The 72,089-nt window shown below is 43.1% G+C and overlaps 1 protein-coding gene across 1 annotated transcript; it reads left to right on the top strand.

The window, feature by feature from the left end:
* The first annotated feature begins 21,220 nt into the window (after positions 1–21,220).
* Positions 21,221–40,672, top strand: IYD (iodotyrosine deiodinase). Its single transcript, XM_032651261.1, has 5 exons — positions 21,221–21,459; positions 31,545–31,736; positions 33,734–33,893; positions 38,260–38,416; positions 40,203–40,672. The coding sequence occupies exons 1-5, from the start codon at positions 21,282–21,284 to the stop codon at positions 40,383–40,385; spliced, it is 870 nt and encodes a 289-aa protein (XP_032507152.1). The 5' UTR covers positions 21,221–21,281; the 3' UTR covers positions 40,386–40,672.
* The last annotated feature ends 31,417 nt before the right edge of the window (positions 40,673–72,089 follow it).

The following is a 72,089-nucleotide window of genomic DNA, read 5'->3' as shown; positions in this document are numbered from 1 at the left end:
AAAGTACGGTTTCTACTGAATGCGTATCGCTTTTGCACTGTCATAAATTTGAAAAATCCTAAGTGGAAACATAGCAAGTCAGGGACCATCTGTATAATAACTTCAGCCCGTATGTTTGCGTGGAGTCCAAGGGGAAAAGAAAGAAAATCTCTGTGGCTTCCTCTGGTTTGTCTCCACCTGCCATATACGGAATTATTCAGATGACCCTGGAAGTTATTTTCTTGGAAGCTTGGATCAGGAGTTTGAACTTGAGGTAACTCAGGCATCCCGACCTGGTGAGCGGCCACTGGCAGCTGACGGGAAGTAGTTACTAAGTAGTTACTGGAGAAAAGCTGCAGTTGAACCAAAAGTCTTAGTTCAGCCCTGGTCTCGCCACTCATGGGTGCCGTGACCTCTGACAAGTCACTTCACAGTTTGGTTTTTGGAGCTGTGAAATGAGGCTAAGAGTGCAGTCGGCCCTCATTACTCACAGACTCCATATTTATGAGTTTGCCTACTTGCTAAAATTTATTTGTATCCCTCAAATCATCACCTGTGGCGCTTTTGCAGTCACATAATGGCAGTGAAAAGTTTGAGCCCCTTGATGCACGCATGGCTGAATGTTCTCAGGCAAGGCATGCTCTGCCTTCCTGTTCTTCTCTCATGCTATGAAATATTTTCACAATTTCTACTTAGTGCTAAATGTTTTGAATTTGGGGAGTTTTTTGGTGATTTTGCTGTTTAAGATGGCCCCGAGCCTGGTGCTGAGGGCTGCCTGGTGTTTCTGAGTGCGAGAAGGCTGCAAGGTGCGTGATGGTGAAAATACGTATCTTAGATAAGCTTCATCTGGGCATAAGTTATGGTGATGATGGACATGAGTTCCATGTTAACAAATCAACAACACACATTAAATAAGATGTCTTTAAGCAAAAGCAAACTTAAAACACGTTTATATAATGATTGGTAGATGAAAATGATGTGACCAGAGGCTCACGGGTATCTGAGCCAGTATTTCCTTTAAGAACAGGGGTTCAATATCTGCTAATTTGGTGTCTGTGGCGACTTGATAGAACACAGCTCCCACAAATAACAAGAATCGACTATACTTGTTCTGCCCAACTCAGAAGATTGGTGTAAAGATCAAGTGAGATGTTAAAAGCAAAACTGCTTTCTCAACTACAAGCGCTAAATGCTGAGAGGTGGTCACGCTTATTCAGCAGCTGACATTGTACCAAGAACTTGGACGTTCACCATCTCACAGCCCTGTGACGTAGGGTTTGCTGTGCTTGTTGCTGTTCATGCCCCAAATCTAAGGAAATAGAGCCCAGAGAAGTGAGGGTCCTACCAGCGGTGACGTGTTAAGTGCAGTAGCATTTATCTACTATGTGTGAGGCTCTGTGTGAGCCCCAATAAAATGATAAATATGTGTGTCTCCACCTGCACGCCATCTAACGCACTGGGAGGATTAGGCCTGTGAAGCAGGGAGCTTTCCATGTGTGTCTGCTGATTTCCTCTCTCTGAGCTCTGGCCAAGGTGAAAATAGTTTGGATGAGTTAAGGAGGCTGGGAAAGTCAGGTGATCTTGCCCTCTGACTCATCTGGGAGCCTGGGAGAGACTGACTTTCAGGTCACCCCTATACCCAGCAGGGGGAAGCCAAAGAGAGTTAGGTGTCGTTAGGGGGATGGTGGCTCCCAGAAATAATTTTACCAAGGTGGCCTGAGGTTCTGGTGGCCTAGGCAAGATCCACACGTAGCTGAGAGTCACCTGTAGGTCCTGCCAGAGGAGGTTCTAAAGCTGGGGCAAGGGGACCAGTATCAGGGCTGAGGAGTGGCCATAAACTGGGCCAAGCGGGAGTCTTGCTGGGTCCTAAGCGTCTGTTGTACTGTGATGTGGGATGAGGCCTGGTAGGACAGGGCCCCCTGTGAGAGACCTCATACCTGAAGATGCCCATGGCCGAATGCCCCCAGGGTAAAGGGAGAGAGGCAGGAGAGGGGACTACCTAAGAGGCCAGCATTTTTACCTAGGAGAGGCTGAACACAGTCCCCAGAAGGCCTATGCCAGTGTCTCTCAAAAGTGAACATGCTGAGGGTGTCCTGGGGATCTTATGGAATGTGGACTCTGCTTCTTTGGCCCTGGGTGGGACCTGCGACTGAACACGCTCTCAGCTGAGGCCAGTGTCCCTGGGCTCAGACCACACTCAGACCAAACTCTGAGTAGCAAGGCTCTGTGCCAATGCACCAGATTATACTTGGACTGAGCTGGAGTTTCAGTGGTTTCTTCCTCCAAGTAAATAGTTCTGGAGATCTGGAGAGCAATAGTCATGGGCTAAATACAGAAAACAGTAACATTTCCTTCTGTGTGTCTAAGTTGCGGGAGTAGATTTTCGGAATGAAAGCCAGGGAGGTACAGACACAGCCCCTGCCTCTGCCTGCACCCACGTCACACACCAAAGGAGCCCAGCGCAGGTCTTCTGACTGCCGAGTTCATAGGCTTCTCATTCCCCTCAGGCTCCCAGGGGCAGCTTCCAAAGCCTGGAGGGGACCCCCGACTCCAGCAGTCCAGAAAGACACTGCTCCAAGGGATGGACCCAGGAGAGAAGTTGGATGGGTTGGACATGACCAAGTCAGGATTTTATGGCTACGACGCGGTTCCTTTTGATGATGAAGACCTCAGCTCAACAAGCATTTACCAAGTACCTTTCAGGGCAGGCAAAGTCATTTCAGTGCCATCGATGCCACTGGGGACACAAGGATGACAAGAGGTGGTCCTGCCTCGGGATTTCCTCTCTAGCTGGGAGGATAGGAGTACAATCACACTTCCAAGTTCATATTACACTTGATCTTGTGTAACACTTTGGGATAGGAACTGTCATTGTTTAGGTAGCATCTACTAAAACCATGTAGGGTCAACTGTCTTCAAAGGAGGTTCTATAGTGGGAAATGAAAAGTGCGTTTCAGCATTTCGTGGAAGATTTGTGGCAGCCTTGCCTTGGTCCTGACTAGTTCCCTCGGCCCACTTAGTGGCTATTTACCTGAATTGCAGGATCAGTGCTTCTTGCGAACTGTATCTACAAATCTAAGGCCATCATGAAAAGTTACTAAAGGTCTCAGAGAATTATCTCTTTGCTGTCAAATGGAAAATCTTTCCCACTTTGGAACCCTGGCAACTTATTACTAGTATTATTTCCACGGCTGTTTTAGAATCTGTGGAAAATATTACTGTTTGTCTTCAGAGGTTTTAGTGAGTTGATTTCTAAAGTGGAGAGGAGAGTCTTTTTAAAATGTTTTTCAGTCATGTTTTGGTACACCAGAATAATGGTAGAGGGAGGGAGATTAAACCTAATAAAATATGAACTGTCAAAAGATAACTATTTCTGAAAGCATGAAATCTGAAATGGCACAAAAGTAACATGTATTGCTCCAATATGCGTGAAAAAAGATGCATATAGACCCCATTGTGAAACCTTTGTATATTACTATATATTGTCACAATCAAGATATATTTCCTGAGCACCTTTGGTTTCTGGTGCTAGGCACTGTAGAGTGAGTTAAAGAGATTGTCTTAACTCTGAAGGTTCAAGGTAGCAATGACATTATCAACAGTTACCGCTATTCTGGGAGGGTGGCGGGTAGCAGGACAGAAAAAAATCAGTAGTTTGTTTTCACGGATAAGTAGAGACAACAAGAAGTCAAAGCCCATTGGTGCCAAGAGCTGGGGAATGGGGGGGGGGGGCCTGTAGCCTTCCCTGTCACAATCCTCATCAACCCACTTCCCCGTTGTATGATGTAGGCAGCTGATGTTTTCAGTGTAAAAGCAGCATCAAGCCTTGTCTTCCAACTGGATTGCTTCCCCTAACTCTCTCCTGTATAAATTTTGGGGTCACCACCTCTCCTTTAAATATCCAGCCTAACGTCACTTCTAGAAGTTATCCAAAGGTCTCTTAAATTCTAGTTCATTAATGTAATTTTGGTCTCTGAGAAGTATTGATGTTTATGGATCAGATAACTGGTTGGAGGACTGGAGAACTTCCTGATAGGTGGCTGCAGACAAGGTGCACATCAACTGGGTGAGTGAACTAGTTCATTGCACTAGTGTGACTCCCAGACTCGCCAGTCATTCAACCAAGCTGGTCATTCACTGTGTTTAACCTCCGGAGCTGCAAGACTCGATGCAAAAGTTAGTTTCCTTTAGCTGAAAATTGCATGCAATTCAGATTTCTCATTCCCATGACGCTTAAGGCTACAGGATAAAGCAAGGTCAAAAAGTATTCAAGATATCAGATGTGGATGCATAATTCACTCTTAAAATCAAAGCTTAAGAAAAGAAAAGAAGGAAATTATTTGAAAGGGGCTGGCTAACTGTAGCACCCATGAGTGAATGCAATAGTGAATCCAACATTTAGCAAGAAGCCCCTGAGCATGACCACTTAAGGGTAGCTAAGATGGGAAGCTTAAAGAAATGTGATATAGAAGGTTATAATACCACTTAGTGGAAAATATGTATCTCATTGATAGATGATAAAGATAAAAGCTAAATTGTACGGGTTCACAGAGAGAAGAGCAGAGACCTGAGGATAAGGGAGGCAGTATGGCTCATTCATTCATTCAGCATTGATTTGATTTGTTGAATTCCTTCCTAAATTTACTTATTCATTCAGTTCAGCCTTTATTTGAGTGCCAGATTCATTCAGTTCAGCATTTATTTGAGTGCCAGATTTGACTGTGCTAGGCAAGAGTGATACTAAAGCCAGATGGTCTCAGGGTTTATGGACCTTACAGCCTAGAGGGGGAAGTAGGTACATGACTATTAATTATCAAGGACAATGACTTCCAGGAGGGGTACACTGTGCCATGAAAGACTTTAAAAAGGGACAAATAGGCCCAGAAAGGCTGCCGAGGAAGTGACACTCGCACTGAAAGGGATTAGTTACTAGAGAAGAGGTTAAGAGTCTTCCAGATAAAGTAAACAGCATGTGCAAAGGCCCTGTGGAACGAGCGGTCCAGTTAGTACAAAGGACAGTGGAAGGACCAGTGTGGCTGCAGTGCAAGGAGCGGGCAGGTGGTGCAGGCCTGTGGAGTGGGGTAGAAGCTGGAGGATGAGGGCTCTGCAGACCGTACTGAGGAGTGAATGGATAATACGCTATGCTCCTCTGCTCCCTTTCAAGTGACTAGATCTCTCCTCAGCCTTCAGGAGAGGAATGTGACAAGGCAGAAAGCAAAAAATAACAGGCAATGTCCTAAAAAAGTGTTTTTAGAGAGTTAGTATGAGCCGATTGTTGTTACAATAACAGCATCTTTTGCAACATTGATTAGAATTTATTGCTTTACACACTTATATTGTACATGTTTTCTTTCTCTTCTGAGTCAAAGAGGAAGTTCTTGTGTCTCAAGAATTCTATTGCATTTATAATTACCTGGAGAGCCTAGTCAGTGACAGGCAAGTAAAGCAGGTACCTGTTGGGCTAGTTCTCATGGGAACTCCCTTTGACACCTTATGTTATTGAGTGTGCCTGGAGAACGTAAGCGTTGATGACCCAAGAGGGAGTGGACAGATGTAAGAATAATTAAACTGACTTTCCTTAAAAAAAAAAGAGAAAATAACAGACAAGTCTCCTTCTGGCTTTTGTTTCCCTAAAAATGTTTGAGGAATTCAAGGGACTCTGAGCTCAGGAAAAATGCTTAGAGAAATCTGTGACAAAGCAAGTCTCCTTCCCTCAAACTAGAAAAGAATTCCTTGGGGCTGAGGAAGGAAGAGGGAGATGAGGGAAGGGGACAGGATGGTGGGTGTTGAGGGTTCTGTCTAGAGGGATCTGATCTCCCTGCAGAACCCAGAGGTGGGAGAGAGAGACTGATCCAGGCAGGTAGGGCCTTGGACAGTCTCGCAGCGAGGCCAGCGAGCAGTAGAAACGGCCGCGGAGGCTGCAGATTGCGTCGTCCCCTGTGAATAAGATGAGGGACAGCTCAGTGGTGACCTGCGTGGACCAACAGCTGGATCAGTGGTCCAGCGTCTGTCCGGACCCCTCCCCAAATGCACTGTGGGAGGCCCCCGGCCACTAGACCCAGTTCCAGGGAAGGCAGAGTGTGTGAAATCTGCAGATTAACTGGGAATCAGTTGCTGCAAATGCTACCAAAATAAAATAGAGGAAAAGAGGTGGGGGAGGGAGGAACTTTATATTTACATGCTTATAGAATTATAGACTGCCTCTGGGACACTGGGCAGAACTGGTTGGCTATGGTTGTCTTGGAGGAGGGGACATTTTCACTTGACCCTTTTTCCTTTTGAATTTTGTGTCACATGCATCTTTCACCTATTTTCAAAAATGTGATGAATGTGTAAAACTCTACCTCTAGATAGAAACGACTTGGTATATTTTTGTAGGCTTTTCTACTTGGTTTAGCAGTTAAGAAAACTCACAAACCAGTATTTTTATCAAGGGGCACCAACTTGCCTCATTCTGGGAATTGCAAGTATTGAATATATATTACTTTAAGTACAATCTGCTTTTTTTCTGTGTTTAATATCTTGTTTCTCTGTACTTATATTGTTCTGGACGTTGTCTCAAATTCTTTCAGTGGAGCGTGTGCTACAAATTTTAATGAATAAGAAGATTAATTAAACTTTTTATTTAAAAAATTCAATAAGAAAGAGTTCCTGAATCATTCCAGATAAGTGAATACATTTATATTCCTGGTGATGCTGGGAAAGTTGGAGGATTTTATTGGCTTGCGTATAATTCCTACTCCAGTTACAGTGGTGTTTTCTCATTCAATGTCAGAGTTTGCCTCAACTCAGAAAGCGGTAGAGAATTCTCATTTGTATTTATTCTTTCTCATTTATGAATCAAAACCCCTATATCTATGGTATATACAATATGTTTTATTTTTATTATCACTTAATTATACAGTTTTCAAATTTTCCATTTGAAGTAGAATTCAAGAAAGGGAACACTGGTGGAATGCCAATAAACATCTGTGGCATAAAGAGCAGAATTTTGTGACATTGACCTTTAAAGAGGGTTCTGGAACTTAGGAGCCACATTCTGAGAGGGACATTTTACTTGCTCGGGAATTAGCAACTGTGATGTTGGAATGGCCCAATAGGCAGTTACTGACTGACCGATGGATGACGCCCTATGATGAGGTTAGTAAGAATGACTGCTCTTGGGCTTCCCTGGTGGCGCAGTGGTTGAGAGTCCGCCTGCCGATACAGGGAACGCGGGTTCGTGCCCCGGTGCGGGAAGATCCCACATGCCGCGGAGCGGCTGGGCCCGTGAGCCATGGCCGCTGAGCCTGCGCGTCCGGAGCCTGTGCTCGGCAACGGGAGAGGCCGCGGCAGTGAGAGGCCTGCAAAAAAAAAAAAAGAACGACTGCCCTTGAATGGGATCTCAGATGATTAAAAAAAAAAAAAAAAATACAGTGGACCTTTATCTCAGATGTAACCTCCGGAGTTAAACTTATTTGCACGTGATCTGGAAAGCCTATGATATGTAGCAACTTTTAGATTGACTGAGGCTAGGACTCCAGGGTGCTTTAAAGCTGGCGTGGAGGAACAAACCTCTTAGTTACTGAGTGAGCTTAGCCGACTGCCAGCAGCTCCATTTCTACTGAACTCAACTCTTCTCTCTTTAAGACCTCATTTGCAACAGCTGTCTGGAAGGGTCCAAAGAGATTATGTTGTTCTTTTCCATTAAATTAACATACTTTGTCAAGAAAATCATAGTCTGTAGTGGAATTTGGAATTTGTAATTCCTTTAAATGTCCAGGGTTGACTGCTGTGGCTTTGAGTGAGACATGGATAAGGGGCCCTGTAAATTCCCTTCCAGAAAAAAAGAGATTATTGCATAGCTCCTTGCAGTAAATAGCATACGAATGTATTTCAGCTTCCTACTCAGACACAAAAAATATATTCATCCATATTAAGAAGGCGTACCCAAGTCTCCTGGCTGCATTTGGAACCCATAGGAAAAACAGGGTTGCTTCTTGTTTAGATCAATACATATTGTAGAATCTTAGTAAAACTGGGCACAGGATGGCGCCTTTTTGCTTTTTGGTTTTTCTGACAATCACATCCACTAACAAGCTCAACTAAATGAAATGACTTCAAGGAATGTTAAACAGAACATAGAATTTGTGCGTAATTATGTGGTAATTATTATGAGGGAATTTAGAGTCTAATTTGATGAAAATGTCTGAAGTATAAACAAAATAATATTATTCTTTGAACAAATCCAATTGACAATTTTTCCTTAAAATTAGGCGTCTCCTTATGGAGGAAATGTCAAAATATAAGAATAAAAATGTTAATGATTCTATCAATATAAAGTTCGATAGCTGTGGTTTTCTACCTGTTCTTGAGCTCCTGGGATGGGCCTTGGAATTTCTGAAAGGAAATGAAAGAAGCTGGATCAGCTGTGCAAGATATTGGAGTTTCAACTAAAATTTTTAAAAATAAATGGTTTCACTACTACATTTTTTCTCATTGATTTTTTTTAATTTAAGTATAGTTGGTATAAAATATTAAATAAGTTATAGGTGTGTGATATAGTGATTCACAATTTTTAAAGGTTATACTCCATTTATAGTTATTATAGTTATTTATAGTTTTATAAAATATTGGCTATATTCTCCATGTTGTAAAATATACCCTTGTAGCTTATTTTATACCTAGTAGTTTGTATCTTTTACTCCCCTACCCTATATGGCCCCTCCCTCCTTCCCTCTGCCCACTGGTAACCACTAGTTTGTTCTCTATATCTGAGTCCACTTTTTTTTGTATTCACTAGTGTGCTGTATTTTTTAGATTCCACATATAAGTGATTTTATACAGTATTTGTCTTTCTCTTTCTAACTTATTTCACTTAGCATAATGCCCTCCAAGTCCATCATGTTGCTGCAAATGGCAAAATTTTATTCTTTTTTATGGCTAAGTAGTATTCCATTGTATAATATAACCACATCTTTTTTATCCATTCATCTGTTGATGGGCGCTTAGGTTGCGTCCATATCTTGGCAATTATAAATAATGCTGCTATGAACATTGGGGTGCATGTATTTTTCAAGTTAGTGTTTTTGTTTCTTTTGGATATATGCCCAGGAGTGGAATTGCTGGGTCATATGGTAGTTCCATTTTAAATTTTTTGAGAAACCTCCTTACTGTTTTCCACAGTGGCTGTACTGATTTACATTTCCACCAACAGTGCAAGAGGGTCCCCTTTTCTCCACATCCTCGCCAACATTTGTTTATGTGTTCTTTTTGATGATGGCCATTCTGACAGGGATGAGGTGATAGCTCACTGTGGTTTTTATTTTTTTTTGTAGTACGTGGGCCTCTCACTATTGTGGCCTCTCCCGTTGAGGAGCACAGGCTCTGGACGCGCAGGCTCAGCGGCCATGGCTCACGGGCCCAGCCGCTCCGCAGCATGTGGGATCTTCCCGGACCGGGGCACGAACCCGCGTCCCCTGCATCGGCAGGCAGACTCTCAACCACTGCGCCACCAGGGAAGCCTCACTGTGGTTTTGATTTGCATTTCCCTGATGATTAGGGATGTTGAGCATCTTTTCATGTGCCTGTTGGCCATCTCTATTTCCTCTTTGGAAAATGTCTATTCAGTTCATCTGCCCATTTTTTAATTGGGTTGTTTGTTTTTTTGATGTTGAGGTGTATGAGCTGTTTATATATGTTGGATATTAACCCCTTATTGGTCATATATTTGCAAATATTTTCTCCCCTTCAGTAGGTTGTCTTTTCATTTTGTTGGTTTCCTTTGCTGTGCAAAAGCTTTTAAGTTTAATTAGGTCCCATTTGTTTATTTTGGCTTTTATTTCTTTTGCTTTAGGAGAGAGATCCAAAAAAATATTCCTATGATTCATGTCAAAGAGTGTTCTGCCTGTGTTTTCCGTAGAAGTTTTATGGTATCTGGTCTCATATTTAGGTCTTTAATGCATTTTGAGTTTATTTTTGCTATGTTATACTAAATATTTTAAAAGTCATAAATATTATCCATTCATTTATTCCTTCAATAAATATTTTTTGATTGCCTATTATGGTAGGCCTTGTGGTAGATGACCACCACACCCCCTACCCCCCGTTTTTAAGTACATTTAATCTTGACTCAGCCATTGGAGTAAAAGATGACACAAATAATAATGCTTCCTCATTATTTCACAACATGTTTTGAAAATGGAAACTACTATTGGAACTATTTTACAGAGAGGAAACTGAAATAGAAGGAAGGTAGTTAATATCTTACAGAACTGTCCTTGCTCTTTCATTTTAGGTTAACATGCAAGTCTGGCTAAAAGAATAAGCAACGGGAATAATGGTGCAGGAGATGCTCTTATGTGCTCCTGGTACTTTCTCTTTTACCCTTTGGTAGGTGCTGGTGAGTGGTCCGGCCTGACCGGAAGAGCCCGGGGAGCTTGAAGGAAGTGGGAAAGGGGAAGTGGTGCCATGTTTCTTTCCAGAGGGTTTGACAATAAATCTGCTGGAACTTATTCTGGTGCGTCTGCTCTCCTGGCAGTCTGATATTCCTAACCCATGTCAAACTCTGCACGTTAAGTATTTAAAAAAATATTAAAGGCCCAAGGTTGTGGTGTGTTTTTGTTAGCATCTTCCTGACAGGGACTCAAGGGCCCTGGGGGCTGCCATCCTGTCATTCATGTCAGCAGAAGAAGTCCCACCCACAGAGGGGAAGTCCTATAATATCTTCCCTTTGCAAATATGTCTGCCAATTAGGAGCACTTTTTTTTACATATTTCACTTGAGCTTCACAACCACCTGTGAGGCAGAAAGAAATGCTTTGTGGTTCTCATTTGATAGATAAGGAAAAGGGGATTGGAGAGGTTTAAGTGACTTGTCCGAACACTCTGTAAGTGGCTGAGCAGGAATTTAACTCCAGGCTCGTGGGGAGAACATTCAGGACATCTGGTTAATGTTTTAGATCTGCAGGTAACTAGTGGTGCAACCCTTGTGAGCCACGTGTAAACGGGAAAGCGAGAGGCTGGGGTTACCCAGAGGATCCCTGAGGTTCTGTGACCCTGGCTGGTGGGAAGTGGAGCTAGCCACCTTTCCCTCCCACTGACCTCCATGAAAGCATTCTCCGACCTTCATGGAAATGAGGAATACAGGATAATACTTTCCAGGGAGATTTCATTTCTTTCCTATAAATACAGATAGGCTGAAAAATCGCTGGAGAATCAGCAAAATCTCTCAGTAGCTCCAAACCTCTTTAAGCAATTTGTGCTAAATGCAGAATTAAGCTCCGGCTCAGCTGCGAGCTGCTGGCAAGCGGCCTAATTACAATACGGCCGGAAGCTCTGTTATATCCTGTGGAACCACGACTATTGACTCAACCTGTAATTCTGTCTTAGGAAACCTGTCATTTTAGAGTGTGAGCGGTGAGAGGGTGTCACAGAGTCCGAATTCCGGATGTTGCGGTTACTGTGGATTTTATGTTACTCTCTGAAGTCGTCTCCACGTTTCCTTCAGTAACTTTCCCGCCAGTATTTTTGACCCTAAAAACACACCTTTCCCTGTCAGTAATGAGATTCAGCTTTCTGCACAGTGTCTTGAGTTCTGTGGTAACTATGGTAACACACCCCCCCCGCACGCCCCTCCCCCTTCCCCCACCAAGGAGAAAAGAGGAAATAAGTTCACATCATACCAGCTCCATCTCAAGTCCGTGTGAGGAAATGGCTTTGTTTGGGTGAGGCAGCCACCACCATCCCCCCCCCCACAGGAGCCCCTGGTACTACACTTCTGCTCAGCAATGCTCTCCTCCTCTCCTGGGGCCATCATGCTTTTAGCATCACTCTGTTATTCCTTGTTTTACTGCAGAGCAGTGGTAATTGATGTCGATGCTCTATTAAACAGATGGAGGGATGAGCCGGAAGCATCTTAGTTAAAAGACAGTTTGATTCTATCAGTCTTGTTGAAACACTTTACCCTCTGATTTAATTTTATTCCACTGGGATTGAGGGTTAGGGCTTCTTGTTCTCATTCTGTTGTCATTCACAAGGATACGCTCTCTGGAAAAGAGACAAGCCTTCTTTCCTGCCCTTCTTCCCACCCAGATTCAGGGTGTGAGGTGAAAACACAAGTAGCATCCACTGAGGGCCTTCTCTTGTGAGTTCTTTTGTGCCAACAGGCAGATGGGGTGGGCAGCCTCTCTGGCAGGCGACAAAGGAGAAGGGAGGAAATCATTACTGTCAAATGAAACTTGAAATGGTGAGGAAGCTTGGTCTGATGCTGTGAACGCAAACCCCTGAGCTTTCTGGAGTTTTCTCTGAAATTTGATCTGAGTGTTTAACCTCTTCCTTTCTGGTCAGACACGTGAATGACATAAATGATACAGCAAATAAAGTATCCAGATTAAAAGGAAGATAAAGATTGGAATTAGAACATATTTTTCTTAGAATAGTGTCTTTTAAGTGATATTCTAGGTTACTGTGTCTCAAACCGTGGATGTCTTAGGCCTTCAGGTTGCCTTACGTACATTGTGACCCTGGAGGGGTATATTCCTTTCTGAAAGGTACTGGTGGCTTAGCATTTAAGGAGATGCCTGGTGTACTAGTTCCTTAGGGCTGTTGTAACAAAGTACCACAAACTAGGTGGCTTAAGACAATGGAAATTTCTTGTCTGCAGTGAAAAGGCAAGAAATCTGAAATCAAGATGGGGGCAGAGCTGTGCTTCCTCTGAAACACAGGGGAGAGTCCCTCCTGTGTCTTCCAGTTTCTGGTGTTTGCTCCTTGGCTTGTAGACACATCACTCTAATCTCTGCCTGCATCATCACATGGCTGTCTCCCTGTGTATCTATGTTTCTAAGTCTCCCTCCCTTTTATAAGGACATCAGCCACATTGGATTTGGAGGCAACCCTACTCCAGAGTGACTTCATCTGAATTTACTTAATTACATCTGCCATGATCCTATTTCAAGATCTGGTCACATCCTGAGGCACTGGGGTTAGGACTTCAGCAAACCTCTTGGCGGGTGGGGGGGACACAATTTAACTCATACGAAGAGAGGATACAACATTTCCCCAACTTAAGTGTCCAGAGAACGTTTTGATTGAAGAGGATACTGTGGAATTCATCACCTGCGGAACATACTAGTGAAATGACGCCCTCAGCCCTGTGGAAGCCTCGCTCGTGGAGTTCTCCAGTTTATCTTGAGTATTGCCCTCAACACGGCTCCCGTGCCTTTCAGGCTCTGACACCATTGTTCCTCCATTTCAGTTGCCCGGAGACCGTGGAAACTGCTGCCCAGGAGAGGAAGTGCTTCTGCATTTTGAGGAGGCTGCATAGGGGGCGTAGCCCTGCCGAGCCCAGGCATTGCTCGCAGCAGAAGCTGAGACCCTCTCTAAGTGCATGCCTGCCATCTTGTGGTTGGTTCTGCCTTCTCCCAACAGCAGGGTTTTTATCAAGTAAAACAAGAACCTTTTGCCTTGGCTGTGATGGAAGCTGCCTCAAAGTCCAAACCCTCAGAGGCAGCCACGCCCTTAGCTGCTCTCTACCTCTGGGACCAAACTAGCCATGCTCTGGTGTTTATATGGTCTCTATAGTGCTCTATGTCAGTTATATCTCAATAAAACTGGAAGGAAAAATATGCCTACTCTTGGGGTTTGAGTGTGGTAATTAATCTCTCTCTGCTGCTTGGAGTTCAGAGATAGACTCAGGAGTTAGATAAATGGAGTTAAATAAAACTATTAGTTTTATTATTGGTAAAATTCAATTGGAGAATGTGGCACCCATGTTTTGATGATCTAGAGAGTCTATTAACATGTTTCATTCTTAATATCTTGACCAGAGTTTCCAGAACAAGAATGCTCTAGAGTGAGCTCTCTTTTTCCTTCTTTTTTTTAATGTTGATTTCTGATTTTAATGATATTACCTCTGGTGTTTATCATTAGGAATATTGTTGATTCAGTTTAAGGTGGATTTTTTAGACCATGTTAAAGAAATATTTTAGGACGTCTAAAGAAGTTCCTAAAAATCAGGTTGGGTATTAAGTAATATCAGATAGCTTTTGGAAATCTTGGAAGACTATTACATAATTTTGAAATTTGACCAATTTTTGTAATAGAATATATTTAGACATCTTCATATTTAATTATTCTGCATCACTTGGATAAATCTTATTTGACTGTATTTAGTGAAGATATATTTAAAATATATTGATTAATTTGATTGATTTTTTTTTTGGTCTGCTATCTTTGTTGAGCTTTGTTAGTAGAATTATTACTACTTTTGCTCAATAAATTGAACAGATTTTCATGCTTACATATACTCTGAGACTTTTTATTTAGCCTGGGTAATATTGTTCTTTAAGTGTTTGAAAAGGTCACCATCTGAGGTAGGATACATCTTTTTTTAAACATAGCAGTCTTTGACAATGTTTTTAATTTTTTATCACAGTCACTGATATTTTTAGTCAGCTTTAGAATCTTGCTTGTTTTTTCCCCAGAAATTGACCATTTTCTCAAGTTTAAAAATGTATCCACACTGAGTCATATAAAGCTTGAAGTAATTTTTTAAAACATCTTTATGGGAGTATAATTGCTTTACAATGTTGGGTTAGTTTCCACTGTATAACAAAGTGAATCAGCTATATGTATACATATATCCCCATATCCCCTCCCTCTTGCTTCTCCCTCCCACTGTCCCTATCCCACCCCTCTACATAGTCACAAAGCACAAAGCTTGAAGTAATTTAAAATGTCCTTTTGTAATTGTTTTAGATATGAACTTAGTTCTTATTTTGTTAAATTGTGTTTTTCTTATTCACATTTGCTAGTGTACGTTGTATTCTTTTTTCTGTAAAGAATCATTGCCACTATTTATTTAATAAATAAATTTATTTGTTTTTTAGAGAAACATTTAAAATGAAAATACAAGAATTTAAGAGTAATTGTAATGCTAACTAGGGGGAAAAAAAAACAAGTTTCAGAAAAATTAGCTACTTGTATTATACAATGTTTCATTAAAAAATCAGCCCCCGGGACTTCCCTGGTGGCGCAGCAGTTAAGAATCTGCCTGTCAATGCAGGGAACATGGGTTCGAGCCCTGGTCTGGAAGATCCCTCATGCTGCAGAGCAACTAAGCCCGTGCACCACAACTACTGAGCCTGCGCTCTAGAGCCCGCAAGCCACAGCTACTGAGCCCACGTGCCACAACTACTGAAGCTCACGTGCCTAGAGCCCATGCTCCACAACAAGAGAAGCCACCGCAAGGAGAAGCCCGCGCACCGCAACAAAGACTAGCCCCTGCTTGCCTCAACTAGAGGAAGCCTGCGTGCAGCAACGAAGACCCAACACAGCCAAAAATAAATAAATAAACAAATAAATTTATTTTTTTTAAATGTGAATGTCCTTAACAGCACTGAACTGTATGCTTCAAAATGGTTAAAATGGTAAATGTTATGTATATTTTTTACCACAGTTTTTTAAAAAGAATATTATGCAGTCGGCTTTAGGCTTAGTTTAATTATTCATAAAACAAGGGTACCATAACTCTCTTAATCTATTAATGAGTAGAGAAACAGCCCACACTGAGGCTTAGCATGCAGAATTAAAGAGATTTTAAATCATTATTTTGCAGAAAAGCTTTGAATGCCTTTCTTTGCCTGCAGAAATATTCTTTTATGCTTGAAATATTAAAATAGGGTGATTATCCTGGATTATTGGGTGGATCCAATGTAATCAGAGGGAGAGATCCTGTCCTCTCTCCCCGTGGTTCTCCCAGTGGAAAAAGGGGTAGAGGTGGAAGTCAGAATAATGTGATGGGAGAAAGAGTGGACCAGCAGCTGTTGATAGTTACAGTAATTAACATTACTATCTAATAAAAAAATTAAATATAAGGAAAATTAAAATACATAACCTTTGGACCTCTGGCCTTTCCAGAGTCCAAGGTTAGATCTAGACATACAAAAAAAGGTTCTTGTCTTCCAACGTCTGTATTGAGCAATCTCAGTGTCCCAGCTGGACAGGTGAGTCATTGACGAGCCTTCATCCCCAGCAGGAAACTGATCACAGACGGAGTGGTTGAGGGAACACCTTTGCCTTCAAGGAGAGAGAGAAATGTATGCAGTTTCTCCTGCTCTGCCCACTTTACAATCAGAAAGACTAAAAACCTAGAGACTCACTATGATTTGATTCATATATCACAGTTAACTGGTGATACTCACAGGAAACAGGCGAAAGTATCGTCACTTCCATTTTATCAGGTGTTATGGGTTGAACTGGGTCCCCAAAGAGATATATTCACGTCCACCTGGAACATGCAAATGTGACTTTATTTGGAAATACATAAATTTCGGGCCATTAGGGTGGGCCCAAATCTAAAATGATTGGTGTCCTTTTAAGAAGAGGAGAAATACACAGACAGAGACCCTCGGGGGAGGAGGAGGTGAAGACACACAGAGAGAATGCCGTGTGTTGGCCTCTACCAGGAGTGAAGAGAAAGGCCTGGAACAGATTCTTCCTTAGAGCCTTCAGCGGGAGCCTGGCCCCGCTAACACCTTGCTTTCAGACTTCTGGCGTCCAGAACTGTGAGACAATACAGTTTTGTTGTTTTAAGCCACCCAGTTTGTGGGACTTTGTTACAGCAGACCTTGAAAATGAACACACCAGGCATCCCCTTAAATGTCTTTCTTAAGAGCCACCTTGTTTTGTCAAAATTCTGCCTTGTAATTTATTCTTAGAGGAGAAATAATATTGAGAAACCACCACTGGTTCAGATGATAATTGTTTTAAGGTGTGGAAAAGCAATAATGAATCTTATAGGAAGCAAATACAGTATTGATAAATGCTAAATAACGTTGCTCTGGAACATGGCATTTTTCTATTAAAAATGTTTCTGACTAATATCACCACAGTGTTTTTGTCTTCTTGTCTAGAATGGATGCCATTTTCTTTGTGGCTAAGCTCATTCATAAAAAGGCATTGTTTTCCAAAGATAATATAATACATTGGTTGGAGAATTCCTGTAATTTTTCTTCTGTGGGCCCCAATCCATGACTGAGCCGTGCTGTTTGGATATTGCTTGGGTGAGGAAAAGAAACACTCAGGAAATCCCCCAGTCACAGGAGTCATGTTTTGATAGGGGCAGAGACAGTCTCACTTGATGAGTCACGCTGCGGAACAATCCCCAGCTTTGTGAGACCTGTATTTTCTTTTCAGCTTTTTTCCCGAGAGCTCTTTCTAGAAGAGTCTCTCCCTCCAGTCTCTCCTCTTAAATGCTCATTGGGTTAAATAACACGAACCCCGTGAAATCCCAAACTCTTTTCCCCAGAGAAAGTAAAGAGTGAAACAGAATACATATTGGAATATGCTTGGAGAAGGAGGGATGTAATTTTTGATTCCCGCTCTAGAAACCCCCATGCCTGGACCTTGTCACTTCCACCACCTCCAATATTTATGCCACCATTTCCTCTTCCCAGTCCCACAGTTTTCTCCCCTGATGAGCCCTCAGTTAGCTCTCATCTGAACGGCTGCAATGGTTCTTCTTCTTTTTTTTAAATTGAAGTATAGTTGATTTACAACGTTGTATTAGTTTCAGGTGTACAGCAAAATGATTCATATATATCACATATACACACATATATATATTTCTTTTTCAGATTCTTTTTCCATGTAGGTTATTGCAAAATATTGAGTACAGCTCCCTGTGCTATATAGTAGGTCCTTGTTGGTTATCTATTTTATGTATAGTAGTGTGTGTATGTTACTCGCAAATTTCTAATTTATCCCACAGTATCTTTCCCCTTTGTTAACCATAAGTTGGTTTTCTATGTCTGTGAGTCTGTTTTTTTTTAAATAAATAAGTTCATTTGTATCCTTTTTCTAGATTCCACATTTAAGTGATATCATATGGTATTTGTCTTTTTCTGTCTGACTTATTTCACTTAGTATGATAATCTCTAGGTCCATCCATGTTGCTGCAAATGGCATTATTTCATTCTTTTTACGGCTGAGTAATATTCCATTCTATATATATACCATATCTTCTTTGACTGAGCTTCCTGGTCACAGCCTTTATTGACACCTGAGTTTGTGACCAGATTAATCGTCCTTAATATAGTTTTTAAAACATCACCTCCATTTTTAAAACTTTGAATTTATATTTATTGGGAGTTTATTATATGCAGCATTCTGTGCTTTATTGAGACACCACGTAGGAAGACGTTTCAATAAACATTTGATGTTTACAATACTTTGCTCTTTTGGATGGGGAGAGGACTTGAGCGTAGAGAATCTGAATTTGGGGTAAAGTAGGGAGTGTGAGGAGAGAGCCTTTCTTGACGCCAGTGGTTCTCAGACTTCGGCAAGCGTCAGAGTCACCTGGAGGGTTTCTTGAAACACAGAGTGCTGGGCCCACCCCCAGATTTTCTGATTCAGTGGGTCAGGGGTAGGGCCCGAGAATCTGTATTTCTAACAAATCACCCGGGGATGCTGATGGTGGGCATCCAGGACCACACTTTGAGGACCTTGTTCTAACTCACTCACCGTGCCTTAGCTACAGTGTATAAGCTGTTCATTTTCTTCAGGGCAGTGGAGGTTTTTTTTAATTAAAACATATTTTTGGGTAAAATATACACAATATAAAATTTACCGTCTTTGCTATTTTTAAGTGGGTTCAGTAGTGTTAAGTACATTCCCACTGTTGTGCCACCATCACCGCCATCCATCACCACCATCCATCTCCAGAACTCTTTTCATCTTGCAAAACTGAAGGTCTGCACCCGTTAGACGATAACTCTCCTTTTCTCCCTCTCCCAGCCACAGTCAACAACCGTTTTACTTTCTGTCTTTATGAATTTGCCTGCACTAGATACCTCATATATGTGGATTGTACAAGTTTTATCTCTTTGCGACTGGCTTTTTTCACTTAGCAAACGTCTTCAAAATTCATCTATGCTGCGTCATGTGTCAGAATTTCCCTCTTTATTTTTTAAGGCTGAATAATATTCCAGTGTCTCTATATACCGTAGTTTGTTTATTCATTCATCTGTCCACGGACGCTTGGGTTGCTCCCATCTCTTGGCGATGGTGAAAAATGGTGCTATGAACATAAGTGTGCGAATATCTCTTTGAGACCCTGCTTTCAATTCTTTTGCATGTATACCCAGTAGTGGAATTGCTAGAGCAGTGGAGTTTCTTTTAAAGTGCCTCGTCCTGTGGATTAAATGGGATAAAGGAGATAAGGAATCAACACGGCGCTTACGCATAGTGACATAAACTTCTGCATCACACAGCCCTCTGGGCATTAGATCTATATAAAATAAATGCCCTTTGATGGTATTGATGTTATTAGTGAGTATGGATTGTGTATAGGTGAGGCCAATTAGGTTTAAAAATATTTTGAAAACTTCCCCCCAACTTCGCACTTGCGCTGAGATAAGATTTTGCTGCAGATACAGGCACATCCTATTTCAAGCCTTTAGCTTGAATACTTGATGTAACACTTGCTAAATGAGCACTTGAGAGAAATGCTTGATGAAGGTTGCTTGTGTGAATCATTAGAAGCTGTGTTCCCTCACTCAGCAGCCCAGGAAGTCTCTTTCCTGGAAAGTTCTCTTTCACCTCATTTGACTTCCCCTGCAAATACACTTGTGGGATGTTATGAAAGCAAGAAGGACACAGGGACAGGGATAATCAGATTCGCCATCAGCAATGGGAGTTAAAAGTCATGGGTGTCTTGGGAAAATGTGTTTTCTAGACTAATGTTATTCACCATGTGGTCTGCGGACCGGCAGTCCATCCACTCTTGTCAACCAGTCACAACGAGGCACAGAGCACACACTAGGACGGAACTTCAGGCAAAGCAACCATGTCACTACACGACATGCTGCCTAGGCCAGCTGACTTTTTCATTTGTATTTATTTATTTTTTTGGAGAGAGTTTGTCAAGGAAAGGAAGAATGCATTGATTAGATTTTGGCACAAGCCGCTTGAGTAGCACTGTCCCAGGCCACACTGGGTTTGTCAAGACAGTAAAAGCTTTCTGTCCTCTGTGGGGTCTTGTCCTGCCTCAGACAGAATGAGGGATCCAGAGTGCTCGTCTTTAAAAATATCACAAGGTATTTATTTAGTATCTATTTTTTTTTTTTTTTTTTTTTTTGCGGTACGCGGGCCTCTCACTGTTGTGGCCTCTCCCGTTGTGGAGCACAGGCTCCGGACGCGCAGGCTCAGCGGCCATGGCTCACGGGCCCAGCCGCTCCGCGGCATATGGGATCTTCCCGGACTGGGGCACGAACCCGTGTCCCCTGCATCTACAGGCGGACTCTCAACCACTGCGCCACCAGGGAAGCCCTAGTATCTATTTTTAATTAGAAAAATAGATAGCCCCTGCTAAGCCATGAAAATGAAGTTCTGATACCTGTTAAAACATAGATGAACCTTGAAGACCTTCTGCTAAGCGAAACAAGCCACTCACAAAAAGACATATAGTCTATGATTGCACTTAAGGGTTCCGAGAATAGTCAGAATCATAGCGACAGGAAGTGGGTTAGAGGTTACCAGGGCCTGTGGGAAAAGGAAGGGGGTAGTTACCGCGTAATGATTAGAGGGTTTCCGTTTGGGACGATGAAGCAGTTTGGGCAAGAGTGGTGATGGGTGTACAACATTGTGAATGTACTTAGTGCCATTGAACCGGACCCTTAAAAAGGGCTAAGATGGTAAATTTTATATTGATATTATTATATTTTATCACAATAAAAATGTAGAAAACAATAGTTCATGCTGGTTGAAAAAAATTCAAATAATGTAGATACATATAAGGCAAAATGTGAGTGAGAGGCCTGAGATAGGCAATCCTTCCCCGTCTCCAAAACCTCAGGACGAGATCCCAGGAGATTTGGTAATCGCTCAAAAGGGGCATGGAGATTGGTTGAGAAGGGGCCAACTCCAGGTGATTCCTAGCTTCGGGTCAGTTGAAGACACAGTGCTCTCAGAGAGAATCCACAGGAGGAGGAGTAAACACTTTCCACCACTGCTGGTAAGATCTAGTGCATTAAAGTGTTTCCTCAAATCCTGGCAATTACTGTCTAAGAATATATTGATAGAGCACACAGTTTAAAAAAGTTCACGCACCAGTGCATTCCCAGAGCCACAACACACCCGGGACACACGGCTGTGATCTTTTCTCCTTTGCAAAGTCCTTGCAGAGTCAGCGAGTTCACTCTGTTCCTTCCCCCGGCCCCCCTCTCCTTCCTTCACTCCGTCTCCCGGCATTCCCCACTCCTGTCCCTGTTTGTTTAAATACCGGCCGCGGAAGTATTGGCTCCATTCAGAATCAGCCTCAGCGCCATGTTTCTTCTGACTTCAGCCTTGGTAGCAGTTGTCTGCCTTTTGATGGTGTGGATCTTTCAAAATGCTGATGGAGGCACCCAGAGGAGGAAGGGGGAGCCTAGAGCCAGGGCGGAGGCTCGCCCCTGGGTGGATGAAGACTTGAAAGACAGCACTGACGTCCACCAGCTGGAAGAAGGTAAAGACACTGGCCATGTTGCTTGGTTTCCAACTTCTGTATTCTTATGATGAGGGCAAGTGGATGGTGGGGCTTAGGGAGAGGAAGAAACATAGGCCGGTCAGTTTCATCACCAGCCTCTGCCATGTAAACAAATCAGTGTGTGACAGAGACATCATTTCTCTCTGGTGGTCCGCTTGTCGCCTGCTGGCACCAAGCTCCCTTATTCCTGGGTCCTCAGTAAAAAGCTGTTGAGGGGGCGACATTTTCCCTGGCTCCAGTCCTCTGAGGCTGCTCAAATCTTTCTGAAGGGGCACATCACAGGCTGGGGGGGCTGCGGGTTAAGTGGTCAGGTTTTGATCAAGAACTTTGGAATAAAAAAGGGGCATCTACGTAGGGGCTCGCTACCCTTCATTGCACCAACCCTGAGGGTCACAGATAAGAGTGGCTGCTGCCCTCCAATCTGAGTGTCCAAGGCCATAAACAGGCAAATGACAGAGAGTAACACAGAGACGAACTGGGTGGAACTGATTGTAAGGTGTTTTGAGAAGGCTTGGGGGTTTGGTGGGGCAGCTAGAAAAAGGCTGAATCAGGTCTGGGGGATTACTAGGATATGAATACAAAGGTTAGGAGGCTAAGAGGAACAGGAAGCGCCTGAGTCCGGAACCCCAGGGAAAGATGTCAAGAAGATGGAAGGACTGTACTGACCAGGGGAGGGGTGAAAATGAAGTGGGGTATTGAGGGCGGGCCGGGGCATGGCTGACCTGAGAAAGAAGGGGTGATGAAGGAGGCAGGCAGGAAGGGAGACGTTCTGGAGGAGCTTTGAGTAATCTGTGTTTGAGGTTTATCTGAGGTGGGTTTGTGGGATGGATTCGACTTGGAAGAGGCTCAGTGACTCTCAGCTGGGGTAGTAATGCCTCCACCCTCCCTCCGTCCAACAGAGGCCACCTGGAAGTATGTGTGTGTGTGTGTGTGTGTGTGTGTGTTCTAAGTTGTCCTAACCTCAGGATTGGGGGGTGGGGTATAGAGTTGGCACTCAGTGCTGGGAGCCAGCAATGCTGAATGTACTGCCCAGGAGGATGCAAATCCAGGCAGCCTCCTAGCAGGGCAGCCTCTTACTCTCCCCCACTAACCCCGAATGCCAATTATGCCAGTTGAGAACCACTTCCGTTGAATGAGCACGAGACCCACCGTGAAGCTGAGTAAGGATCTGTTCCAGTAATGATGGGCTGGGCGGTGGTGCCAGTGCGCTGCAGAGGAAGGGGTGAATTAGAGGGACGGTCAAGGAAGAACAGTAGGGTCTAGTCATAAATTAGACATGAACAGAGGGAGAAGTGGGCACGATTTGGAGACTGGAGGAATCAGAATAACAACTGTCATCGGTGGGTGCGGGAAGGGGATCCGGCTTAAAGGGGAAGCTGTTGAATGTAGTGCAGGACGTGTTGGATGCGAGAGGCTAGTGACCCACTGAAGCAGAAAGGCAGGGAGGTTTCTAGGTGAGGGATCCAGGCCATAGACACTGACTGGAGAGTCAGCAGCATAGGGGTGATGCTTGGAACTCGGAAAACTAATGAATTCATTGGGGGGTATTGCTAGAGAGAAGGCTGAGGTTAGAACTTGGCCGGGGTTGGGGGGACACCTTCAGATAAGAGGAACTGCTGGAAGGAATGGACTCAGAAAACAAGGCGTGGGAAAGGAGGGCCGGGGTAGTAATAGCAAGCCGTCACATAGCGCTTCCGGTATCCAATGTCACTTTTACATATGGTGAGTCATTTAGTCTTCATGACAATACAGTGAGGCGGGCACTATTATCATATCCATATTACAGATAAGGAAACTGAGGCTCAAATCGGCTAAGTCACCTGCCCAAGCAATTAGTGGTAGAGTCAGGACCCAGGCAGGCTGGCTCCAGAGTCCAGGCCTACAGGCAATTCACTAGGCTGCTTTTCCAAAAGAATGACCCAGAACAGAGGGGGCAGGAGACGGCCAGCAGGGTTAAACATTCCCTGAGAGATCAGAGGTAGTGTGTATCGAGGAAAGGCCGCTGGATTTGAAGACCCAAGAGTTTGAGGGATACAGAGCGGGTGATAAGGCTGGTGGGGAACCAGGGACCTGGGGCTGAGCCTGAAGGTTGGGAACAGAGAGCAAAGCTGTATGGCCCCCTTCTGCTTCTCCACCTACTGATTCCCTTTTAATCCTCTGCCGCTCCACTCTCTCTTCCTCACACAGAGAAACGAATTGAACACATAGTGGCTGCTCGGCAGCCGTGAGCAAATCTTCCCTGAGTGCAGAGTTCACAGTCTCTTGTTGGGATTTTTGTTGTTTACATAAGTGATCCTTACTGAGGTCACACAGGCGCACAGGTGGTAGGTAAGGACTGATGTTTAAACTCAGCGTCCTCTGCCACCCAAGTCCCTGCTCTTAACCATTGGGTGGGTGGACACAGTCTCAGAGAGGATGTATAATTGGAGAAGAGAAGGGATTCCATTACCAAGGAAACATGAGATGGTGTTGATAACAGCAAATAGATACCAGATTCAAACCATTTTGAAAATTAACCATCAGGGACAAAACAGTAAAATAAGTACTGTGGGCCATTCTAGTGTGAGTTAAGGAATATATGGGTGCCACTCTAGCCTCCGCCATCTCTGATTCACAAAAAATTCCTATTCGACATTCATAGATCAAGGAATCAGCCTGTGTGGGGGGACGGGGTGGGAGGATGGGTCGGGGGTACAGAGAAGACATGCGGATTAGAAGTCAGACACAGACTTCCTCTGGGTACCAGTCACACGTGGCATCCTGTTAACGCGTTTCAGTTCCCTGTTTATCTGTAGCAGAGGTCTGAGGAGGAGAAATGACTGGTATTTAAAGTGGAAACCTCAGATCGTTTCCCTAAAATGAATGGGAAATACTGAACAAACATTCTCTAGTCAGGCCCAGATTCATGAAAGCTCACGGAACTGGAAATAGGAGAAAAAATACAGGAAACACATCTTATTAAGATGTGTCCATTTTAATGTTAGTGGGGATTTTCTTCACTCAGCTTCACTAGCCATCCAGAAGCTATTATTCTAACTGAAATTTTGATTGTCCCAGTGACCACTAAAAAAGCCTTTGTTAAAATTTTTATCTGGTGTGGGCAACACCTGAGAATAAAAATGTTCCCTCGGACTTGGGCAAGGACAGATTTTTATATACCCGTAGGCAGCTGTTTCGAACCTGTTCATTGGACCAATGACAACACGTCTCAGTAAAAGCTTAACAAGTCAACCAATCAGAGATGGATTCACTCCAGGACCAGCCCTCTGAGGGCCAACCAGTCAACAACAGTCTCAACCAAGTAACACCGTTCCTGCAGATGATATCAACCCTCTTACATGCCTGGAAGTCCACAAATGACTGAACTCCATGCTTCCCAACCAAGTGGTGTGCAAGAGCTAGCCTATGGGGCTAACGAGAGCCAACTGATAAATGTTCAGGAAATTTGTGGGCCATTTGTTCAATTGCCAATAGCTTGAGATCGGGCCATCATGGGAGTGTTTACTCTATGGAAATTGGCAAGTGCTATAAACCAGGGCTCTTTTTTCCCTCTTCTCAGAGAGCTGGTTTACCAGCACACCACTGACAAAAACACTATGTAAGGGCAGCACTCATGACCAGCACAGTTTTCCTTTGCCCCAGGAAGCAAAAAACTCAGCTTCATCTTTGCATTTTATCATTCTTTGGCACACCTACGTGTGCATACTTCTGCATGGCTAATTTTAAAAGGCTGGTCTACCAGGGCTCCTGTAAGACATTATGGTTCTAGGACAAAGGACAGGTAAATTCAAATTCAGATGAGAGGAGGTTAAGGAAAGGAAAGGACTTGAATGGAGATTTGTCCTTGGGATCAAGTCTGGGTGGGTTCTGCTGGGGAGAGCGAAGCTCAGTACAGAACACTGGAGACACCGGGGACACCACGAGAGGTAAAGGGGCTCAGAAAACAAGTTCTGTCAACTTCACCTGGGATAGCATTGCTTTCTTCAAGGCCTTTCCATCTGGACATCCGCAGACTCCCCAGCCCCCAAGCCCCCCCTGCTGCTGCTAGTGAGGTAGTGGGTCTATATTGCAGTCAGGAAGTTGAATGGCTGAGAGGCCCACGTAGGAAGCAGAACGATGGCCAAAACAGTGGGAAGGAGGAGTTCTCTGAGCCGGTGTTGAGCCTTGAAGCTGCTCTCATTGCCACCTTCATAATCTGTCTACTGTGAGAGCCGTGTCACCCTGAGCCTTATTAATACCGGTGCTCAAGCCTCCCCAAAAATTGCAGGGAGGGAACAAGGGTGACATGACACAAACTGGCCTTGTAGTTTCATAGCTGGAAAACATCTGGTCCATTTGCAAAGATTTTGAAGTAGAACTGCAAAAACACAAAAGCAATTCCCGTAGAGATGCAGCCAGAAAAAATGCCTCTAAGCTAAACATTAAAAGATAGCCATGGCCTAGAATTACTTGGTCATTAAACCTAATTACGGAGCAATTTAGGATTCCTTGGCATTAAAGCAGTGATAAAAGGCGTGTTGGTCTTGGTGTCAACAGCAAACCCCATGTGTGGCGGCACAGCACTTACATTAAAAGCAGACCACAGTAGCGTGCATTTATTTTAGGATATGTGGGCTCCACAGCTTGAATGAATCCCCCAGCGTTGCTTGGCTGGTCTAGGGTGGAGGCGGGACAGCTGCGGAACAGAGGCTGTTGTCTTCCCTCTGGTGAGGGCTTATGCCTTGGGAGCAGTCAGGAGTTCAAGAGGAAGGGGAGAGCTGTGCCTTTTTTATCGGTTCACTGCCCTGAGATCCCCTGGAGCTTCCTTCCCAGCTGGCTCAGCCTGTCCCCTTTCCCCAGGCCAAGTGTAGACTTTCTGCTCTGGGAGAGGCTCCAGGAAGAGCAGCGCCCCTGTGCTCTGCTTAGATAGCCCTTCTGGACAATCCAGCCCAGTGGTGGTTGGGACCATTTGTCTGCTGTGCTCAGAGATAAGGCTGTGCTGATAAAGCTCAGGGAGCAGCCCCTTCATTCTGCTAGAGTAGGAGTGCCTACCCTGGACTTCAGCTGCTGCAGAAACGCCCGTCATGCGGCTTGGCTGCCTTTAGTTTACACAGATGCCGAAGGGACCCGAAGTTAAAGAGACCTTGCATGCATTGGCTCCTTTTCCACTTACTGACTGCGGAGGTTGCCGGACTTCATGACAAATGGCGTGGGAGTATCACTGGTGCTGAAGTCTTTGCTGACACGTTTAATAAGGTTCGGGGTTGATACTGATGACATCTGGGTTCGGTTCAGAGTGGATTGCTAGAAAGCTGATAGCTGTTGCCACTGTCCCATCACACTTACTTCCTCAAGCCATTAGGGACCTGCTGTGTGGCATGGGGAGCTCTGCTCAACGTTACATGGCAACCTGGCTGGGGAGAGCATTTGAAGCGGGGGGTGGATACACGTGTGTATGGCTGAGTCACTTTGCTGTGCACCTGGAACTAGCACAACATTGTTAATTGGCTGTACTCCAATACAAAATAAAAGTTAAAAAAAATGTATACAGTGTGGGTCCCCACTGCCCCGGCTAGTAAAGCATAAAAAAAGAAGTTTCTCAGTCCTAGCTATGAGCTAACCATGGTCCCTGTTGGTATTGAGGTTGGGTTCTCAGTGTCTTTGAAGTCCCCTTTTCACGAGCGTTCCCTCTTGCCTACTGGACATTTACTGCAGTCCTCCCTTATCCTCAGGGAATACGTTCCAAGACCCCAAGTGGATGCCTGAAACCCTAAGTGTTTTCCTGTACGTATGTACCTATGATAAACTTTAATTTAAATCAGACACAGTAAGAGAATATCCAAATTGCCAGCATCACTACTCATGTGCTTTGGGGTCATTATTAAGTAAAATCAGGGTTACTTGAACATAAGCAGTATCCTGACAGTCGACAACCGAGAGGCTACTACGTGACTAATTGGGTGGATACGTGGACAAAGGGATGATTCACGTGGTGGGGGGATGGAGCAGGACAGCCATGAGATTTCATCATCTTACTCAGAATGGTGCACAATTTAAAACTTATGAATTGTTTGTTTCTTGAATTTTCGTTTCATATATTCAGAACACAGCTGGACATGGGACACTGAAACCTGAGAAAGAAAAACCTCTGATAAGGGGGGATTACGGATTACTGTATTGGGGGAAAAAACACTGATTAAGGAGTTAAGAAACCTACGCTATAGTTCTGGCTCCATGAAGGATTGCTGCGTGGTCAGGAGAAGTTAATTGTGCCCATTCATTCCTATTTCTACTTTTGTCCCACCTTCCCTAGATGGTTCATCTCTCATCCTCTTATCTCATTAAGAAAGTGTCAAGTGTCTTTTCTTTTTTTTTTTTTCAGATGTCCTTAAATCAATATAACAGTTGTAGTCAGTTGAACTACCCTTGTGGGTGTTTTTGGTAGTTCGTTTCTATGGCCTTCTCATTAAAAAAAAAACAAAACCCTTAATTGTGAAATGTAATATCTTACTAGAAAAGTGTATAAAAGATAGATGAATGGCTTAACAAATAATTTTAAGCAAAAATCTATATAGTTATCACTTAGATCAAGAAATATAAATTTCCAGTACTCCATAAACCCCTATATGTTCCTTCCCAGTAACAACCTCTTCCATACCCTATAGAAGTAACTATTATTTTGAATTTTATGGGAATTACTTCTTTGCTGGTCATTCTATTGGAAAATTACATATAAATGTTTTTGAGGTCTAGGATACTGTTACTTATTCCAGGGAATATTCATATTTTCACCTATCAGAAGAGCAACATTCTAACACTCTGGGGCAACTTTAATCTGAGCTCAAGGCTTACGGTTCCCTGGATCACTCACAGGATATTACCTTAGGCTCTAAGGCACCAGGGCTGGATTACTTACATTTTACTCTTACTATTGTAACATAAATCTTCAGGCCCTGGATGGCCCTGGGGGTTTGACTTTGGTCACCATCCTTTTATCTCAGCTCAGCCTCATGGCGGTTTCTAGGTAATTGGAAAATATTCTCTGGACATTTGAGTGCCGATCTACCCCTGTGGGTACTAACCTTCATCCAGATTTTGACTGTGATGTTCTACAGTCACAGATTAGCTCTTCAGTACCTAGAAGAAAATGTTCTAAATGTATTTTACTAAGGATTTTAGCTTTCTTTACTTTGGAGGTTTGGTGTAAATTACATAAATAACCATTACTGGAAGTGAAAATCCTTTAGTAAATGTCACCAGAATCAGAATCATAACCAAAGCATCAGTTAATCTATGGCATCAAAGTGGATTTGTACCTATTCAAAGAAGGAAGTAACAACTAATTATTTTCTATCACACAGTGGAAGGCATGGGATATACATTATATCAGGCAAATATTCATTGGCTTTTGGGTGGTTGTGAATGATGAAGATATGTGATAGCATTACATGCAGTTTTCTAAAAACACAGTTTAGGTGGTACAATAATAATTCAGGTAAGGCATACACATGCACACAAATAAACCTTAATGGTTTAAAACAATCTAAATTATTAGCTTGTGAACGTAACAAACCACATTGCTTTTCTCATGTTGAGTTAACCTTGCATTCCTGGGGTAATCCCAACTTGGCCAAAGTGTATTGTTTTTTTATATATTGTTGAATTCTGTTTACTAATATTTTGGTTAGGACTTTCTGCATCTATATTTATGAGAAAGTTGAGCCTGTAGCTTTTCTTTCTTTTAATGTCCTAGTCAGTCTTGGTAGCAAGTGTGCGCTAGTCTTATAGAATGAGTGGGTGGCCGATGTGTCCCCTATTTCTATTCTTGGGAAGAGTTGGAGAAAAGTTAGCAATAATTGTTCTGTGAGTGTTTGGTGGAACTCCCTCATGAAGCCATCCGGGCCTCTTCCTAAGGGAATCTTTCTTTTTCCTCTGGCTGATTTTAAGATTTTATATTTGATTATAAAAGGCGTGGGCTTCTTTTCTGTTACACTGTGTGGGATTTACTGGGCCTCTTGAAGCTGTAGATCTGGCATTTTTCATCAGGTTTTCATATCAGATATTCTCTTTCAAATATGGTCTCTGCCCCATCCTCTTTCCCGTCTCCTGCTGTCACTATCATCACGTATATTAGAACATTCTGGCTCTGCTTTATTTTTTCTTGATCGTTCTTTTATGTTTTCTGTGTTTTGGTCTTTCCTTGCTCTAGTCTAGATATTTTCTTCTGAGTTGTCTTCAGTTCATTAATTCTTTCTTTAGGTATGTCTAACCTGCTATTAAACCCACCCACCAAGTTCTTAATTCTATTATTTTATTTTTCAGTTCTAAAAGTTCTATTTTAAAATATGTTCTATGTCACTTTTCATCTTTTCCTGTACCCTACAGATTTATATAAGTTTGTCTTTTCTTTTTCCCCTCTAAACCTAGTAATCATAGTTGTTTTATCTTTTGAGTCTGATAATTCCAATATTTGGAGAATTTGGTGTCTGACTCTATTTTTAAAAACCTATTCTGCTGTTTCTTGCTCAAGATATTCTTTTTGTGTGTCTGGTTGTCTTTTATGTGTTGCTGGTAATTGTCCTTAAAATTATTATATGTTGGCATTTGCTTCTGCTGGGTAATGGGGGTATTTTCAGGCAGGACCACACTATTCCAAGTTCAAGTTTGAGGCAGGACCCATCAGAATGTTATAAACTCTTGGGGGCTGATTTATTTATTTATGGCCGTGCCATGCAGCATGAGTGATCATTAGTTCCCTGACCAGGGATGGAACCCATGTCCCCTGAAATGTAAGTGCAGTCTTAACCACTGGACCACCAGGAAAGTCCCTGATTTATTTATGATTCTTAGTTTTTCTAAGGATGTAGTCTTGGGGTCCCAGCTTGTTAGACTTCTTATCATATATGGACCTGGGCTTTGATTTCTGTCCCTCTGGATCCCTGAAAACATAAAAATAAAAATTCAAATATATTGGGATTGGCAGATGTTATCAGGGCAAATGCAGCTTCTGTGCTTATTTACCTCTGCAGGATCATATTTTCCCTTCACTTTTGGCCTGGGAATTTCTCACTATGCTGTCAGTAACTTAATGATTTTAAAACGGCTTTATAAAAAATTATTTATTTCAAGATCTTAGTGGTTTTCAGGGGACTTCCCTGGTGGTCCAGTGGTTAAGACTCCATGTTTCCACTGCAGGGGGCATGAGTTCGGGGAACTAAGATCTGGCCAAAAAAAAAAAAAAAGATCTTAGTGGTTTTCAGCCAATGGAGATTGTTTCAAATAAGTTAGTTCACCATTAACAGAAATTTACATTTTTCATCTTTATGTACGTAAAAGTTTTCTTTTTCTTGATTTATAACCAGTCTGGGCTTTGAAGGACAGTCAAGATCAGAGTTTAAGGATTCTGTAGACCTATTTTTCTCATTTTTTCTTGATGTTTTTGAGCTTATAACCTTACAGATATTTTGAGAACTTTATTTCCTTCTCCCCAGTGACCACCTTATGACTATAAGGGAGTAAAAATAATTTTCTCTGGCTGAGAACACCACTCCCCCATAATAAAAACAGATTAACAAGAGAAAAACAAACAGAAGCTTAATAACATGTATATCTCTTGTGTACATGGGAGAGACCCAGGAAAACTGAGTAACTCCCCCAAACAGCCTTAGCCACCACCTTAATCCATCTTCAGATAAAGACAGAAGAAAGGCACTGGGGACTGGGGAGACCCAGTTAGGGGAGGTTGTCAGGAAAAGCAGAGCAAACAAGGGTAAGATTGTTATAGAGATTTAAGTCCACACCTCTGTTGACAAGAGTTTCTTGTGATTTAGAATCATCCTTCTCTTCCTGGTACAGAGGGGGAAACACTTCCAAATAGAGATTTCCTTAATGTAAATGCCTCTTACAAAAGGGTGCCTTCTACTCGGGTTTTCAAAACTTCTCCTGTGTCTGTGTTTCCTAAAAATAGTCAACTCAAAACAATTCTTATGCTAAAGACACATATTTTGGGGGAGGGGCATATTGCATTCCCCTTCACGACCAAGAGAGATCCTCTAATTTGCTGTCTACCTTGTTCTTACTGGCAGACGCTGACGACTGGCAAGTGTCAGAGGAAGAGGTGGAACACGTCCCATTCTCCCACACCCGGTATCCTGAGAAGGAAATGCTTAAGAGATCCCAGGAATTTTATGAACTTCTCAATAAGAGACGGTCTGTTAGATTCATAAGTAATGAGCAAGTCCCAATGGAAGTGATTGATAATGTCATCAAAGCAGCAGGTCTGTAAGTGCACAGTGGGTCTTTGAGAACATCCGCTACAAGTGACAATAGTGGAGCAATGTTGAAGTTCAAACACAGGGAATAAAGCCTGGAATGATATGTTTACCTGTAAAGTCTTACCCAGGTGTTGACTGACTGCCAGGCACAAGACGATTTCCACTTTCTACAAACTTTTTTTTTTTTTTCTGCGGTACGCGGGCTTCTCACTGTTGTGGCCTCTCCCGTCGCGGAGCACAGGCTCCAGACGCGCAGGCTCAGTGGCCATGGCTCACGGGCCCAGCCGCTCCGTGGCACGTGGGATCCTCCCGGACCGGGGCACGAACCCGTGTCCCCTGCATCGGCAGGCGGACTCTCAACCACTGTGCCACCAGGGAAGCCCTCTACAAATTTTTACTATTACAAACTTCTCAGGAGCAGATGTGACAACAGTTCAAAACTTCTGAAATTATTCAACATTATAAAATTTTTGAAGAATGAAAATTTCTGAACACATTATTATACATCAGAAAAGAAAAGTTCATTTGCAGAAATTATTGCATGACTATTATAAACCCATTGCCCAAATTAAAAGGAAGTAAGAATAATACAGTTCATTTCAGTTAAGAACACAAACACACTAGATTGGTGAGTCCTTTATCTAACTAATAGCAGTTACTAAATTTCTTCTGTGTATACATCTGTATCTAAATATGTGGGTGTGTGTATATGACATTCAGAGAGGTTTGGCATAATTGAAAACATTAAGGGGCAATTTATTTCTTGTGTTTGGTGACACCAATATTTAGTGAACAGATGACGTGTACAAAGTGAACTGGAATCCCTCTGTTCAGAAATTTGGGCTTTATGTTTAGATTTGACTTGCATTTCACAGTTCAATCATACCCTCTCTACCACGGGGACTGGTGGATGAAAAACTCATCAAGGCTGGCAGGCCTGAGACCCCTCCTGTAGAGTTTATGCCACTGAACTACTCACTAGGAAGAAAGAAATACTTGCTTCTGAAATATACCACCAGTGGGTCACCGTGGTCTACTTCTAGAAACAGCCATTTCTAGGACAGAGGGGTGACACCCAGATCAGGAGCTGGGCCAGGCCATGACTGGAATCTTTTTTTAAAAAATATTTATTTATTTATTTATTTTGGCTGTGCCAGGTCTTAGTTGTGGCATGTGGGATCTTTAGTTGTGGCATGTGAACTCTTAGTTGCAGCATGCATGTCGGATCTAGTTCCCCTACTAGGGATCGAACCCATCTGCATTGGGAGCACAGGGTCTTACCCACGGGACCACCAGGGAAGTGCTGCTGGCTGGAATCTTAAAGGGAACTTAAGCTCCTTGGGTCCCATGATGCACTATGAAGCTTTGTCCGGGATATTGGGACTGATCCAAGGGTGGGCTGAGGTTTCCCAAAACCTGTGAGAGCTGGAAGACACTCTGCTGTGTGTCTGAGTGCCCAGGGCCAAGAGTTCTCTTGTGTTCACAACAGGGCCACAAACCCCACAGTGCCACACTCAGAACTTTGATATAGGCACTAAACAATTTATAGTTCAATTGCCTTTTGGAGATCCTTTTGAAACCATTTGCCATTTAAATTTTGCCATTTCCAATAAACTTCCTGACTTGATCATTTTTCAAGAATATCAAAACAAACAGCATTTTGGAGGCTTTTGGCTATCAGAGCTTCCCATCTGTGTTCCCTTATTGGTCACAGAGTAGTGCCTAGGGATGTTTTCTCTCACATGATTAGAGAAGCAGTGATAAATTCCCCAAACCTAGGAACTACTGGCTTTGATCACAGTTAGTTGGTTTGGAGACCCTGACAGAGATGCTGAACAAAATGGGCCTGGCAGCAACATCCCAGAGGCTACCGCCAGGCATTTTGTGTGTCAGGTGATCTAACTTCATTTTGAGCAACTATGAGTTACGTTTATTCTTAATTAACAGACTCAGATTTTTCTTGCAGTTTTAATTTCTGATTTTAATTTAATGGGTGATAGGAACAGCCCCAAGTGGGGCCCACACAGAGCCCTGGACCTTTGTGGTTGTGAAGGACCCAGACGTGAAGCATAAGATTCGGGAGATCGTTGAGGAGGAAGAGGAAATAAACTACTTGAAGAGGATGGGACCTCAATGGGTTTCAGACCTGAAGAAACTGAGGTACAAAAGTGGGTAGAATTAAGCTTGTTTGGTTTGGCTTCCTAAAATGAAATAACTATGACTTCAGTTTTCTGGTTTTGTTTTAGGTGTTAAAAAGTTTCATTTTACCTGTGGAAGAAATAATGGAAATTAACTCAGGCCTCACCGCTGAATTGCCTTGAGCACACGTATTGCACAGGGGTGAGGGATGCCGACTGGAATCCCATCTGGGTTCACATCTTAGCTCTGGTTTTCCAGTTGCAAGACCTTAGGCATTTGCTTACTCCCTCTAAGTGCACTAGTCTGGTTTCTCCAGAGAAACAGAATCAATGGAGAGAGAGAGACACACAGAGAGATAGAGAGAAACATAGAGAGAAAGAGATTTATTATAAATCATGGGCTCAAGTGATTATGGAGGCTGAGAAGTCCCAAGACCCAGCAGAGTCAATGGAATAGTTCCAATCTGAGTCCAAAGGCCTAGGAACCAGGAAAACCAATGTGTAAGTTGCAGTCCAAGTCTGAGTCCAAAGGCAGGAGAAGACTGATGTCCCAGCTTAAAGACAGTCAGGTAGACGGAGAAAATTCTCCCTTACTCCACCTGTTTTGTTCTATTCAGGGCTTCAACGGTTTAGATGAGGCCCACCTACGTTGAGGAGGGCAATTTGCTTTACTCAATCTGCCAATTCACATGTTAATCTCATCCAGAAACATCCTCACAGACACACCCAGAATAATGTTTAACCAGCTATCTGGGTGCCTTGTGGCCCAGTCAAGTTGACACATAAAATCAACCATCACACTTCTGTTTTCTCACCCAAAACGATAATGTTAAAAACTTGGTATCAGGATTAAATAAGATAGAGGCTAAGAGTAGGGCCTTAGAAGCTAGAGTGCTTGGGTTCAAATATGAGGTCTACCACTTATTAACCTATCTGTGCCTCAGTTTCCTCATCTGTAAAATGGGAATAAGTCTAGTATCTACTTCATTATGAAAATTAGATGAATTTGTAAGCACTTAGAACAGTGATGGCACATAGTAAGGGCCATATGAACCCGGTAAATAAATAGGCTATGACCCAAATAATTATTAGTAAATTGTGAAATACCTCTCAGGATCTTGAGTGACGTAAATTACATTTTCCTATAAATAGTCTTGTGCGTGATCTCTCTCAGCAGGCTTTCATCTTAGTACATGTTTAGTAAAAGTACAAATTTAGTAGAGGCATAATATTCATTAGGCATTAGTAACTTTGCTGGCTTCCTTATCTCCAGGGAAGAAGCGGATTGGAATTCAGTGTAACTGGCTTTACCATGAAACTTCAGCATATTTCGGTAGACATGTGCGAGGTTTCATTTTTTTCTGGAAACTACAGCTAACTATGCTTGTTAATCCCACTTTTCCCATTGAGGACCAGTCACCCTACATAATATGTAGGATGGATTCCATAATTTCTCAGTCATTTTTGTAGTTAGCACCGTCACTTTCAATTTTTACAGGCTCAGCCTTGTCATTTTAAAACGCGGGTCACAGGGTCCTCTTTACAAATACTGCCCTCCCCACAGAGGCATCTCCTTTCCCTTCTAACCCCTTCTCAGGCTGAGCATCAGGAGGGATGGGGCACAGATGTTTGTCCTGACCTCTCAGAAGGCCCTGAGGGGAAGCCAGCTCGAGTTCTTGGCACGTAGAATGTAGAGGTACTCGTGCCTCTGGCTCTCAGCTCTGGGCCTTTAGCGGCCAGTTCCAGCACCAGCCATCCAATACCCACTGTGACACAAGCCTAAGAAAATGCAGTGGGATCTCCGTCTCGTGGAGTAAAGTGGGACTTCTTCTCTGGTAGCCAGGGCTGGGTGGTGAGAAGGATGGCCTCTTAGTCCTACTCCTGTCTCATTTATTTGCCCCAGAGGACAATTTTTTTCCTGAGATATTTAAACCCTGTTGAAATTGATGTCTATTGGCGTTGTAACTTATGGCTGTGTTGTGGAATACGTGCGGGATATTCATGATGAATATGTAAATCTCATTGCATATTCATGAGAAAAAACGGATGGGTAAAGTTGAGTCTCTCTTCTTAGAGAGATGCTGTGCTCTGTGTCTGCACGCTGCCAGCCCCGTCACTCCTCAAAGGAGGCAGCATCAGTTGCTCTCTTGTCTCTGCTCAAAGCACCTAATACACACCTTCCGTGTATTTAAAATAGCCATTATGACATAGTTATTTAATTATTGGCCTACTTTTCTTCTCATTTTATAGGCCATATTTTAGAAACCTTTGTGGTACACCAAGATACTCTTGAGAATCCAATTAACATTATAGACTTTCTCTGCAGACAATATGCGTGCACACACACACACACGAGATATATAGAGAGTGTCTCTAGGGTCCAGGGACCTCCAGTGTAAAAAAGTCTTATATTGTAGCACAGTGCTGATACATAGTAGGTAATGAAATAACTGTTTGTTAAATTGCATCACAAATGAACATATGTCCTGATAGCCAGTCTGAGTCAACTCTGAAACTCATAGCTGTCGTTAAAGGCTTGATATACAATCTGGTCCAACCTCCCCGTCAAGCCTTCTTCTCCTGCTGCTGGCGTGAGACCCTTCACCCCAGGTGGAAGGTGCTAATTATCCTTTCTTAACAGGCCTCGGCACGTTGCTATCTTTTTATTAGCTCTAATATGATGTCACGATACATTCTTGTAAAACTGAACAAACCCAAAATACTAGCTACCAATGTATGCCTAGGCAAAAGAAGTACAAAGATTAGTAAACATGACTAACCTGCCTCTGACCTAGTAAATGGCTTATTCTTCACCTCATATTTAACAATTGTTTTGATTATTCACTGTAAAATGATACGTAGTAATAATAATAATATTAGCTAACACATACATGATACTGTGTACTAGGTACTATTCTAAGCACTTGATCTACGTGGACTGATTTTCTGTCACAATAACCATTTGAGATGAGTGTACAATAGTACATTTTACATTTGAGGGCACTGAGCTGTGAGAAGGTGAGTGGTTGCCCAACGTGGCAAAGCTACTTGACTCCAGATTTTTTTGGTAAACTATTAACATTCTCCCACTTTGTAAAGAGAAAAAGAATTGATACTAGTCAAATGTGAATAAGCTGGTTGAAGTGTGGTAAAGTAGCTTTGAGAATGTAATGTATAGAAATTAGCAGTGTACAAGGAACTGTAGAAAATACACACGTGGGTTTAATGTGTTTTAAAACAAGGAAGCGTAACTAAGCTAAGAATGAAATGAGTGGTGACTATCTCTTGCTTATTGATGACATAATTTACCCTAAGGAAAAATTCCAATATATAGCATTGTATGAGTATCTTTCCTTTGAAAATCTGTGCTAGAGTGAAGCGTTTGCCAAAATGTACGGGCAGGGTAATGAAACAGAGAAAGATATGCTCTTATCTGGAAAATAAAAATGGAAACTCAACATTTATACCTCCTGTGAGTTATCTCCCACTCCCACAAAAGTTTCCTTCCTTTTCTCCATAACTAGGCTAAGAACGTTACCATCTGCCCACCTGGAATTTTGGTTCAAACTCACCGTCACCGTTTTCTTCTCCCTTGTGTACTCCTGTGCCGATCTGTCAGCTCCTGCCTCTACAACTCCCCAAGTTCTCCTGGGCCATTGCCCTTGTCTCCTATCTGGTCCCGTTTGAGCTGGTCCTTTGCCCACACCAATCCGTCTCTTTCTGAAACAGATCCCATTGCGTGATGCTTCTGCTCAGAAGCTTGTGATAACTTTCCATCCCCCGCTGAACAAAGTCCAGGACCCTGCAAAATCTGTATGAAAACTGCGAGCCTCCCAACCCGTGCCCCACCACGCACACCATCCTCCAGCCTACCAGGCTTCTGAAATTCCCTGTCCGGCCAAGCATTCTCCTTCTGACTCTGCCCTTTGCTCATCTCTTCCCTGGGCTGCCCTTCCCAATGCCCCTTCTCTAGCTGGTCTTCAGTGCCCCACCTCAAGAGAAACTTTGGAAATATTCTGACAATCTTATTCAAAACTACCATTTTATTTTTGGGCTCCTAAGGCCCTTGTCTTATATTTCTTTAACAACACTTACCAGGTTTTAGTTTGCTAAATTTGGCTTACTGCCCTCTGGGTTATAGGATCTATCTTTGTATCTTTCAGCATTTCACGTGTCTTGCTATATTAGGCCCTTATTAATACCTGTTGGGATAGATAGACTTGGGATAGAAAAAGGTAAACAAGACGTGAACAAAAATCCTACTCTTTTTCAATTTAAACATAAAAGACAAGGAAATGTTTCTATTTTTAATGTATATAAGGTGGTAAACAGGGAACAAAAAAACCATTAAGAGAAAATATTCTGAATATCTTTTTTTCCCCCTTTAGGACCAACTGGATTAAGGAGTACTTGGACACAGCGCCTGTTTTGATTCTCATTTTCAAACGAGTACACGGTTTTGCTGCAAACGGCAAGAAAAAGATCCACTACTATAACGAGATCAGTGTTTCCATCGCGTGTGGCATCCTCCTAGCTGCCCTGCAGGTACGTCACCCTCCCACTGGGCCCAAGAGAGAGACTTAATACTTGGGGGCCAACTGTGGTTTTATTTGCAAATTTCAGCTGAGTTTCTAGTTCAGGGACAGGGATTCCTCAGTAAGGGAACTCTGATGTAAAAACTGCCTCTGGAAACCTGGACTGGTGAGGATGATATTTCAAACAAGCTGGCATCCTTCCTGGAAATTTACTTATAACATTATTTAAGGCCTTCAAAAAACGGTCGCTGTGTTTGCCTTCATCTGTAACGACATGAGGCTTTAAGGGCTTTAGTAAATACACATGAAGAGCTTCAGAGCCTGAAAGTTCCAGGGCCCGGCTTCTCAGCTGTGTTTACTGTTGTCTGAGCCAGTGGGATGATTCGGTAGCTATAAGGGGAACTCTATCATAGAGCTCCTGTCCTCAGAAGTTGAGTTTACATCGTATTGCATTAGAAAGATGTCCCTGTGCTTAAAAAAATTCCATCTACATAGTAGCTCCAGCCACGCTAAGTGTGAAACAGAGCAGGATTGAGGTCTGCCTTTCACATGGTTCAAGTCATTCGCTCAACAGATATTTTCTGAGCTCCTTCTATGTGGCAGACCCCAGGAGTCACCAGGAATAGTCACCTCGTTCTGGTGGGGACTGCGGTACTGGGAGAGGGTGGAGAGTGACAATAAACACGTGAAATAAATAAAACAAACAGGATTATAAGAGCAAATGAGCCTACTTTCAAGGGACAGTGGATTCCGAAAAACTATGTGCTTCCTCGTTACCTCAAAGAAAAATGTGTTTGCTGAAAACTTGCAAAATAGTCATTGTGACATAAAAGGGGAATATGTTTTTAGATGACTTGAAAAACTGTTCCAAAGGAGCTGGCATCCTATTTACCTCCCGACTGTAACAGATAAAGGAATTGCTGTGCTACGTCAGACCGCAGGGCACCGTCCCCGTCATAGATAGGGTTCCTGAAGAAGCAGTTTAGGCTTGCCGTGGGTTCCCTTCACCTGTGGCTTCTGTGCATTCCAATCAGCAACTTTTCCCACATACTGTGGAGTTTGCTGCCCTCTAGCTTTCTGTAAGGCATAAGTCTGAGTGTAGGTCTTGATTTGTGGAGGAGGAAGGAATCTTCTGGAAGCCCTTGTCTGGGCAGATTGCACAGAGACTGGAGGCGTGCTTGACTCCCAAAGGTAGTTCCAGAACCTCCTTCTGGTCCAGGCTTAGCAATGAGCATCTGACGGGAAAAGCAGGGGGGATAGAGAGGGCCAACTGGGAAAGCGTCTTGAAGCTACACATGATTTTTATTGGATGTTTATTATTCAAGGGGGCTGGGAAGAGGTTGGTGGAGTATTTCCTCTACCTCTTACATACCTCTGGGCCACTAGGTCCTCCCTCACTCGACACAGGTATTTTCAGCTAGGGATGACGCTCTGCTTCCACTGTTGGTTATATAACCACAGGAACTGCCTTTTGTTTTTCCATTCCTTTGGTGTAGTTGGATTCCCCAAATTTCTTTCCATGAAATAACCATTCCCATTTCTTAAGCATCAGTGGAAAATGACTGGTATTTTCTTCTCTGAGAAGCTTCCCACTGTTTGGTTAAGAGAAGGTGGGGTCTGGGGAGGTCCAGGAGGGCAGGTAGGATTCAAGACACCATGGCCCAAGCTGGTCGTCTCTTTGCCGCCCAACTTCAGGGAAGTGATGGGACAAGCAAATCTTATAGGGATTAGAACATGCCCAGGCTGGGATTTTGCCTGCTGACTTTAAAACGTTTTCTTTTCCTCTCCTGTTACAGAACGCGGGACTGGTGACTGTCACGACCACTCCTCTCAACTGTGGCCCCCGTCTGAGGGTGCTCCTGAACCGCCCTGCAAATGAAAAGCTGCTAATACTGCTCCCTGTGGGGTACCCCAGCGAAGAGGCCACGGTGCCTGACCTCGCACGGAAACCTCTGGATCAGATCATGGTGACTGTGTAGGCAGGACACAGGCAGGGACGTGCTGGAAGGTGATGCCCCCCACTCCTTTCTCCTGTTCCTTTTGGGAGTACAGGCTGCTCTCTCCCTGGGTGTTCCCGGCACTCCACTCCACAGGGCTGGCCTCTGTGTGTGTGAAGAAACCTTTGCACTTCCTACAGCACTTGTCTGAGAAGCCCTGCTTCCGATACTGTGATTAGCTGAACCATACAAAGTAAGAGATGAAGAGGTATGTTCTCCTCCATTTCTTATCCACTTTGGAGATGCATTAAATTTTTGCTAAGAACATGCCCTTGGTTTTTAAAGTTTTTTAATTGTTCCAGAAAAATCACGGGTGATTTTTTCTTTCACTCTTTAAAAACTCAAAGAGGAAAGAGTCATCAGAAAATTTAATATAGTCCCAAGAATTCAGCTATGTGATGATTTTTAAATTTAAATTTAGACTGATCAAACAGTTTTCTGCCCCCTGCTTTCTGGTGGCTTTTAGGCAAGGATGTACTTTTTTTTGTTGTTTTGAGGTACGCGGGCCTCTCACCGTTGTGGCCTCTCCCGTTGCAGAGCACAGGCTCCGGACGCGCAGGCTCAGCGGCCATGGCTCACGGGCCCAGCCGCACCGCGGCATGTGAGATCTTCCCAGACCAGGGCACGAACCCGCGTTCCCTGCATCGGCAGGCGGACGCTCAACAACTGCGCCACCAGGGAAGCCCCTATTCTGCCAGTTTTTAATGAGTAACCTTCAAAATAATTAAAACATCACAAGCACAGAACAGAACAGCGCGTGCTTGTGTAGACTGGCCGCCATCTGGACACATAGATGGTTAGTCGCATAGTCCAGAGTGCGAGTCGCAGCTGCCTCGCACCAGCTCGTTGAAGCTGATGGTTAAATATTCAGGAATTTTGTGAGCCAGTTGTTAAACCATCTGCAGCTTGAAATTGCCCATGGTGGGAGTATTTACACCATGGCAACTGTCAGGAACACACAAATCAGGGCTTGCTTTTTTTTTCTTAAAGGGAACTGTCTTCCAGACACTAGGGAGTTCTAACTGTGCTCCCCTTCTTTTCTACTCTCCCCCACGAAACACACTTATCCTTTTGCTCCAGTTGGCAGTCACACTGTATGGAGCCGATGGGGTCACAGGGTGCCGGGCGGGGACTGCCAGCTCAAGCCCTTCACCTGTCACCCTCTGTCTTCCCTTCCAGGGGCACACAGGTACACTCAGAGCTCAGATAATTGCTCATCAAAGGCAACTCTACTCACCTCTCTATCCCCTTCCACTGTCTTTTTTCTCTTCTACTTTTGTTTTAAACTCAGATCCCTCCAGAAAAACTCTCCCGTCTCTTTTCTCTTCATACGTGTGTCACACGGTGCATTGATAAGACCATCAATAGTGTCATTGATAAGAGTCAGAGCTGGTGACAAATCTGTATCAGAGAAAAGGAAGAATTTTTTTCTCTTTAAAATATGATTAGAGGGAATTCCCTGGTGGTTCAGTGGTTGGGACTCGCCCTTTTCACTGCTGAGGGCCTGGGTTCAATCCCTAGTTGGGGAACTAAGATCCTGCAAGCCATGTGGGGTGGCCAAAACAAAGAAAAAAAAAAAGAAATAAAACTCTTAAAAATATGTACGTATAATTAGATATTACAAGAACCTGTGGTGTCAGCCTCTGAAGCACCCAGAGTCTCTTTTAGAATCTCCGAAATCTTCCATCGTAAATCTTCTTTTCTCTAAACATGCTTTTCCCCAAGTCTACACATTTTACTAAATACCAACATTCTTATATCTTGTTTCTATTCTTTTTAAAAAAATTATTAGTACTGTGATAGTTATTTGTCCTGAACTCTTTATGGTAAACGAGCATTGTTTTGACAACATTGTGGCCTTGTTAGATTTATGTGGACTGCGCTGGGAACCTAATCACTGTACTTCAAGTTGCTTTTAATAGGAAAAAGATACTCTGAGTTCCAATAGCAGAACAATAAACACTTTGGCGTCACGGTGCAAAGAAATTGAAGTTATATTTATGAACTTCTATTTCTAATGTTTTGAAGCTGTTTGAGCCCGTGGAGCTCTTTGCTAGTTTTAGGGCACCCTGCTGAGGAGCTGTGGGTGCGGGAGAACCTTGCCCCCAGGTGTGGGGTGGAGAAGGAATCCGGACACTGGTCGGGGTCTGAGTGCAGTTGTTCAAGTACAGAACCACTTGAGAGGAAAGTGGAAGTCCTATCACATGGGTTAGGGCCCTTGAGCAAAGGGTTGATCTGGTCACCTTCTAATCATGCCACCCAGAAACACAGCCCTGATTTCTCATGGATGCTGAACACATTTGCAAAGGTACAGATTTGGGGGGTGCTCCAGCCAGCTTTCTCTTTGGGGGATGGAATGATTAGTAATTTTTTTTTTTGTGTGGTATGCGGGCCTCTCACTGTTGTGGCCTCTCCCGTTGCGGAGCACAGGCTCCGGACGCGCAGGCTCAGCAGCCATGGCTCACGGGACCCAGCTGCTCCGCGGCATGTGGGATCTTCCCGGACCGGGGCACGAACCCGCGTCCACCTGCATCGGCAGACGGACTCTCAACCACTGCGCCACCAGGGAAGCCCAGTAATTCTTAATCTGGACAGCACAGCATAGATGGGCCTGGATTCAAGTTTCCCTTCTGCTGCTCCCCAGCTGGGTGGCTGTGGAGAACTGAGTCTGTCTCAGCCTCATTTTCTTCAGCTGTAAAGTGAGGATAAATGCAGTGCTTACCTCGGGGCTTCTGTGGAGCTTGAGTGTGATGATTCACACGTAGTTCCCGGCACAGGGCAGGTGACACATGGTGTTAATTTTGGGCTCTTGATATTATTATTAGTGCTATTATCACTATCATTAATACCATGTGCTATGCACATTTGACCCCAAAAATTAAAAAATAAAATGACACCCTTTAAGAGTCTTGTCCTTAATGCACAAATCATCTTAAAATGTAAAAGAAAGGTGTTCTGTCATCTCAGCTTGAGCCTGAGCTGTTTTGAGGATTTAGGTTGACTTGGCTGTTTCTGGTGGGTTCTGGGAGCCTCTGGATGGGACCTCGGAGTCTATTTAATAGGAAGGTCTAGAAACAGAGATCTATTTAATAGTAAGGAAAAGGCTCCTTGGAAAACTGATTTTCAGGGAAGAGAGACTGGAGACATATAGTAAGATCCAATGATGGCAATCAGTGTCAGAAAAAAGGGGCAAATCTAAATGTGGTTTAGAGTCTGCCCCTCAGACACCAAGTCCTAGACTCTCACTAAGCTTCCGGGGCAGAGGGAGCTGGAGCCAGCAAAACAACTGCTCCCTGAAGATCTCTCAGTGATGGGGGTACAGCCCAGCCCTTTGACCCACTTATGTGTAGGGTTGCATTCAAAGAAACATCAGATGGTTCTTGTTTGTCCAATAATCATAGATCAGCAATTAATATCTTTACTGCCTTCTTTTGAGAACGCAGCAAAGGAAGATTCCAAAACCGAAAACCCTCTTTCCCATCTGTCTCTCTCTCTAAATATATATCTAACCGACATACCACAGCTGCTCCCAAGGTATATATTGTCCCCATTTGTAAATCATCTCAACATTTTGTCACAAACTCGCCCTATGAAGGCTCTCTTATAGCCCTTGCTCCTCTCAGGCCTCTGTATCTATTTTATTTTATTTTTTGGAGATTTTTGAGCTAACTTTTTTCTTTTTTAACATCTTTATTGGAGTATAATGGCCAGAGCTAAGTCACATGGCCTCATCAGAAGGTCAGGAAATGTTATCCTCCTGTGTCTGGAAAAAGAGGGGACTGAGATGGGAGTAAGCATCAAAAGTCTCTTTCCCCCAAACAAGTAACTTGGATACAACAAAAAATGTGCCGAGAGGAAGGAAGGCTGAAGAAATGGATGAAATTAGAATTAGGATGATGAAAGGCATAAAGATCCTCTTCTGAAAGGGAAACGTTAAGATTGCTTGATATTTGTCTGATACAGCCTTTAAATAGAGCAACCATTTGGGCCAAGAAAATCAATATAAATATATAGAGAAGGAAACTAAAATTCCCTTCTTCCTAAACATTCCTGCCTCTGCCTACAAAGTGGAAACTTCTCTCTCAGAAGTACTGAAGGGAAGTCCCTATTTCCACGTTATTTGCTTATCTCTATGGAGGAAGAGGGGCTTCTCTGGTTGGCGAAATTGGAGGAAAAAAAACTTATTGCTCAAGTTCAAACCCAACAAAGTATACTCCATTTTAAGCCAAATGTACAAATTACAAGTGATTATTCACCTTAGAAAGATGATTAACAGTGAATTTCTCTAAATATTGGAGTTTTAAAGAGTATTTGAACTGATATGATACTAAAAAATTTTTTTGTAAACATTTTTAGGAGTGTCTGTAACCTAAGGAAAATATAGCTATCAATGAATATTTCTCTTTAGAGGCACGAGGAATATAACTTCTTTTGCCGGCTATCAGCAGAGTACTCCCTTAGGATTTGGTGAAATGGGAACAGTTGTAATGTTTTAATCCACACATATCTATAAATAATGAAAAATCTAAAACAAACGTTGCTCCAGCTCTGCTGTGGTGGCCTCACTTTCACACACACAAAAGACCAGACCTTCAAAAAAGGGGGAACTTCTCTACCTTTTAGAGAGAAGCGAATGAAGAGAACAGGAGGTGGGGATGGTAAGGAGACCCCCTGTGCTGCAGTGGGCTGAATGCGCTGATGCATCTGAGGTTGGGACCAGATCAGCATCCCCTTTGGGTGGCCTCAGCTAACATCCAGCAAGTACGGGCTCCAGGACCAACAGTACCTGCCGCAGAGATCCTGTGAGTTAAATACAGTAGTTCTAATGAACTGTGAGATGCTATAATCTCATTTTGGGAATTCCTGAAAAGTCACAAGGAAGGGGAATGGTTTGTGTTATTCTCATGACTTCAGAATCGTGGTTCAGAGCCAAACGTTCAGGATTAAATTCAACAGCATTAAAATGTCCTTAGGGCAACACGGAAATATGTCAGCAATGTCTGCAGAGGACCAAGCGAACGTAGAAGCCAATAAAGTAATAGAGGAAGTTAGCTAACCTGGGTGGAGGTGGAGTTGCCAACTTCTTTCTCCTCTAATCACGAAAAATAAAGAATAATAACTGAGAGGTAACTGGAATGAAGCTTCTAAAATCAAATGCCTCTGAAGGTGTCCCCTGTTGTCACAGCAACTACAGAAAGGGTCGGTGCCTCGTTTTCCTTCTGATTTTCGCTCTTTGGTGCCCTCGGCTTATCTGAGGTTCCACCACGCTGTGGTCACGAGTAACTTGGACTCCCTTGAGGTCGGAAATCTGTTCCTTTGTTGAATAAGTGACTTCCCAAGTCTGAGAATGTTTAGAATCGAATATGGAGGTGATGAAGTAAATCAAACCCATAATATTGATACTCTCATGTCAAGAATAATCTTGCATATGTTTCTTATTTAAGTAATTTAAATGTGTTTTTTTAAAACATATGATTCCAATTTAAAATGTGAAATTGATTTAGACTTCTAATCTTATGTTGAAAGGTGTAAGAAAATTTGACTTAGCTCATTAACAGTATTAAAATAGATTTACTGTATTTATAAATTTAACTTATTACGTTTAGAAGAGCAGTTTGAGTATATGAGAACATTTTGGCTTAATTGGCGGTAAACTTGCCAGGTCAGTTATATGAAGTGCTAAAACAGAAAATTAACTATGATTAGATCCATACAAGGAGTTTAAAATGTTTAAGAGATTTTAATAATTGTTGCTTGTCAAGGAGGCTGATAGTTTAAGGGAGTTTGGTTATTCAGTTTGAGTTAATCAAGCATTAATCAAAGCCCCCCTTCCCTGAAGTGATTAGTTTTATTTTATTTAAATGTACTAGACTTATAATAATACAACATGTGTATCAGAAAGTAAGAAACAAAAAACCCCAACCATAGTGGCTTAAATAAACGGGGGGGTATTTTCCCCTCATAATGTTAAGTTTGGAAGAAGGTCCAGGGTTCATGAAATTAGTGCCAAAATCTCAGTGGTTCTCCTGGCCTCTCTTTATGACCACAGGACAATGATATAGCTTCCCTCATCACAACCAAGCACAGTACTTGAAATAATAGACACACAATAAATATTGGGAAAAGATTGAATTTATGCAAAAAATATATCTACATTATTAGAAAAGCTTACATGCAAGATCTGAATGGGACTTGGAAATCTATGTTTTTAATAAGTGTTCCAAGTGGTTCTGCTGGTAAACATGAACAGCATTCTCTAACAAGCTCCTCTATCCCAGGGCTCTAAGTACCTGCCCTCTGCCAGTGCCTCTCAGGTCTCTACCTCCAGCTTCGACCTCTTCCCTAAACTCCAGACACTTATACTCAGCTGCTTCCTCTGCACCTCCTCTTGGATGTCTATTAAGCATCTATTAAGATGTCTACTAGGCATCTCATCTTTGATGTCTATTAAGCGTCTTAGGTGCTTCCATGCTCAAAGTAATTATTCTGAATCTTTCTCACCCCTTGCTAGGATCCTCAATTCATTCTCCTTTAGATGCAGCCCCAAATCTAGAAAGCTTCCTAAATTTCTGTCCTTCTCCTATCCCCCGCATCCAAAGTCATCAGCAAGTCTTACCCACTCTACCTCTGAGTCGCCTGCAGGCAGTTAGCACGGAGAACCCGTGTGAACGTGAATGTCACTCTGCCTGCTGTCGAGAATAGTAAAATCTCTTGGTCTGACCCAGATGCCTCGGGTCGTCGACCAGCACCCACAAAACTGGCAGGCTACCTTGTTAGCATGCAAGAAGGGTACCCACTCAGACCCTTCACGGTTCTTGACACTTTCCACTAAGTGTTCTCTCGACCTCAAATGCTGCAGGCATCATCGCGGCTGGCTTCTCCATGCCAGTCACATTTTCAGCTCAACTCTTACCTCTCTGAACAGCTTTCTTTGACCAACCAATCCAAATACCACCACGTTGGTCGTTCTTTATTCTCTTCATAACACTTGTCATTATCTAATAAGTTTTAAAAATTAAGGCAACATTTAAAATATACGCACATGATCTAAAGAATATTATAAGAAATAACTACGTAACCACAACTTTGGGTTAAGATACAGAACATCACCAACACAGTCGATACCCACTACTTCCCCCTCCCCAACTCCATCCTCTTCTCTCCTTCCACAGAAGAAAGCACTAACCTCCCTGTGTAATGAAGTTGATGTTATTCATTCCCGTGCATTAAAAAATGCTTTGTCGCTCAATAATATGTGATATTATTTTGCATATTTTAACTTCGCATAGATGGTGTTGCACATTACATATTTTTCTGTGGCATGCTTTTTTAAAAATAATTAATTAATTAATTAATTTTTGGCTGTGTTGGGTCTTCGTTTCTGTGCACGGGCTTTCTCTAGTTACAGCGAGCAGGGGCCACTCTTCATCACGGTGCGCAGGCCTCTCACTATCGCGGCCTCTCTTGCTGTGGAGCACAAGCTCCAGACGCGCAGGCTCAGTAATTGTGGCTCACGGGGCTAGCTGCTCCGCGGCATGTGGGATCTTCCCAGACCAGGGCTCAAACCCGTGTCCCCTGCATTGGCAGGCAGATTCTCAACCACTGCGCCACCAGGGAAGCCCTGTGGCATGCTTTTTTAAGCCAATGGTATGTCTGTGAGACAGTCAACCTTGATATGTGCAACTCCTGTTCATTTCTTTCCACTACTCTGCACCATCCGTAGGAATAAGTCCCACATTATTCATTCTCTTGCAAATTGACATTTAACTTCTTTCATATTCATTCTTTCTCCTTGTGTAAATGCCTTAAGAATTTCTTGAGGGTATATACCTAGGCAGAGAATTGCTGGGTCAAAGGGCATTCATATTTCAACAAGATATTTCAACTCAGTTGTTCTCCTAAGGTTCCCCTGCCCCGGATTTTTAAAACTCATTTATTGATCATCTCCCATGATCAGACTTAAATTCTAAGACGTCTTATCTCTCATGCTCACCTCTATATCCACAGTGCCCAGAACAGTGGCAGTAACATGAATATTTGTTGACTAGCTGAAGATATGGTGACCCAGAGGGGTGCAGTAACTTGTCCAGGGTTACAAAATGTCTTAAGGACAAAGCTGGGATTTGAGCTCAGGCTGCTACTCCCTAACGCCAAAGAGGAAGCAGTTATTGGAAGCACAGTCCCTCGAGCTATGGCTCCAAAGTTCTGTACCCAGGAAGAAAGTCTGGAGTGAACTCACACTGACAGCCAGTGGGCTCTCAACGTGCCTGAGCTGGGGCGAGCCGGACACACGTGCCCAGTGGAGGTAGGAGGTGTGGTTCCTGAAGATTCTTCAGAAGGCTAGCATCTGCCCCAAGAGCTGCTGGAGGCAGCGGGGGCTGTGGTGACAGAGGGGACGGGGTGGGGGGGAACAGGGCACTCCATTGACAGAGAGAGTGCTGACCCAGCAGAGGCTCCCTGTGTAAGCCCTGAGATGACACCAGCCTTTCAAAGGTGAAGAAGGAACGCCCAGACACCTTCCCTCCAGCTCCCCATGCGTCCTCGTGAGGCAGACCTCGTGAGGCAGAGATGGGCTTTGGACTGAGCCTCAGAGCCCTGGAGGATGGCTCAGACCCAGACTCAGCTTTGAAAACTGTTAGCTTGAAGTCTTGAAGTTTGTGTTTATTCTGGCCTTTCTTTCTAGTCGATTTGCATTTGGTTTTCATCGCACTCTGCCTTGGATTCAGTCTGGAATTGGATATATCACTTAGCAAGCAAGCAGACAGCAGGGCCACTGAAGGAATAGAAAATGAAACCCCCAAAGTGGGGTTGAAGACGGCAGTTGGAGAAAGGGAGCGGGAAGCACGGGATGGGGGCAGAGAGGGGCTGGGGATGTGAGTCACAGAGACAGTAACAGTGTCTTCTACTCCCCGAGGACCAGCTCTGCCAGACTCAGATGCCTGGAGAGAGAGAGACAGAGACAGAGACAGAGAGTGCTTTTCTGAGCCTTTGTTCAGAGTATATGAAAGAGAACTAGGCCAAGAATCCAGCACTGGGGTGTCCCACCATTGCTGCTTAGTCAAATTGGACCATTTTCTGGGCCCTCAATCCCCCATGGTTGCCCTCCCTGCTCAGACTCAGACAACCTTCCCATTTCCTTCTCCCAGCTTTATCCTCCCATCCTTTAAGTCCCAACTTTCCATCACTTTGCTGAAGAAGTTCCCCCAGATTCTCCAATCAGACTCCAATATGCAAAGACCAAGGGCTGGGCTCATCCCTCTCTTTCGAGCAGCCATGGTGTCCCTTCCTATGGCACTTGCCATCTTCCTCCTCAGGTCAAGGCCTCCATTAGACTCTTAGCTCCCAGAGAGAAGGAACCAAGCCTAGTTCAGCTTGGTGTCCGCTGGGCACCTGGCACATGGCCTGGCCTATGGTAGTTGCTTGGTAATTATTGTCTGATAGGATTCACATTGCAGGGAAGCCCTGCAATTTGATGCTATCATTGGATGATTGGGAGACTTCACCAAAATATCTTCTGCACTCTTGGAATAAAAAGAAGAGCCTGGGTCTCTCAGATTTAGTGGTGAGATAAATAAGCTACAACAAAACCCACATAATTATGGGCAGAGTAAGGGTAGGTATTTGGAGGGCAGGTGGCAGGATGGGATTAAACTAAGTGCAACCTCTTCACTCTTTGGCACTCTGAGCTTATAATTTAATTTCTGTTCACAACCTGGAAGAAATGGACAAATTCTTAGAAAACTATAACCTTCCAAGACTGAACCAGGACGAAACAGAAAATATGAACAGACTGATCAAAAGCAATGATATTGAAACCATGATTAAAAATCTTCCAACAAACAAAAGTCCAGGACCAGATGGCTTCATCGGTGAATTCTATCAAACATTTAGAGAAGAGCTAACACGCATCCATCTCAAACTCTTCCAAAATATAGCTGAAGGAGGAACACTCCCAAACTCATTCTACAAGACCACCATCACCCTGATACCAAAAGCGGACAAAGATACTACAAAAAAAGAAAATCACAGACCGATATCACTGATGAATATAGAAGCAAAAATCCTTAATAAAATACTAACAAACAGAAATCCAACAGCACATTAAAAGGATCATATACCATGATCAAGTGGGATTTATCCCAGGGATGCAAGGATTCTTCAATATAGGCAAGTCAATTAACAGACTGAAGAATAAAAACCATATGATCATCTCAATAGATGCAGAAAAACTTTTAACAAAATTCAACACCCATTTATGATAAAAACTCTCCAGAAAGTGGGCATAGAGGGAAACTACCTCAACATAATAAAAGCCATATATGACAAACCCACAGCAAACATCATTCTCAATGGTGAGAAACTGAAAGCATTTCCTCTAAGATCAGGAACAAGACAAGGATGTCCACTCTCACCGTTATTATTCAACATAGTTTTGGAAGTCCTAACCATGGCTATCAGAGAAGAAAAAGGAATAAAAGGAATGTGAATTGGAAAAGAAGAAGTATAACTGTCACTGTTTGCAGATGACATGATACTATACATATAAAATCCTAAAGATGCTACCAGAAAACTACTAGAGCTAATCAATGAATTTAGTCACATTGCAGGATCCAAAATTAATGTAGAGAAATCTCTTGCATTCCTATACACCAAAAACAAAAGATCAGAAAGAGAAATTAAGGAAACAATCCCATTCACCACTGCAACAAAAATAATAAAATACCTAGGAATAAAACCTACCTAAGGAGGTAAAATACCTGTACTCAGAAAACTATAAGACACTGATGAAAGAAATCAAAGATGACACAAACAGATGGAGAGATATACCATGTTCTTGGATTGGAAGAATCAATATTGTGAAAATGACTATACTACCCAAAGCAATCCACAGATTCAATGCAATCCCTATCAAATTACCAATGGCATTTTTTACAGAACTAGAACAAAAAATCTAAGAACTTGTATGGAGACACAGAAGACCTCAAAAAGCCAAAGCAATCTTCAGGGGAAGAAAATGGAGGTGTAGGAATCAGACTCCCTGACTTCAGACTATACTACAAAGCTACAGTAATCAAGACAATATGGTACTGGCACAAAAACAGAAATACAGATCAATATGGTACTGGCACAAAAACAGAGATACAGGATAGAAAAGCCAGAGGTAAACCCAAGACCTATGGTCAACTAATCTATGACAAAGGAGGCAAGGATACACAATGGAGAAAAGACAGTCTCTTCAATAAGTGATGCTGGGAAAACTGGACAGCTACATGTAAAAGAATGAAATTAGAACACTCCCTAACACCATACACAGAAATAAACTCAAAATGGATTAAAGACCTAAGTGTAAGTCTGGACACTATAAAACTCTTAGAGGAAATCATAGGAAGAACACTCTTTGACATAATTCACAGCAAGATATTTTGACCCACTTCCTAAAGAAATGGAAATAAAAACAAAAATAAACAAATGGGACCTAATGAAACTTAGAAGCTTTTGTACAGCAACAGAAACCATAAACAAGACAAAAAGACAACCCTCAGAATGGGAGAAAATATTTGCAAACAAATCAATGGACAAAGGATTAATCTCCAAAATATATAAACAGTTATTCAACTCAATATTAAAAAAAAACCCAATCCAAAAATGGGCAGAAAACTTAAATAGACATCTCTCCAAAGAAGACATACAGATGGTCAAGAGGTACATGAAAAGCTGCTCTCAACATCACTAATTATTAGAGAAATGCAAATCAAAACTACAATGAGGTATCACCTCACACTGGTTAGAATGGGCATCATCAGAAAATCTACAAACAACAAATGCTGGAGAGGGTGTGGAGAAAAGGGAACACTCTTGCACTGTTGGTGGGAATGTAAATTGATACAGCCAGTATGGAGAGCAGTATGGAGGTTCCTTAAAAAACTAAAAATAGAAATCCATATGACCAAGCAATCCCACTCCTGGACATATATCCAGAGAAAGCCATAATTCAGAAAGACACTCACACTCCAATGTTCATTGCAGCACTGTTTACAATAGCCAGGTCATGGAAGCAACCTAAATGCCCATCGACAGATGAATGGATAAAGAAGATGTGGTACATATATACAATGGAATATTACTCAGCCATAAAAAGGAATGAAATTGGGTCATTTGTAGAGACGTGGATGGACCTAGAGACTCATACAGAGTGAAGTAAGTCAGAAAGAAAAAAACACATATCATATATTAACACATACATGTGGAATCTAGAAAAATGGTACAGATGAACCAGTTTGCAAGGCAGAAATAGAGACACAGATGTAGAGAACAAGCGTATGGATACCAAGTGGGGTAAGTGGTGGGGGTGGGGGTGGTGGGATGAACTGGGCGATTGGGATTGACATGTATACACTGATGTATATATAATAGATAACTAATAAGAACTTGCTATATAAAAAAGATAAATTAAATAAAATTCAAATAAATAAATAAAAGTTGTATCTATATTCCAAAGTTAATGGAAAGGGAAGGGGGAAGGGGTAGAAATAGTTTAATTTAGCCAAAATGTTTTACTTTAAAAGAATTGGTTGATTTAAGTCCTATCACCAGTGTCTAAGCACTAGTTTTCAATTAACCTGTTGTTTGAATGAAATGGTGAATTTTCTCTTTCCCTCAAGCCAGGCTCATATGGCTACCACCTAAAATCAATGATTAAAAAAATGTTTAATAGTACCTGCCCATCCTTAAATTATTATCATGAATTAAAAGTTTAAAAAGAAAAAAAAATAAAGTGCTTGCAACTTCAATAGTGTTTAAGAGTATCACTGTGTTAGAGCATATAAACTTCTAGATGAATATTAAAACAGTGGAAGACAAAAGAGGATATATTAAAATAAATTTTTTTCTGTAGAAAATTTGGAACATGTATAAAGAGTAGGAAAAGAAATCTCCCGTTGATCTTGTAACTTAGAAATAATCTTTGTGAACCATTTGCTTTATTTCTTCCTAGTTGCAACATGTGCAGTAAATTTGCAGCACTAAGAATTTGTATGAGTTCATTTCCTAAGGGCCTAGCTCTTCAAACAGAAGCTTTTTATTGAGGCTCCTGTGAGGAGTCCACACAGCCAAGGGGATTCTAGGTATTCCCTCTCTCCTCTAGTGCTGGAAGGTGAATTGCTCTCCTAGAAGAAACTATGAACATTATGGTAACCATTCTAAAGTGGTTTTTTAATTATGTTTTTACTGATGTATGTTAACTTTGTTGTGATAAAATATGAAATCTGTGACTCGCCTCCTTTAGCCATGTCAAAAGGAACTGTGGCATCAGTGGTTTCACATGTATCAACATGTCCAAACATCTATGGATTTGTTTTTTGAAATATTATTTTGGTCATTTGAAAAATGTAGGCAAGTACTGAGAACATAAAAACGCACATGAATCCAGCACTTTGTATTAGTGAGTATTTACATGTTATAATTTTGCATCCTTTTTTTTGAATACAAGAAAAAAAGCATTAGAAATGCATGCGTAAGACCTCACAAGACGTTCCTTGGTCCCAGCTCATTTGCTCCTTTCTCCGAGACAATTATTGCCTCGTGAGTCACTTTTGAAGGGAAGGTATTAATCACCAGCAGAAATCTGTGGATGCCAATAAGGAAATGGATGTTCTCAGTGGCACGTTACAATACCATTTCATCTCTTTTCTACTTGAAAGTCATGACTTCATAAAGCGCACGGCGACTGGCTTTCTGGCTCCAGATTAGACTTGACTTTACGTATGTATATATGTATGCATGTATACACTCAAGAGCATTGAAAACATATGTTTCTATAAAAATGTGGACACGAATGTTCATAGCAGCATTCTTCATAATAAAGCCCAAAGTAGAAACAACCCAAGTGTCCATTAACTACTGAATGTATAATAAATGATGCGTTACATAGTCATACAATGGACTATCTGTCATTCAGCCATAAAAGGAATTAAGGACTATAACGCTAAAAGGTGAATAAACTTTAAACGTGTTAAGTGCAAGAAGCCAAACATCAAAGACCACATACTGTATGTTACCATTTACATAAAATATATAGAAGAGGCAAATCCGTAGAGCTAAAAAGTAGATTATTGGTTGCCAGAGGCTGGCGTGGGAAGAGGGACAGGGAGTGAGGGAGGTATGGGGTATGGGGTTTCTCTGGGGAATAATGAAAATCTTCTAAAATTAGTCTGAGGTGATGGTTGGCCAACTCCGTGAATGACCAAATGCTTTAAAACGGTCAGTTTTACATTATGTGAATTGTATCTCAACCACAACAGCAACAACAAAAACAGTAAATAAACCGATAAATGTTATCAACTATTTGGAATATTCTAGTTTCAAGAGTAGATTATGTTTTAAAAATTGGACACATTTCAATTTTACCAATGTTTCCAAAGGATGCAGACGCTTTTGCCCCAGCCTCACTTCCTTCTCATCTCAGCTAGTTTACCATTCTGTCCACTCATATGTTTTTACAGATCTGTATGAAATGCGTAATCATTCCACAGCAACTTGTAAAATGAACTCTGGAAGTTTTCGCTGTTTTTCTTCCTTGAGTTACTTCTGACACTTTCACTGCGGTTGGCAGAGAATCTCCCAGTTGAGAGTGTAAATGGATGATCCGAGAACCGCAGAACTGGGGAAATCTGAGGGCTGGGGACAACTTTAGGCGGGTACTGATGACCTCCATAACACAGGTCAGGGAGCAGGAGACTCCAGGTAAAGAGAGAGCCAGAGCTGGTGTGGCGAGGCTTCACATTTCGAGCAAAAATTAGCAACCATCATCACCACTTCAGAGCAAGAGATTCAGCAGGCCAATGTTGTTGTTTTGTGAAGAACAGCCTTTGGTTATTCAAAGGATGGCTATTGAGTTTGGGGATCCTTCTGTATGTTTATTAGTTGCTACTAGTACTATCACTACTTCTTAGTACCTTATAAACAGAAGGAAAGAGAAGTCTGTAGCTCCTCTACTCAGCAGTTAAACTGGAGGGCAGGGACCGTCTACAGAGCTGGTTGGTGTCTTTGGTGTCCAGACACAATACACACTTTGACATTTGAGTGAATGCTTTTAAATGATGAAATCAGGAATTTGTGTAAAGTTCATGGGCTCTCACTCCATAATCGGCTTACGTAATTTGGAAATAGCTACATGTGGATGCCATAGAAATACTCTTTCAACCCCCTTTCTTTGTAGTTGATGGGAAATTCAAAGCACCTTTCTGAACTGGATCTATTGACATTTCCAGCTCAAGGCAGTTATTGTGAATCCACTAGATGGCACACGCATGCTGGATCAAGACCTGCTTATAGGTGAGGACGGTGAATCTCACCAGATAACTTCATCAGATACTTAAAGAGCTATAGTTTACTTCTCCCACCCCCTCCCCCCAGAATTTTCCTGTGTGTTAGTAATTTATGCCTTCCAGATCATGTAAATACAGATGTGCTAGAGCTAGTCGTCCAAATCAACTGTTCAGCGTCTAAGGCGGGGCTGTAAAAATGGTCACTCTCCTTTGTTTTCAGTTCAAGTATTTTGACTGTTCCTTTGCCACACATTCCTTTATTTTTCATACAGTTACATCAGTGGCCTGAGTCTCTTCTCTTCTGTACACATACTGATGGAGAGGAAAACAACTATCTTTAATGTACTGAAAGTTTTCTTTTATAGTTTAGCAATTCCCTAACCCTCTTAAAATTGCCACTCATTTTATTTTGCATGTGTTAAGGGGCTCAGCTTTTGGAAAGGTGTTAAAGAAATGTCTTAAGACACAAAGCAAATGTTTACTCTCTTTACTCAGCTTTATTTGTCTTTGTCTTTTGAAAAAAGAGAGAGAGAGAGAGAGAGAGGCAGGAAACATTTTATTCATAGCCAGAATCTGAAGCAGCAAGACCAGCCATGTTAGTGAGCCTGTCCTGTGGTCACTGAGATACGCCATTTCCCAGTCTACGCCCCACCCCAGCCAGCACCCCCCCAGAGCCAGACAGAGTCAGGCCTCCTGAGGAAAAGTTTGGTAGGACATCATTTGGAGCAAGTTCAGAGCCAATAACGGGAACTAATGGAAGAGACTTAGAGGCAAGAAGAGAGAAATGAGATTTATTTAGCCTGAGGTCACAGTGCCACAAATGTGGCCAGAAAGAGGCTATCTGGGTGGCAGTGGGAAGCCAGGACAGCCTGGGGGCTGGGAGGTCTACCTCTTGGCTGGGGCCCTGCTGCTGTCCCAAGAAGGGTTTGAGTTTGGGATCTCATGGAATCTGAAAGAGACACCCCTTGAGGTGGTGGCGGCCTCTGGAGCGGGTGGTATGAAGGGACAGCAGACCCAACCCCAGAGGATGGAAGATGAGTGGGATAAAGTGGACACACTGACCATGCTTTCCTCGATTCTCTTATGGTCCTCACTCTCCACAAGGAGAAGACAAAAAGTAATAGTCTAAGTCACAAAAAAAGGGTGTGATCTAGTTTTTTTATAGAAAAGGATTGAGAAACAGTTCTTGATTATGCCAACAACACTTTGCAAACTATTTATAAGTCTGTTATTGAAGTCTCCAGGGATGACCTTTAATTCTAGAAGTATATGGTTGAAGAATTTTGTTGTTGTTGGTTCAGTCCTTGGGATAAAAAAGAACCCTGTGGTCCTTTGACATTTATGAAGAGGTAGAGTTCTTTTAAGTTTTGAGTACACTGAATCAATTTTTATATAGTATTGCATTTTTTTTTTTTTTTTTTGTGGTACGCGGGCCTCTCACTGTTGTGGCCTCTCCCGTTGCGGAGCACAGGCTCCGGATGCGCAGGCTCAGTGGCCATGGCTCACGGGCCCAGCCGCTCCGCGGCATGTGGGATCTTGCTGGACCGGGGCACGAACCCGTGTCCCCTGCATCGGCAGGCGGACTCTCAACCACTGCACTGCATTTTTAATAATCCCTTATTTACTTTTATTTTTAAACCTTACCTTCCTGTTTTTTTGGTCCAGGTGTCGTGTAATAAGTTGTGACATTATGTGTTTGCACCTTAGCGCCATGTTCTGGGGCTTTTGTGCTCTTATTATTTAAAAAATGATATGTCCTATGAGAAAACACAAATATGAAAGAACGTAGACATGGATTCAGTGTTGTAAAAATTACATTCAATTCTAGGATGGCAAAGATTTACATAGGATTTGTGCTTGGCATTTGTCACAACAAGAAATGCTGGCTGCAGTAACAAAAACCTGAATGTGCAGTGGTTTAACACAATAAAGTTTTATTTCTCATTCTCATCGCAGCTCAGTGGGTCTCTCAGGAGACAGGGAGGGAGCCCTGCTCCATACAGCCATTCGGGGATCCAGGCTTTTTCATAAAAATACTGCCACTTCAACCAGGTTGAGTTCATTAATGCATAAATAACCTTAACTAGATTGATTTTCTTTTTGAGAAGAAGAGATCAGTTAGTTAAGTAGACTATCATTCATGTAAATCTTCACAAGAATCTTATACTGGAGATTATTGCCATGTTTACAGATGAAAAAATATACTCTTGGAGAGTTTAAGCAGCTTGATCGTGTTCTAAATGGTAGAGTCCAGTATTTAGGATTAGGTTGGTACAATTCCAGAAGCTGGATATCTCAATCATTCTGGCTGTTATGCTTACCTGAAGTCAACCACACTTCTCTATTAAGAGTTGAGCCCCAGGGGAGGAGCAGGGGCAATGTTGGAGCATGGTAGAGGCTGGGCAGCGAGGGCTTGGGTTTGGCCTGACACTTGAGCGCGGTTCAACAACTGTGTACTTAGCACCAACTTGGCACATTGTCCCCGTGGGTCCTACTGGCCTGCAGATTCTTGATGGCCATCATCTAATCTGACTGGTTTCCTCATAAGGAGAGACATTTTGAATACACAAAGAGATGTCAGGGGCACATGTGCACAGAGGAAATACCATGTAAGGACACGACCAGCAGGTGGCCATCTATAAACCAAGGAGAGAGGCCTCAGAAGGAACCAAACTTGCTGACCCTTTTATCTTGGACTTCCAGCCTCCAAAACTATGAGGAAATAAATACCTGCTGTTGAAACCACTCAGTCTGTGGTACTTGTTATGTCAGGCTTAGCACACTAAAACTCTCCCTTCCTCCACCATTCCCTTCCCTTCCATCCCCTCTCCTCCATGCCTTCTTGTGTCCTGCCCTCCACTTCAGCTGCTGTTCAGCCACTGCCCACATCTGCTCAGCTCACCTGTATTGAGGCCCTGTGGTCTGCAGTGCTTTTTATGTCCATGTGATGGCCTGAGCTGTCTGTGACCTCTGGAAACACTTGGAGTGTGTTTGCTCCCTGCTACAGCTACATCGGCTCTAGACTACTGTTTTCCCTAATTTCCCTGTAATGCACTGAATGTTTGTGTCCCCCCAAAATTCATATGTTGAAATCCTACCCCACAATGTGATGGTGTTAGGAGGTGGGGCCTTTGGGAGGTAATTAGGTTTAAATGAGGTCATGAGGGTGGAGCCCTCATGAATGGGACTAGTGCCATAGCTTGCTTCCCCTCTCTGCTCTCCACCATGTGAGGATACTGTGAGAAGTTGACCATCTGCAACACAGAAGAGGACCTCACCAGAACCTGGCCATGCTGGTTCCCTGATCTTGGACGTCTATCCTCCAGACTGTGAGAAATAAATTCTCGATCTTTAGAAGCCACCCGGTTTATAGCATTTTGTTATAGCAGCTGGGACTAAGACACTCCCCAACTTGGATGCAGCCTGAATCAGTCTTCAGAGGCAGCCAGATAATCTGTGCTTAAGCAGGACAACATGGTCCACTAGCTGCAATGTGTAGAAGAATCCCCTGGGGGGGTGGGTGTGCTGTTTAAAATGCAGATCCCCTAGCTCCCCTGGCCATTCTGAGCTGTAGGCTTGGGGTGAGGCTGGTGATTCTGAGGCAGAAGGATACCTCCGGCCCTTAGAAGAGCTGCGTAGCAGGGAAATGCCCTCCCCTTCACATGCCCCACCTTTCAAGGGTCCGTTCTTTCCAGAGCTCTCATATGTTCCAAGTACCTTGCACATTTTCCCCATAATCACTGCTTCCTTCTCTCCAGATCAGGTAACAGTCTGGTCCACAGTGTAGTCCACACGCCCCTTTCTTATTTACAGTGGTCTGTTTCCCTGCAGGGCCCAAGCAAATCAGGGGAGATGGTTCAGACGCCACCCCAGAATGCCCAGCTCCACTCAGTGGCCTCTCAAAGACTGAGCCCTGACCCAGCTGGGAGTACCGGGCTGGGCCCTGGAGCCCGGGAGGAGGGAGGCTCCATCCCTGCCCCAGGGGACTGAGTTGCTAGTAGCAAGTCAGGCACAGAAGCAGGTCATTTCAAAACGCTACGGGAAGAGCTGAAAAAATATGAACTGGGCCCCATGGGAGCACAGAGGAAGGATTTTTTTGTCAAACATGCCCAACGTTCAGAGAAGTTTCTCGAAGGAGATACCATCTGACATGGCTGTGAAGAGCTAATCTAGTCCAGGTCAGGAATTGGCAAACTTCATCCTGGGAGCCAAATCCAGGCAGCTCCTGGTTTTTATACAACCCATAGTGGAGAATAGTTTTCGCATTTTTAAATGATTGGGGGAAAAAAATCAAGAGAAGGTGAATATTTCACAACATATGAAAATGATATGAAATTTCAATTTTCTGTGTCTCTAAATCAAGTTTTGCTAGAACCCAGCATGCTTATTTATGTCTGTGGCTGCTTGCATGTTGTGTTGCTGCCACAGAGACTGTGTGGCCGGCAAATCCTCAAATATTTACTCTCTGGTCCTTGAGGGAGACTGCGTGCTGACCTTCCGCTCAGGTAGAAAGGACACTGAGGGCAGAGGCTGGAGGTGAGAAAACCCGCAGTGTGTACGGAGAGAGCTGTGTACTCACTGTGGGCAGTGCTATCAGAGCTCGGAGGTGAGGCAGAGAGAGGAGGGAGATGAGGCCGGGACCACGTCATCTGGGTGGTCAAAGGCCTCGCTTGGACATGAGAGATGTGTCCTGCGTGGGATGAGAGATGTTCTGTAAACAGGGAGACTCAGCAACGCGAACCAAGCGCTAAGGTCCAGGTGGGGAGGGGTGGGAAGTCAGCCACTGAACAGACTGAGGGGCTGGAACCTGAACGTGGAAGAACAGTACAGAAAACAGGGGGAAGCAGCCAAGAAGATGGAGGAAACCCCAGTCATTAGGCAACTTTGCAGAAGAGGAGCGACCACAGTAATGCAGGTATTACTGTCAAGCCGTCACTGCCTCTTCAGACACTTTGTTTATATGAAGAAAGCTCTTATCTTCTTTATATATTTTCCAAGTCTGTAATGACTCTCTGCAGTGGGAAGTCACCCTTTTGCATTTTCTCAGATCAGGGACTTGAAGATAGGATAATGTACCGAAAGGCACCTTATAATCAGTAGGGAACGGCGTAAATGTCAGCTGCTAGTGCTCTGCTGAGCCCACATTAGGGCCAGGTCATGGTGGGACAGTTTAGAGGGTTAAATATTGTCTTTTGTTTGCTATTTCTCACCACTGGCAGTTTATCCTAGAAGTGCTTATTCTCCATTCGTTTTGTGTCACTCTTTGAGTGACTTTCAGAAGGTAACTGTGCCCACGAGTTACCAGTTTGGCCAACAGGTTAATCGCCTCTTGCCGTTTGTCTCTGCTGAGGAAGAACCAGCATCACCGTCATCCATGAGATGAACTGTCTTGATAATTATACTCAATATTTGGGGGGGGAAGGCTAACGATCCAGGACTAATCCAGTTTCTCTTCGGTGATTCATCATTCAGATGGTCTTCCAGTAAAAGGCGAAGGACGGGAACTGTGGGAGGAGGGCAAGGAAGGGTAGAGCACTTCAGAGAATCCTTTTAACCTCAAGTGTACCCGAGGAGTATTGAGACTCGGGCATTAAAACAAGCAAAATGATTAGGAAGCCATGTGAGACGCTTTCTCAGCACTATTTTGCCTTCACTTACCTTTTTTGGGGGGAATGAAGTCAGAATTATTTTTAACTAAGAAAGATGATAAACTCTAACCCATTAAAAGGCACAAATTAAATATTCATATGCACAGTCCCACATCCTTAACGGGCACTCTTCCACAAGGAGGTGAGCTGTCTGTCTCTTCTTCAGGGGAGGGACATCAATCTGCCTTGGAGCTGCCCATCTCCTGTCCCACCTCCACACCCCATGTTGCGAGTCAACTGTCCTTTGAGGCTCTGCACTGTCTACCATGTTCTTTTTTTTTTTTTTTTTTTACCTTTTGGCTTCCCTTTTTAAACCATTGCCACAAATGCAAATGAACTTAAGTTGGCTGAACTGGCCATTTTCCCCCAAAGAGCAAATTCTCACCGTTTATTTCTGGGAAGCAGGCAAGCAGCAGAAATCAGGCTTGGGACAAACATAAACTGAAGGGTGTGTTTTGAATTGAGGAGGGAATATGATATTCCCGCTGGCCATGAAAACCAGTGACATCAGGCCCACTCCCATGACCGTTCCTGCCACAATTAAAAGAGGTGAAAGATGGTTTCTAAAAGCTCAGTATACTGCGGAAGAGGGTTTCAGTCGCCAAAGCAGATGCCAAGAATTCATGTAAATTAACAAATGATTTAGACAGAGAACAAGAGTACTAAAGGACTATTTAGAACCTCTTTCTTCTTATAAGGACCTGAAAGCAGGGCCAGCCGCAGTATTTGGGAGGCCCAGTGCAAGCTGAAAAATGCAGGCCCCTGTTCCAAAATTATTAAGAATTCCAAGACTCCTAGAGCAGAGCATTAAACCAGGAGCAGCCTCTTTCAGAGTGTGGGCCCTGGGCAACTGTACAGGTGGCACACCCATGAGAGTTTAAGGCAGTTTCCAAAATGTGTCTCATTTACTCCAAGAGAGTTAATTCACCCACTAAGAATCTGTCTTGGAGAGCAAGATAAAACTGTCCTGGAATAATTTTTTTTAAGCCTGCAAAGGAATGAATTTGCCTTTGACATATATATTGAATTGGTGTAAATGGGCTTTTGTCTGTGAGATGCTTATGCTGGGGAAGAGTTGTCCAGGCCTGCCTGAGTATCACACATGTGTCTGCAAATGTCTGTACATTGGCAGGATTTAACACACTTTGGAATTGTATCACTTTTGTATTTAAAAAAAAACAAAAACCTTTGCTATAATGGGTTTTGAAATTACACTGATATATATTTAGAAATCCTATTTCCTTTGTTGCTTTCTCCTTTAATAGAAATGTATTCACTGCTCTCTGCTATTATACACAAAGGTGTGGTCTATTTGAGTGCTTTATTGGAAAGCTGTCTCACTGATGCTATTTGACAAGTCTGTATAAGGAGCGATTAGTGATTTGAGCTATAAGACAAAGGGTCAATTGATGACACAAATCTTTCAAGTTTTGAGAACTCAAGTGGAGCAGATTAAAGGAAGCAGCAGCCCTAGAAGTGGCAGAGGAACCTGCAGAGGCATCTTCCACAAAAGAGAGAAAAACCAAGGAGCTCTTGGTAGAAGCCAGAGCAGGAGGGTCCCAGAGCGGCCGACCAGGGGATAAGCGGAGGTACTAGGTGGGCAACGAGGCTGCCACGCCCAGCCCCGACCCCTGGGCTCCCACACGTACCTCGACCCCGGGGAGAACACACTCTGCCCCAACGAATCCACTACACAGTCATGTGGCAACAGGAGTGAAGAATCGAGAACATTCCAGATTGATGATGGGGCAGCCAGGACCATGCCTGCCCTCCTCAAGGAGTGTTCCTATGAGAGACCCCCTTTCTGTCCGCAGCTCATATTCACATTCACAAACTTGGACATGAATGTGGCTAATATAAGCCCAGCAGTGGGAGAAAGTGCAGGAGGGCCTCAAGCCGTGGTGCACATCTCTGGGGGTGGAAGAGATGAAGCTGCTTGTGGTGAAGCTGGAGGACACATTCTGGTGGGTTCTGATCTCCAGCCACAGTTCCCGCAGCTGCAGTTAGACCCTGAACACTGCCCCGAAAGACCTGTTCTACTGCTTAGCAGGGTCTCATCCCTGGTATATTGCTACCTGGTGGGGCTCCTGAGGGAGCAGCCGGACCAGCCCTGAGGCCATGCTGGGTGAGCGTGTCTGGGGACAGGACGGAGCCTCCTGAAGTCTGGAGTGTGAGACGTTCATTTCATCCTTCCCCCGACCCTTGAAGGTGGGTCTGGGCTTTGGCCTGGCTGCTGGAGCTAAGTGGAAACGGGCCTGGGTGAGGAAGGGGACTTTGCTCGCAAGGTTGAGGTGCCAGGTGGATTCGAAGGGAAAGTTTGGCCACAGAGACGATGCAAGTGAGCTGGAGAGATGAAGCCTGGAAATATCCCGGGAGTCAAGAGCACTGGGGCAGGAAGGTGCTTTTGGAGCCTCTGTGCCAAGCCCAGGGGTGAAGAGGCAGCTGTGCAGAGCATCCGGCCCACTGGGGACAATGACTCCATTTTACCCATGAGAATCACAGGGCTTGTTAAGAATCAATGAAAGGGCAACTTCTGCAATGCTTTTAGGATTATGCAATCCACTCATCTGGATTATTTTTTAACTGATGACCAGTTGATGCCCTGGTCCCTTAATCAATAACGTTTGGATAAAAGCGCTTCTACCATACGAATTGAGAATCAGGATCTACGGCTCTAAAGTTTTTTCCAAAGAGCAAATAACCAATTTACGTGTGCATGGTGCCTTTAAATATTTGCATTAAGCTGTGCAGAGTTAGGGGATTCCTGCAGGCCATGACCTTGTGGACTGTCTCGAAGGAAGAGGCTGCAGCTACAACAATGACAAGAAGAACTGCTGCCGCTCCAGCCTTGCCCTACTGGCCGGTCGCTAAGCCAGCCGCCAGGGGTGCAGGGCTCAGAGGGGCGGGGCTGGCTCGGCCCTGATTCCTGTCTACTAGGACCCACCAGCCACGCTGTGAAGGAAGATAAGCCAGTGTGAGCTGCCATGTTATTATGCTACCCAGGCCCTCCTGATGGGTATATATGCATGACATCATTCTGCCTCACTTCTTCCAGCCCCACTCCCTTCTGAGCACTGATGTGCAAAAGGCTAGTTCTTTGATCCTGGATTTTTTTTTTGTCCCACAATAAAAATGTAGACAAGAAGGAGGAAACTGTACGTATATGTTATGTAGGTTCTTTGGAATATATGATATAGTTCACAATTTTAAAAATGTTTAAAGAGGGAAAGATGAGGGTCATGGGATTTTTACAGAGATGCCCGAGAGCAGGTTTCTCATCTTGCTCTCTGGGGGCTGCCTTCTGGGGAAGCTCCAGCCTCAGCGCCCCCCTGTGAAATGAGGGGCTGGGCTGGATGATTTCTGAGGGCATCCCCTCCTCAGCTCTAGCCTCCTGTGGGTCTACACTCCTGGCGCCCTTTCTATAATGGGCATGCTTTTTTTTTTTTCTTCTCTTTTTGGCTGCATTTTCAATTCAATCCTGAATAACACTTAGGTTTCTTCTAACAGGACCAACTGCTCAAAAGTGAGAAAGGCATCTCATTTTTTGGTCTTTCATTAGCTGTGCTCGTATAAAAGGTGCGGGGCGGGTGGGTTTGGGGGACACGGACACCCCTCGGTGGTCTTCTGGTGGTGGTTACTGTCAGGTGTCCAAGAACCCTGTCCCTCTAAACCCGCTCATTACTTCCTTATCCAAAGGAGGACAGCACTTCCGAAACCCGTAACTCACCTGGGAAACATTCACAGGGTGTTTAGGACTTCACTTTCCTGTCCTGAAGCCCAATGCACAGCTAGAAGTTTCTCTTCTAGAAGAAGATAAACTCTATAGCCTGACTGTATGCTTTGGCCTTGTGTCAATACTAAACTCAAATTTCCACCTCAAACTGAATTTAGAAAAGGAAGTATTTAAATTCACATAAAATCTTTTTTGTTTACAACAACAATGTAAACAGATTCAATCCTGTTTTACCTTAGGCCCTGACATTAAGCGTGAAGTGGTTCAAAATGAAACCCTGCAGCAGGAAGGGCGATGGACAGATAGCTTTATTCAGGGAGAGCCACCGTGCTCAGATGTCTGTCTCCAGGAGGATGTATTGCTTAGATTGGACCCAGCCTGGAAGAGACCCACCAACAAGAGAGGTGTTTAAGAGTGCCTTATCCTGGCAAACCGAACAAGAGGAAGCCGGTTTAAGAAAGCAGCTGTTCAGATTAGAAGGTATAATTGAAGGATCATGCCCTCGTAAGAGACACCATCTCCTAGAGGTGGTTGCTGCTGGATTTATAGCAGAATTTCTTAAAAGAATCATCCATATTTGATGTTTCCAGCTCTTCATCTCCCATTCTCTTCTCAATCCCTATCAGGTTTTCACCTGCACCTCTCTGTAGATACCACCCTTGACAGTGTCGTCCTGCACCATTTTTATCTGACCAAGTCCAGTGGACAGTTCTCAGTCCACATTCACTTGACCTCTTAACAGCATCAAACCAGTTGATTACATCTCCTTAAACACTTGACTTCCAGGCCACCACACTTACGTTATTTTCCTTTGATCTCTCTGGTCTCTTTTTCCTAGTCTTTGTTGGAATGCTCTTGACCTCAGTCCTCAGCCTTCCCAAGGCCTTTCAACCATTGCCATGGGCTTAAATGTCATATGTGTTGATGGTTCCCAAGCTTACATCTGTAATTCTGACTTCTTCCTTGACCTTCGATAACTGCCAACTTGACTTTACTCCTTGGATGTCTAACAGGCATCTCAAGTTGAACACGGCAAAACCAGAACTCTCTATTCCTTTCTTTATATTCACCCTTACCCCAGCCTTCTCCATCCCCCCATAGTGCAGGCATTACTCTCAAAAGGGATTAAAAGGGATGTGAAAACACTTCATGGATCTTTGCGTGTAGATTTCTATTTCTAGTCCTGAAATTTCTATTTCCTTGTTGGTAAAAGAGTCAAAAGATGGTCTAGTTCAGAGAAAGGAGTTATTCCTAATTTTAGGAAACTCTAAAACACAGATGCCCAATTAGTATATATTTAATGAATGAATGAGAAGTAGGGAATTAAATGCCACAGAAGGGCTTCAGGGCTTCGTTTATCTGGGTAGAGTTTTACCAAAATGTCAGTTTTCAGAGATTTAAGAACCTCTCTCTCTGGGTTGGTTCTGTGGATACTTCTCTGCCTGAACTCCTGTCCCTGAACACAGACATCAACAACCGGTCTGTAAAACTCTGATACGGAATAGCAGCTTAAATTTAAAATTATAGGTAGACTGCATTAGGCCCAGCATACACTAGTTTTAGCTTTATCAATTCAAAACCTTTAAAATTGACCAATTGGTTCTGTTGTCTTTCACATGACTTGAAAATGACCTCTGATGAATGTTTGGAAAAGAGTGGAGATTGTATGCTGTCAGTCCCCTTCCTCACAAAATTACATTAAAGAGACAAGTCATATGTGGAAAGATCAATTTATGTCACCTCTAGATAAACTTAAGAAATAACATGAGGGCTTCCCTGGTGGCGCAGTGGTTGAGAGTCCGCCTGCCAATGCAGGGGACACGGGTTCGAGCCCTGGTCTGGGAGGATCCCACATGCCGTGGAGCAACTAGGCCCGTGCGCCACAACTACTGAGCCTGCGCGTCTGGAGCCTGTGCTCCGCAACAGGAGAGGCCACGATAGTGAGAGGCCCGTGCACCACGAAGAAGAGTGGCCCCCGCTTGCCACACCTAGAGAAAGCCCTCGCACAGAAACGAAGACCTAACACAGAAAAAAAAAAAATAAATTAATTAATAAACTCCTACCCCCATCTTCTTTAAAAAAAAAAAAAGAAATAACATGGATCATATCAATGTCAGACAGATATTCTCTTTTTGTTTTTAATTTTTCAATTACTTGCACCCTTAATGTCATCTTCCTTGGGGCACAATCTTTTTAAACAACCCCAAACAGATCTTAATAATAAAAATAACTGATGATGAAAAAATGAGGCAGAGAAACCAATAATGAAGGAGCGGTGTGAAGTCATTAAGGCATGAAATTGTTGATTTGCCTGGAAATAAAACTCTCATTGTATGCTGAGACCTACAGGTTCCCTTCTGACATACAAGAAAGGGCTGGTGACCCATGAGTCAGGCTCCATTGACAATACATGAGGGAGGAAGTCAACTGCTTTCTTCACTTGGGCCCACCTGGAACTAATGAGAGGCCAGTGCCAGACCGGAAGTGATGAGGAAGAGCCAAGGACATTTATACCTATATACATAGTATGTGCACACATGTGTATGCATACATTCACATTTATATACGTAGTATGTGCTCACGTGTGTATACATACTTTCACATTTATATACATAGTAGGTATATATATATGTGCGTGTATATATAAAAATAATTATATACACACACATACACATAGTTTTAAACTTCAGAAACATTACAGATTAAACAGGGTTTTTGAGGACCATCTAGGAGCAAGTCATCATTTATTCCAAGAAGTGCCACACATACAGGAGACAACTCAATATATTGTGAGTTTTACCTTAAAACTTGGAATTATATCATGGTAGCGTCTCTGGGGCCACTGGGATGGAAAGAAGCAGAAGGGGAAGTGAGATAATTGCTTTGGGCTGGGGCTGGTGGATAAGACCACTGCGTCATAACTGGGGCCTTTGTCTTTCCTACTCCATCCTGAGTAGAGGAGTCTTAAAAGAGAAGGAGGAAGAGAAATCCTATTTCCAGGAAAAGAAAGCATTGTTAGTTCCTACACTGATAGACCTTGTCTCAGAGAAGAGCGTGGCCTGGGCTGTCAGAACTGGTGCTGTGACTGTCCGTGCGTCACCTCCCCTCCCTGGGCCTCAGTTTCCTTGTGAGTAAACAGAATGGGTGCTCACCCGATAACTGTCCCTCTCCCCTCGTCTGTGGAAAACCAGTTTTGTTCTGGCCCTTGCTTTCAGCCCCAGAGCATGAATCTGCTTGGTCTGAACCAAGTGTAGAAATTCTCCTTTTCCAGCCCTTGGTTTAGGGATGTGTATGTCTTAAACTGTTTCCCCAGAAAAAGGATATGTTGGAGTCTTGACCCCCCGTTCCTCAGAATGTGACCTATTGGCGACCGGGCCTTTACCGTGGGAATCAAGTGAAAATGAGGTCAGCAGGGTGGGCTCTAATCCAGTGTGACTACTGTCCTCATAAAAAAAGGGGACAACTTTGTTGACACCTTGATTTCAGACTGCCAGCCTCCAGAACCGTGAGATAATACAGAGCTCTTGTTTAAGCCACTCAGTTTGTGGCCCTTTGTGATGGCAACCCTAGGACATGAATACAGCATGTTCTGGTCCAAGTGCTCAACAAGGAAATTTACCCCCTCATAATAAAAAGAAAGGACTGTGAGAAGTCGCCTTCCCCTCTTTTTTTTTTTTTTTTCCACGGTACGCAGGCCTCTCACTGCTGTGGCCTCTCCCGTTGTGGAGAACAGGCTCCGGATGCGCAGGCTCAGCGGCCATGGCTCATGGGCCCAGCCACTCCGCGGCATGTGGGATCTTCCCAGACCGGGGCACGAACCCGTGTCGCCTGCATCGGCAGGCGGACTCTCAACCACTGCGCCACCAGGGAAGCCCCGCCTTTCCTTCTTGATGCCTTGCACTTGATGTGTGAAGCCTTGGGACTCAGAGCTCTGGAGTCATTCTATGATGTGCCAGACACGCCCTGGACAGATTCTCACAAGGATGAGAGAGTAAGTAGAGTGAGAGAGCCTGGGGTGTGTAGGACACGAATCTAACCCCTTGTCATCTACTTCCAGGTTTATGCTTTATGATATAGTTATGTATCTTTATTGCATGAGCCCGTCTTAGATATTAGGAAACAGTTATTTAAGTGCCAACACAATATGTTTCTAATTGTTTATCCTCGGATGCCCCCAAAGCTGATCTTTGTATCTCTCTCGGTAAGTTATGGCTAAAAAGAAAGAAGAAGTTATTCATTTTAATTGTATGTCTCCTGATAACAGAACTCATTTTTTAATTTTTTCATGATGTGATGTAAGACTACACACAAGAGGCATTAAAGTCAGAGCGGCCTATAATTCATTTCCATTTGCATTTTTAAATGAGTCATACAGGATACTAAATGTAAGAAACTGAAACTTGCACTTTCCAGTAGCATTTAAAATGCCATTGACCCTAGAAATGAATCACTTGACAGTGAACAGAGGTTGTGGGGATTGAATTAACTTTCACATTTGGATCTGAGTAGAAGGTTCTAGTGCAAAGGGCCGTGAAGCCTGCATGGACCATCTAGGTGCTGCTAAAGGCTCTGACGATGTCAGCAGCATGCCATCCTCTGAGGGGGCTCATCCAGGTGGGCAGGCAGGGCCAGGAAGCAAAAGGGGCACAGACCTGGGAGGGGAGCCAAAACCACATGGAGAAAAGTGCTAAGTACCAAGAGTGCCACTTGAAGAGAAGCTGGGGAAGGGAGAGGGGGAAACTGCGTCTGAAGTGGTGAGATGAATACAGTTTGGTAGCCGTGCTGGAGCCAATGGACGGGGCGTCACTGTCCCATTTTCATATGTTGCTCACTACATCGACTGGGGGAAGTGGTGGTGAATTAAAGGCAAGTATAGAACGGGACTCATCACATGGTAGGTTACTCTGATGCTGTTCCATGAGGGATACTCCTTGGCACGCGATTTCTCTGGCCACCACCCAGCACAATGAGTAGACACCGTCCTCTGTGAGGAGATATGAGCATCATTGGGGAAACTTTTCTTTTCCCTAAAGATGTCTCCTGAGTCTCCATCCAGGTTCCTAAAATCCACCCATACCAAGTCCTTTCTTTGACTGTTATTCAATACAGGTACTCAACTTCCTCTTCTGGTAATACGGTGGACTATGTTATTTGGATCAATCTTTCTGCTGACAACTAGAAATTCTGGATAAAAAGATTTTAAAATATCTCCTTAAAACTATCAAAGCATCAAGACAATAGTAAGGAATAATCAGGCCAAAGTCTTATTTAAAGCTGAAACCTGGAAAGGCCAAGGAGAAGCACCAAAGTTGCTTTTGTTCTAAGGGCATTTGCCAACCTAGGTGAACTTGAACTTCTGATTTGACATGGGGCGTGGAGGATGGAAAAGATTCATCCACGTTGTCTCTGTTTCAGTTCTTTGTTCTTTTTTATTGCTGTATAGTACTCCAGTGTATGGCTGTGTGACAGATTGATGATACACTCACCAGCTCATGGACATTTGGGTTGTTTCCTGTTTTTGGCAATTAAAAAGCAAGCCACCATTGACAATCGTGTACAGATTTCTGTGTGAATATAAGTTTTCATTTCACTTGGATGTACATGTAGGAGTGTGATTGCTGGGTTGTATGCGAAGTGTATGTTTAACTTTACAAGAAACTGCTGAGTGGCTGTGCCATTCTGCACCCACAGTATATGAGAGTTCCAGTTGCTTCACATACTCACCAGCAGTTAATGTCAGTTCTGTCTTGGTTTGATTTGATTTTTTGCCATTCTAACATAGTAGTGCCTCATCGTGGTTTAAATTTGCATTTACCTAATGACTGATGATATTGAGCATCTTTTCACATGCTTATTTGTCATTTGTATATCTTCTCTGATGAAGTGTCCACTCAAAGCATTCGCTATTTTTTTTAATTGAGCTTTTTGCTTAGTATCGAGTTTTAAGATTCTTTATTCTGGACACAAGTTCTTTAGAAGATCTGTGATTTTGCAAACATTTCCCCCCATATTTGGCTTGTTGGGTTTTTTTTTCCATTTTTTTAAAACAGTGTCTTCTTAAAGATCAGAACATTTTAATTTTGATGAAGTTCAATGTATCAATTTATGGGATATGTATGTTGTATTAGATCGAGTCCCTTTTGAACCGGTTTTATGATTCAGTGGCTGGTAGCTCCCAGGCTTTCATGTGGTTTCAGTCCTCCCTTTCCACTTGCAGCACTTTCTCAAATAAATGAAAAGTAACTCATCTAAGAAATCACACTGAGTAACTCAGAACCTATTGCATGTATAGCACCTTCATCTGTCAGTCTTGACAGAGACTTGGGAAGAGTAGAACAAGAAGCAGCAAAGTCACAATAGACTCTTTGTAAAGAATAAATCTTTTTTTATTACTTCACCCTTTCTAATGTCGGTCATAAAATTGAGATAGCATGCACAATTTAGGGGACAAAATTGAAGTGTAATCTAAAATAAGGAGAGCTTGGAACAGAAGTGCTGGGTAGCCAATAATGTCACTCACAAAGAGCAAATCCCTCTGTAATGTTGATCTTTGAAGATTCACTTTAGCACCTCAACCTCCCTACCTAGCGAGAAGGGCATGGGTCTTTAAAGACATGAATGCTGATGTAGAGGAAATCGATTAGTAAATCACTCATCTGAATATCTGCTCGTTTTGTTGGTCTTCTACTTTTCAAGTTCAACCATTATTTTTTTAAGGGTAACAATTTAGTCCACAAAGATTTTGCTTGTTCAACATTATCACCTAGGATTATATCATTATTCCTACTAAATCCTAAAATGATTTTTTAACAATAAAAACTCTAATAATTCATATTGAGCTATTTATTATTTTGTTTTCTAATTAGCTGTGATCATTAAATATGGTCTTGGTTGTTTTACATGTATAAGGTATAATTCTTGTTATCCTCTTAAGGGGTCATCCCAGTATTTTGGTTAAAACTCTTTAGTTTGGGAATAT

The sequence above is a fragment of the Phocoena sinus genome, chromosome 12 (genome assembly GCF_008692025.1).
Source record: "Phocoena sinus isolate mPhoSin1 chromosome 12, mPhoSin1.pri, whole genome shotgun sequence".
NCBI classification, from domain to species: Eukaryota; Metazoa; Chordata; class Mammalia; order Artiodactyla; family Phocoenidae; genus Phocoena; species Phocoena sinus.
The sequence above is the reverse complement of the archived record's forward strand: the minus strand, read 5'-3'. Positions and strand labels throughout refer to the sequence as shown.

Bases quoted from the DNA above. Each gene is read 5' to 3' on its own strand.
- IYD (XM_032651261.1), top strand. From the start codon at position 21,282: ATGTTTCTTCTGACTTCAGCCTTGGTAGCAGTTGTCTGCCTTTTGATG. The intron at 21,460-31,544 runs GTAAAGACACTG...TCTTACTGGCAG, and splicing joins CGTCCACCAGCTGGAAGAAG to ACGCTGACGACTGGCAAGTG. The intron at 33,894-38,259 runs GTACAAAAGTGG...TTCCCCCTTTAG, and splicing joins TCAGACCTGAAGAAACTGAG to GACCAACTGGATTAAGGAGT.